The sequence below is a fragment of the Coregonus clupeaformis genome, chromosome 4 (genome assembly GCF_020615455.1).
Source record: "Coregonus clupeaformis isolate EN_2021a chromosome 4, ASM2061545v1, whole genome shotgun sequence".
NCBI lineage: Eukaryota > Metazoa > Chordata > Actinopteri > Salmoniformes > Salmonidae > Coregonus > Coregonus clupeaformis.
In genome coordinates, this window is record NC_059195.1 from 13,997,886 (window position 1) to 14,068,118 (window position 70,233).

At 43.1% G+C, this 70,233-nt stretch overlaps 2 protein-coding genes across 3 annotated transcripts; both read right to left on the bottom strand.

The window, feature by feature from the left end:
• Positions 1-2,472: 2,472 nt before the first annotated feature.
• LOC121552841 (interferon alpha/beta receptor 1a) lies at positions 2,473-6,771 on the bottom strand. Of its 2 annotated transcripts, none has more exons than XM_041865919.2 (6): positions 6,485-6,771; positions 5,685-5,811; positions 5,349-5,530; positions 4,783-4,943; positions 3,834-3,978; positions 2,473-3,716 (listed from the first exon to the last, which is right to left on the bottom strand). In XM_041865919.2, exons 1-6 carry the CDS (start codon positions 6,531-6,533, stop codon positions 3,277-3,279), a joined length of 1,104 nt encoding a protein of 367 aa, XP_041721853.1. In that variant the 5' UTR covers positions 6,534-6,771; the 3' UTR covers positions 2,473-3,276. The 2 variants fall into 2 exon arrangements, with proteins under 2 accessions (XP_041721853.1, XP_041721846.1); XM_041865912.2 differs by having other exon boundaries at positions 3,828-3,978; positions 6,485-6,769.
• A 10,947-nt stretch (positions 6,772-17,718) lies between these two features.
• Positions 17,719-49,078, bottom strand: LOC121556178 (interferon alpha/beta receptor 1a-like). The gene is made up of 7 exons (XM_041870082.1): positions 48,889-49,078; positions 30,058-30,184; positions 29,516-29,700; positions 29,071-29,231; positions 20,398-20,551; positions 20,063-20,208; positions 17,719-19,111 (listed from the first exon to the last, which is right to left on the bottom strand). The coding sequence occupies exons 1-7, from the start codon at positions 48,938-48,940 to the stop codon at positions 18,767-18,769; spliced, it is 1,170 nt and encodes a 389-aa protein (XP_041726016.1). The 5' UTR covers positions 48,941-49,078; the 3' UTR covers positions 17,719-18,766.
• Between the last annotated feature and the right edge of the window lie 21,155 nt (positions 49,079-70,233).

Sequence of the window (70,233 nt, forward strand, 5' to 3'; positions counted from 1 at the left end):
GTCATTTAGCAGACGCTCTTATCCAGAGCGACTTACAAATTGGTGCATTCACCCTATAGCCAGTGGGATAACCACTTTCCAAATTGTTTTATTTATTTATTATTGAGGGGGGGGTAGAAGGATTACTTTATCCTATCCCAGGTATTCCTTAAAGAGGTGGGGTTTCAAATGTCTCCGGAAGGTGGTGAGTGACTCCGCTGTCCTGGCGTCGTGAGGGAGCTTGTTCCACCATTGGGGTGCCAGAGCAGCGAACAGTTTTGACTGGGCTGAGCGGGAACTATGCTTCCGCAGAGGAAGGGGAGCCAGCAGGCCAGAGGTGGATGAACGCAATGCCCTCGTTTGGGTGTAGGGACTGATCAGAGCCTGAAGGTACGGAGGTGCCGTTCCCCTCACTGCTCCATAGGCAAGCACCATGGTCTTGTAACGGATGCGAGCTTCAACTGGAAGCCAGTGGAGTGTGCGGAGGAGGGGGGTGACGTGAGAGAACTTGGGAAGGTTTTTAAAGGCAATGCTACCAAATACTAATTGAGTGTGTAAACTTCTGACCCACTGGGAATGTGATGAAATAAATAAATAATTATCTCTATTATTCTGACATTTCACATTCTTAAAATAAAAGTGGTGATCCTAACTGACCTAAGACAGGGAATTTGTACTAGGATTAAATGTCAGGAATTGTGAAAAACTGAGTTTAAATGTATTTGGCTAAGGTTTATGTAAACTTCCGACTTCAACTGTAGTATTTCATTAGGGAGATGAGAATAATTGGTACGATTTAGACCTTCCCTGTCTCTGGTCCACGCTCCAGTCCAGTTGGTGGCGGTAATGCTCCTTAAAGTTGGTTGCCAACAGCCATATAAAATCCACAGAAGAAGAAAAAGAAGAAGAAGAAGAAGAAGCTGTATCGAAATGGCGTGAAAAGAGTGTATCCCAGAATGTGTGACTCTACCAGAGATATTAGAGAAAGGAGGCGATTAGAATCCCATTGGGCTATGAATGGAGGAAAGTATAACGCCTCACCCAGCAGACTGATGATGACAGACCAATCATGTTCACGTTGTCATGCTGCATCACGCAATTGCTAAACTAATCGTCAAGCAATCCCTTCTTAATCGTCAAGCAATCCCTTCTTAAACTAATCGTCAAGCAATCCCTTCTTAAAAAAACAAGCTCAAATCATGACGTTAGTGATCTTCAGGTCGGAAAGTTGGAGCTCTAGAAAATGCCAGAGTTTCCGACTCGGATGACCGCTCACTCCTTGAAGGAGAGCTCTCCTTGCTCAGAATTCACCTCACGGCCCATTGACGATGCATGGGTAACATACACAGTGGGCGTTATGCCGCATTCATGTGCTAGTCGGAACTATTGTAGGAAACTCTGACATTTCCGACTTGCTAACTGGTTGAACACGGCACGTGTATAACTACAACCAGTTAGCAAGTTTCCTAGTTCTCGATTTGTAATTCTGAGTTGGATGACCGTTCAAAACGTATTTTCCCAGTCGGAGCTCGTTTTTCAGAGTTCCCAGTTGTCTTGAACTCACTGAAGTCTGAGTTTCCAGTTGGATTGACAGCATGGCCAATGTTGAATGTTTATCCTTTTACATTTGGAAAAGAGACCATTAATCCCAGATTTGGACCACACACCCACTCCACTGAATAACAGGCTAGTGATTGCTTTGCAATGATTGCAGTTAGCCACTGATTCCTTCCAAACCACTCACTGTTTAATTTGCGATTTCCAACTTGTGTAACGTTTATGTCCAATGGCCGATGAGGACCGATACGTTTTATCTATAATTTATCTTCCTTATTTCTCTTCATATGACAAGGATGACAGTATTTTATTTGAGAGGTTTATTAATATCTAGACCAGCATTCCAAAAGGAGCCTAAGCGATTTCTATTTATAGTACATTAGCATATCACTTACATTACATAATAATAACTTGAAGCATTTATCAAGATACCCAAGGACACGTGACAGTAAAAAGTAGAATTGTTTAGGTGGTGCACCAGTGGTATGCTAGTGTGGATGTTGGAACTGAGCCCATCTCCCTCTACCGGGATCTCTTCATTCATTCTTTTTTTTGTATTATATATATATTTTTTAGGTATTTTGTGACTTTAATGAACAGATAGAGGATGACAGTGGGGAAATATAAAGAGGTTGTGTCAAAGGGCAGTAGGTGCAATTTCAAAATTGTGTAGAGTTTTCCTCTTGTCATGTCAGTCATTGCATACCTTCGAGCAATGTATAACTTGTCCAGATCAACGAGCTGGATGTTCCAAATGCTGGAAGGGGGGCCTGAGTGAAAAAGCTTGGGAAACCCTGACCAGGCCACACTTGATTCATTCTAACATCTAGGACAGTCAGGAGTAGGGTTGCTAAGGGAGGGTATATTACTGGAAACTTTCTAAATTCACCAGTAAACTACCAGAATATGGGTATCTTTCAAGGATTTTATGTATTCTATCACAAGACATCTAGTGGCCCTTTAGGGTACTTCAGATTATCACAGGTGTCTGTAATAGTCTCCAGCTCCAGTGTGGCCTTATGACATGTAAAACATATGAAATAACTGAATACGAGTTTAAAATGAAAAATAAAATGAAAAAGCTGTAACACATTATCCTAAATATAAACCAATAGTTGGAAGAGTTGCAGAGTTAATTGAAAAGAATGGCATTGTTGATTAGAGGCTTTTTTTCATTAATTAGGCTATTTTCTCTTGAACCATATGGTTTATCTACTAGACACTCATGGACAAATATAAATGAATACTATGAAAGTTATAAGTTTAAATGACCAAAGTTACGATAGATTGCCATAGAATCAGTTAATTACCAGAATTACTGAAGATTCTGGTAACGTTGGTAAATTATCAGTAGCTTTGCATCCTTAGTAAGGAGTTCTTCCTGACCACAACTATCCCAGAGTTGGTCCTGGTCAGAAGACATTGTCAGGAAAACCTCTTGGCCCTTTTCATGAACATTGAACCTCTAACTGGCCTGTGAATTCTCTGAGCAATACATATTTCATATCTCCTATTCAATGGGAATAGCATAAAAATTATAACAGATACAGTACATTCCATAACCTGCATCCATAACCTGCATTATTGGCCGTTATTACCAGGCAACTCAATAAACTAAACTAGAGAAATGCATCAGTCTTATAGATAGCCTTAAAAATTCATTTGACATAAGAGAATTTCCCCAAGAGGTCTCCTCTTGAAAGTGAATCCAAGTTGTTCCCCAAAACTCCACTACTTGCTCTACAGCAGTTTGCTAAAGGGATCAATATTTTTTCTCAGTGTGTCTTCAGGTTGACTTGTTGTTGTTGACCCCACACTCCTCTTTCCACTGTCTTCTCCTAAGTAGATCCCAGAGTCATGACTGGAGCTGCCTTGTCCTCTCTGGATGGAGGAGGAGCCACTGTCCTGCTCTGCCTCAACATCTCTCTGACCCTTGACCTGTTGTTGTTGACCCTGGCTTGTCTGCTCTACCTGTACAGCCACCACAGCCGTGGCCACACAGCTCTCCTCCCGAGGCAGGAGAAGGAACATTTGATCCTGTGTGTTATGCAGTATACTGCTAGGAAATGTGTACTTTGAGACAATACTTTTTCTCTTTTTGTAGCGTCTGCAGATGGGCACTGTCATCAGTGTGACACAGCACAGCAGAGCCAGCAACACCTGCCACACCGGAGGGTGTCCTTAGAGGGACAAACAGAGCAGGCGTCAATACAGATGTTAAGCGCAAATGTGAAAGATCCCTTTTTCAGGGACACTGTGGATTGAAATGTAATGGTGTGTAAATGGCTCACTTTTACCCAGGGTCCTCACACACTGTTGCGGTGTGTAGGGGCTGGTCTTATTGGACAGTTTGATGAATGCGCTGACCTGCATGCAGTACTCTGTCCAGGGCTTCAGAAAGAACAGTGTTCTCTCTTCGGTGTCAAAAACGTTCTCTTGTTTCTGTATGATGGAGACAACAAAGGGCACCAGTGAGACAGATGAATAGTGTGGGTACTTGAGTTGAGGGTTTTGAAAAAACAAAAGGTGTGACATTGGTTGATAAAGCAGTGAGCTCTACTTTCTTCAGATATCTCAACCAAAAAAAACATCAAAACATTTCTCTACGCCAAAGATCAAAATCAAGTTGGACCCTAGACTTAAGCATACATCAAATATGAAGGAGCTTATTATATGGTAATCATGAGTAAATACTGTATGTATGTAACAGAGGGGTTAAGAGAGAAAACCACCAGCTCCTTCACTTTATACATCCTGTTTCCTGCCCTTCTTCTTCTCGCTCTTTTCTAGGTCACATGGCCCAACCACACAACATGGGACAATAACACAAGTGAGTCACTTGAGGATAGGCATTGAAGAGTGAACAAAGAAGAAATGGAAACCTCAATGACTTTTCTTCATCTTTGCAGGCTTCAAATACACCAAAAACGTGTTTGATCTGGCAACCCCCTCCCACCCCCGGTCTCTTATCACAGTATATCCAGCTGCTAGACTTCAAAGAGAGTACAGCACCCGTTTGTTTTATAATTGTTTTGGAGGATTTTATGTTATGAGAAAGGTCAGTGGAGTGGCGTTATTTGCTTGTGCACATGACATTTGTCTGGCCCTCTGCTGATGCTTCCTAAAGAGTTGTTCACTGCGGTTTGCCCGTTATTCCCATCTTAACCAAACTCCTACCACCACTCTATTTGTGAATCATCACTACTATTTATCCATAAAAGCCTAGCTGTTGAAGTGAGTCCTGACCTTGCTGGGTGGATGTTTCTCCCAATACTGCAGACTGAAGGACATGGAGTCCAACATGGACCTCATTGTGTGGTCCTGCTCCTTCATTGGCTTCCTGAAGCTCACTGTTACCATGGCGTCCCCTGGATCTAACGCCACATGGGACGGGGGGCCTAGGGCCGCTGTAACACAGGAACACACATTGCTGTCATGGCTACATCCCAGCCTTCACTACAACAACCTATGGCACTTGAGCGCATGCTGTTTTTAGTCTGTAGGCTAGCAATGTTCCACTTACAGACATGATTAAAATCATCAACAAACTCTATTTTAGACCACAGTTATTTGAATCAGGTGTGTTTTATGAATCGCGTGTAGCTCAGTTGGTAGAGCATGGCACTTGCAACGCCAGGGTTGTGGGTTCGATTCCCACATTGGACAAGTCTGAAAAAAGTCTGAAAATGTATGCACCTACTACTATAAGTTTGCCTGGATAAGAGTGTCTACTAAAATGTGTTGGAGCTGGGCTGAAACAAAAGCTTGCACACAGCCACACAGTGTCCAGATACGGATGTTGTTGGCCTCACCATCTTCATCAGGAACGAACTTCAGACAGGACCAGTTTGACATCTGACCCCTGCCCTCGGCCCTCACTCTCAGTATGTATGACCCAACGTAGAGGTCCAGCTCCCTAGAGAAGTCACACCTCTCCTCAGTTATCCTGATACATTTCCCTGAGTAGGATCCCTCGTCAAACCGTTGATTAGAACTATGAGGAGAGACAGAGAGGACAAAAGGCTAGCTTGTTGGTGGGGTCCGTTCAAGTACCAGACAGCATGCTTGAAGGAGAGTGAATGTCTTTTTTACTGAAATAAAAATGTACCCTTTATTGTCCTGGAGTAAGAAAGGCTCTTGGTACTCACAATGTGTATTGTGCGGTGAACGTGACGTTGTGATTGGCCAGGGAGTGATTCCAGTCCCATCTCATTATGTATTGAGTGTTCACTGCATCCATCTTCACGTTATGAGGACTAGGCAGCACAGTGAACTCTGAGGGAAACACAACACCAGAATCATGTCAGAATTCAGATGTTCTTTAGTATCACAGCAATGTTGATGTTATAGCGAAGTTTTAGCAGAGGTGGAGGACAACAAAGCCATTACACCAACATCTAGGCCTGCTGAGACTTTTTAGTCTGCTGGGGAAGTATCACTCTAAGACATGTGAAAGCTGTTGTGGAAGGAGAGCGACATGAATAGAATTCGTATTCATGTGGTTGATTTACACTCAAACAGGATATATTAAATCACTTTCAGCACACACCTTTGCCTAGACCAGACAGTTTACTGACATGTAGCACAGGATGTTGAGAAAGAAAAGGAAATTACAGCAGGCTGAAGATGTCTTGTTCTGTACATCATTTTTAAACCCGTGTGGCTGTTAGCTTTCTAAATGAAAAGTAGACTGCAAACAATATTGTTTAAATGAAAAAAGGCAATAGATTTTGATAGCCTACTCATCCTAAATCTGCAAAGATCCGTACAGTACAGAGAATACACAATGACTATACACGATCAATATTGCAAACTTTTAGATTAACCTGTAACACTTGTAGAGGTGTGATTTATTTTAATCAAACGTCTATTCACCGCTCAATCATTGTAAAAGAAGCCTCATAAAGCAGTCTATCGTTTCGTTTTCATTTTGAATTAAAATACTTACCGGAGTATGCAAGGAGGAAAACTGGCCAAGGAAATAGGCGTAATAGCATATCTTAATCCCTGATCTTGATTGCCTCCCTCCGCTCTATTTCCACATCGACCCTTCAGTCTCCGCGACAAAAAGACGTCTAAAAAATGCGCGGAATTGTGTTGCTGTTCTCATTCTCATCATACCCTACGCACACGGAAGCGTGTGTTCACGATCGAACTCCTTCCTCAGTATAATTCTAGAAGAAACTAACCACACACACACAGGAAATCAAAAGGTAGTCACTGTCTGGAAGCAGCAGCACGCACTCGCAAAGCCACAAGTGGCCGTTACTCATATATATTTAAAAAAGTTAATCACAAATGTAACAGAGGTCAAGTTCACAGCATGCAACATCAATTAATCAGTATGCAATTAAACACTTAGGCAAGGCGTATGAGGTGACAGATAATTACTTTAATATGAATGAAACTCCATTTGGATGCAATAATACAGCATGTTCAGTATTGTACAGTATGACCAAAGATATAAATGAAGACAACCATTGTTTGTTTTGTGCACACTATTCACCAGGACTACTTGGATCCTCGTGATTGTATTGTCCTTCCTTTTTAGACCAAATAGGCCTAATAAAATACTGTAATGACCCAGCTGGGTCATAAAGTAAAAGAGAGACGGGCACCAGGTGTACAGGCAGAACACAGGTTTATTCCTGAATGGGCTATTGTTCAGGCCACAGCCCACGCCGCTAAACCTCGAACATACACAAATATAACATGTCAAATCAAGGGTCCCGAACAGAAGAGAGAGAGATGAGACCGTAACCCCTATTTAAGCATTCCAAAACCCCGCGGGATTACCCATCATACCCCCCCAACCTTTCCATCTGTCCTGGCATATTTAACCCCTGCTAGCACCCATGAGGACGATAACACACCCATGAACACAGAACACAATACAGGGTCGTTACAATACTTCAAATGGTAGGCTAACCGCTGTCTGGGTCTCTCTTGCTCTCTTTCTCTCTCTGTGGTGACTTAAAGAAGAGTAAAGTTAAGGCCTCAACATCATCCTGAATTTATCTGAACTAATATCTATCTGAATTTCTGTCGCTGTCCATTTCGAAATTGCTGAAAAAAATAGGCCTACCTCATCGCAGCTCGTTTGCTTGCACTTGCATATTCTTAAGAGCTAAGTGTTAATTATATATGAACAAACATTGTGAATTTACTGAACATAAATGTAATAATGTATGGTTCAAAAGTCAAACTCATGTTATTGAAGGAGAATGAGGTTCTTATCCAGTTACACAAATCCACAAGGAGTAAGTAGAAAACATATTTATTTAAGCAAGTCAGCCATACGCTCCACTCTCGGGACAGCTTTATGTAGACCCTAACCGTTCGTGGGCACCGTTTGTCACCGTCAGTGGCGACCCCTCATTCAGGGCAGCTGTTTTGAGCCCCACATTTTTAGCTAAAATAAAATATTTTATAAAAAAAACATTTGGGGGGGGCTTGCCTGTTTTGCATGTTATTTTGGCATTAATACGTGTCACATATCAGTTTTCAAACAATGTAAACATTGTTTTGTATCAATGAGTTAATAAAGCGGCATTCAAACATGGTCTCCTTTTTGCTTCCTTGAGTAAGGCAGCTCCAAAATGCAGGTGTTTCAGCCTAGATCAGTGCTTCTGTGGTGGTAGTGGGGCAGCCAGCGGAAAATACAGAGCATAGGGGTTGGTAATGTTCTCTAGTTGCGCCGTGATTGGCTCAGTGTTCTGTCACTCATGGGGACACTAAATCACCGCCAAGTCTAAGGGTAGAACTCGAAAATTCAAGCCCCTTGGGTGTTGCCATAGAGTTACATTAGAAGTGCCCATCCAAGTCCCCTGTAGCTCAGTTGGTAGAGCATGGTGCTTGCAACGCCAGGGTTGTGGGTTCGTTTCCCACGGGGGGCCAGTATGAAAAATGTATGCACTCACTAACTGTAAGTCGCTCTGGATAAGAGCGTCTGCTAAATGACTAAAATGTAAATGTAAGAAGGCTCAAGGTCATTGGCCACAGATAAAATGACGTCAAATCACGTTATATCTACAGTAGCTTTGATTGGACTGATCATGTCAACATCATCCTTTCAAAATCTTAGCTAGCAGTCATCATCATGAATCAAGTCGACAATCTACTGGCAAATCCTTTTTAATCCTTGTCATATGAAGAGCAATAACGAAGAGAAATTATAGAGAAAACGTATCGGTGCTCATCAGCCATTGGACATAAACATTACACAACAAGTTGGAAATCGCAAATTCAATAATGAGTGGTTTGGAAGGAATCAGTGGCTAACTGCAAGCATTGCAAACCAATCACTAACCTGCTATTCAGTGAAGTGGCTGTGTGGTCCCGAGTCTGGGATTAAGGGACTCTTTTCCAAGCTTAAAATGATAAACATTCAACATTGGCCATGCTGCCAATGAAGCATGATTTGTTCCCATTTGTGAACTGGGAAATCTGACTTCAGTGAGTTTAAGACAACTTGGAACTTGGGGAAAAAACAAGCTCAGACTGGGAAAACACGTTTTGAACGGTCATCCAACTCTGAATTGTAAAATCGGGAACTCGGGCCTCTTTCTAGAACTCCGACCTGAAGATCACGGACTCATCATAATTTGACCTTGTTTTTTCAGAGTTCCCAGTAGTCTTGAAAGCACCATAAATCCAGAGAATGCCAGACTTTGATGACAAAGTTTGATGACAAAATTTGCCCATGAAGGACCGCCACACCACCTTCCTATTCAAGGTGAGTCCAAAAATGTATTGTATGCTGTTACATAAATTATGTAATATGCCAGGGAGATATGTATACTGTAGCTAAGAAAGTAATACACGTATGTTGTGTAGGAAGCTGTTAGTAGCCCATGTGCCTCACCCTAATAATTTGGTCTATTTTCCCCTCTTCATTTCGGCTTCTGTTCTGACTTGGTGGTACACATGTAGCCTATAACCTGTTTTAGAGAAATGTAATCATTGAATATTGTAAGAGCTTTCATTGTCTGCTTATATGCCCCCTTTATTTATGCTACGGTTCTGACTTGGTGTACAGGGAGAACACAGTAAGAACAGCCCATTTTCTGAATTCTGTCGCTGTACATTTCTAAAGTGTATATTGACTACGTCCGTCCTAGTGCGCTCATTAATGTCTTAATCGAAATTACAGATTGCCTCTTATCCGCTTGTCGTCCCCTTATGCCATAGTTTGTACATCTCAATTGTCAGTAGAAACCACATTTGTTTAAGCAAGTCAGTCATATCAGCTATGTTTTTTTAAAAGGCAGTAAATGAGGCTGAATGAACTGTTTCACTGCGAGACAAGGCTCCGCTGATAGCCAGGTGTAGCAGTGGTAAGGTGTTGAGACTGCTGTTGGGACAGCTTTATGTAGGCCCTAGCAGTTTGTGGGCACCGTTTGTCACCGTTATAGTGCAATTAATGTATTGTTTAGTGTTGTGTTGTGTAGTGGCTTTGCTGGCATGCATCCCACATCTATTATTATTTTTGCCCCACCAAGATTTACAGTGGGGAGAACAAGTATTTGATACACTGCCGATTTTGCAGGTTTTACTACTTACAAAGCATGTAGAGGTCTGTAATTTTTATCATATGTACACTTCAATTGTGAGAGACGGAATCTAAAACAAAAATCCAGAAAATCACATTGTATAATTTTTAAGTAATTAATTTGAATTTTATTGCATGACATAAGTATTTGATACATCAGAAAAGCAGAACTTAATATTTGGTACAGAAACCTTTGTTTGCAATTACAGAGATCATACGTTTCCTGTAGGTCTTGACCAGGTTTGCACACACTGCAGCAGGGATTTTGGCCCACTCCTCCATACAGACCTTCTCCAGATCCTTCAGGTTTCGGGGCTGTCGCTGGGCAATACGGACTTTCAGCTCCCTCCAAAGATTTTCTATTGGGTTCAGGTCTGGAGACTGGCTAGGCCACTCCAGGACCTTGAGATGCTTCTACGGAGCCACTCCTTAGTTGCCCTGACTGTGTGTTTCGGGTCGTTGTCATGCTGGAAGACCCAGCCACGACCCATCTTCAATGCTCTTACTGAGGGAAGGAGGTTGTTGGCCAAGATCTCGCGATACATGGCCCCATCCATCCTCCCCTCAATACAGTGCAGTCGTCCTGTCCCCTTTGCAGAAAAGCATCCCCAAAGAATGATGTTTCCACCTCCATGCTTCACGGTTGGGATGGTGTTCTTGGGGTTGTACTCATCCTTCTTCTTCCTCCAAACACGGCGAGTGGAGTTTAGACCAAAAAGCTCTATTTTTGTCTCATCAGACCACATGACCTTCTCCCATTCCTCCTCTGGATCATCCAGATGGTCATTGGCAAACTTCAGACGGGCCTGGACATGCGCTGGCTTGAGCAGGGGGACCTTGCGTGCGCTGCAGGATTTTAATCCATGACGGCGTAGTGTGTTACTAATGGTTTTCTTTGAGACTGTGGTCCCAGCTCTCTTCAGGTCATTCACCAGGTCCTGCCGTGTAGTTCTGGGCTGATCCCTCACCTTCCTCATGATCATTGATGCCCCACGAGGTGAGATCTTGCATGGAGCCCCAGACCGAGGGTGATTGACCGTCATCTTGAACTTCTTCCATTTTCTAATAATCGCACCAACAGTTGTTGCCTTCTCACCAAGCTGCTTGCCTATTGTCCTGTAGCCCATCCCAGCCTTGTGCAGGTCGACAATTGTGTCCCTGATGTCCTTACACAGCTCTCTGGTCTTGGCCATTGTGGAGAGGTTGGAGTCTGTTTGAGTGTGTGGACAGGTGTCTTTTATACAGGTAACGAGTTCAAACAGGTGCAGTTAATACAGGTAATGAGTGGAGAACAGGAGGGCTTCTTAAAGAAAAACTAACAGGTCTGTGAGAGCCGGAATTCTTACTGGTTGGTAGGTGATCAAATACTCATGTCATGCAATAAAATGCAAATTAATTACTTAAAAATCATACAATGTGATTTTCTGGATTTTTGTAAGTAGGAAAACCTGCAAAATCGGCAGTGTATCAAATACTTGTTCTCCCCACTGTACATGCTAAAATCGCCACTGTAGACAATATACAGACGCACTGACAGCATTGTGCAAACCAAACAACCCTCACAATATGAACTGGAATTACATGGGTCTATTAATGAACTTTTTGATGAACAAAAATATTTGAATTGGAAGAGACCGTCACTGGCAAACATGGTTAAGAGGAGGGGATACTATAATATAATGTTGTTGGGTCTGTAACTTACCACCCTCCTCATGGAGAAAAGCACCAGAGCTAATTATAACACACAAAGTAAGACAAATATTTAAATGCATAATTCTAACATTGCCTAAAATTATTAATAAGATACTAATGAGATATGCCTATATAAGCAATATAACAATGCAGATGTTCAAACTATGGCATATATGACAATAGGTGGTTAAGAAGCAAGCCATAATTCCGATTAAGACATGAGCGAGCTGAGACGGATGTAGCCTATATGCCGCCTATTTGTTCAGCACTTTTGAAATGGACAGCGACATAGTTCAGAACATGGGCCGTTCTTACAGTATTCTCCCGGTACACCAAGTCTGAACAGTAGGATAAATTAACAGGGGCACATAAGCAGACAATGAAAGCTCTTACAATGGGGCAGGTGAGCAGGCAATGAAAGCTGTTACAATATTCGATGATGACATTTCTCTAAAACTGGCTATAGGCTAGATGTGCACATCCAAGTTCGAACAGTATGCTACATTAACTGGGACACGTAAGCAGACAATGAAAGCTCTTACAATGGGGCAGGTAAGCAGGCAATGAAAGCTGTTACAATATTCGAAGATGAGATCTCTCTAAAACAGGCTATAGGCTACATGTGCACCACCAAGTCTGAAAAGTAGGCTAAGTTCTAAGGGGGGAAAGGGACCACATTCTTAGGGTGAGCCACATGGGCTACTAACTGCTTACTACGCAACATACACTTAGTATTACTTTCTTAGCTACAGTATACATCTCCCCGGCATATTACATCACTTAAGTAGCAGCATACTAGACATATTTATGGACTCACCATTGTTGTGCTGTGCTCACTTGAACAGGAAGTTGGCACAGCGGTCCTTCTTGTGGGCAAACTTCTCAATTACTTTGTCATCAAAGTCTGGCATTCTCTGGATGAAGTCATGCTGGATTGACAGCATGACCAATGTATTAAACCCTCTCTGGCCCATGGAGTTGCGTATGAAGGTATTTTATCCTTTTAAGGGCGGAAAAGTTTCTCTCTGACTCGGCAGTTGTCATCAGAGTGGTGATGATGATTTTGAGAAGATAGACCGTCTCAGACAAGGCCTCCTGCAGGTTGTTCTCGTAGAGTGATTTCAATAAAGAAAGTGCTGTCTTTCCAGTGTGCAGCTCAGGATGCCGGTAGGCAGTGAACAGCTTCCTTTTCAACTTCTCCTGGTTGCACACTTCAGTAGCATTTGGACACCACGTGCATTACCACCGCTGCCCTGTCGTAGGTTTGTGCAACCAGCTTCTCCTTTAGATTCAGTGGCACTAGGACTTTGATGGTGTTGGAGAGGTAAACACGTTTTGTCCTTCACCTCTACAAAAACCTCTCACACACACTGTTGTCTGGTAACATGTAGCGCAGCACTATTAACATCTGTGATTTACAGGAGACGTCAGTGGTCTCGTCTGCCTGTACAGACGGAAAAGGAGTCTCAGACACCACCTTAAGTTCGTTTTGGATCCTGCTTGATGTACCCTTAAAAATTGGTTGGTCGTCATAATGCCTTTGTAGCCTGTAATCTCCTTCACACATGGTCTCAAAAATACACCTGAAAACGCCTGGGTTCATGGAGTCGGCCGACTCGTCATGGCCCAGCAGTGCTGTCTCACAATTGCCACACAATTTAATGCATGATATAATTCTGGCAAGCAAGTACCTATTCTCCTCTGTTTGTTGGCTGTGAAGGTCGATGGCTCGTCTATATGCGGTGTCTAGCTGAGCCACAACGTTTGATTTCCCCAGTAATCCGAGTTTAACAGCGTTGTCTATATGTGATGCACAATTCTCATGTTTTGAGACACATTTTAAATCCTTAAACCCAGACATGGACCACACACCCTCTCCACTGAATAGCAGGCAGGGGAAGCAAAATAGTGATTGCTTTGAGATGCTTGCAGTTAGCCACTGCTTCCTTCCAAACCTCTCATTGTTGAATTTGCAATTTCCGAGTTGTTGTGTAATGTTTCTGTCCAATGGCCGATGAGAATCGAGACATTTAATCTCTAATTTCTCTTCATATGACAAGGATTTGCCAGTAGATTGTCGATTCATGATGATGACTGCTAGCTTGCTAGCTAAGATTATGAAAGTATGATGTTGACATGATCAGTCCAATCAAAGCTACTGTAGATATAACGTCATTTTATCTGTGGCCATTGACCTTGAGCCTTCTTGGATGGGCACTTCTATTTAACTCTATGGCAGCACCCAAGGGGCTTGAATTTTTGAGCGCTCCCCGTAGATTCTGCAGTGACGTAGTGTCCCCATGAGTGACAGAACACTGAGCCAATCACGGTGCAACTAGAGAACATTACCAACCCTTACGCTCTGTATTTCCACTGGCTGCCCCACCACCACAGAAAGCACTGATCTAGGCTGAAACACCTGCATTTTGGAACTGCCTTACTCAAGGAAGCAAAAAAGAGACCATATTTGTATGCGGCTTTATTAACTCAATATATATATTTTTTTACATTGTTTGCAAACTGATATGTGACACGTATTATTGCCAAATTAACATGCAAAACAGGCACAAAAAAAACAGGTAGTGCTCAGGTGGCCCTGAATGACGCGTTGCCACTGACTACTTTTCACTTACAGTAGGTAACTTAATTATAATGCTCCAGCAGACACCAGAGTAAAACATACAGGCATGTAATACAAAGAGCTGTATGTAGCTGGTTATAATAAAGCATAGGCAATTCTCATTTGTATTGCCTGTGGTTTTGAGGTTTGAGCTGTAGTTTTGAGGCTTGAGCAGATGCACGTTATGGCTATTTGTTGGATAGATTTATGTCACTTTTATCCATTTAAGTGACGATGCTGATCATTTCCGAGAACAAATGCATCAAAATAAACATAGACCTTCAAATAAATTGTACACAAGGAGATTCAGTTCTTCTTTAAGACTCAAGTCCAACCAGCAACAGTTGGACCAAAGCACCTTTTATGACAAAGAGGAAGTCAAATAATGAGAAGGTCTCAGAGAGAAAACACGATTCTTGATTTCAGATTCTATAAGAATCCTAAAAAGGACAAACTAATGCATTTAACATTTACATAAAAACCAACATGCACGACGGTATTCGTTTTGGAGATGTCTTGACTGGAAAATCTGGAGGTTGATTATCTGTACCATATTATTGTGATTGAAAATGTTCAAATTATAACCTGTTTAAACTGACTAGCTACCCTGTTCCCCCATGGATTCCTTAATTTATTTTTATTGGCGATTACTTCTTTAGTTACAGTATAGGGGAACACACACACTATCTTGCAACGGCAGCAGTCAGTCTTCATACATGCCAATGGACCAACTGTCACAGAATATGCTGGAAAAAGAAGGCATGCCATTGGCAGTGACCAGAACTGTCTGAGATGAGATGAGATGGGCGTGTTCCAAACTACACTACACCATGTCAGTCATTACACTTCCATCATGGCCATAGAAAAGAAAGGTGGGCTGGGGTCTTTTTGATATTCTTAAAGTCAAAATCTGATAGTTGCTCCCCCTTCCTCTCCCACCTTTAATATTGTTTCTACGCCCTTAAACACCCAGCAACATGGGATTCCCAGAACAACCCAGGCACAAATTCACATCCGTCTCTGTGACGGTGAACAGGTAGAATAAAGACAGATCAGAATCACATTAATAACATGCCATCCTGTCACAAGGTGACTGGTGGCAATGGATGGCACCTTGACTAGGGGTGTAACGGTTCACAAAACCCGGTTTTGGGGTCACGTTACGTACGGTTCAGTACAGAGGGAAAATGAAATGTCAACAGTTTACTGTAGTTTATTTTATTTAAGAAAATACAAAGTGTTCGTATTCCTGATTCCATATATGGTCATGAGTAATATAATGCCTGATGAGAGCACAATCAGGAATACCAACACCTTGTATTTTCTTAAAATGAAAACACATGATTACTCATCAACAACACTAAAATAAAGTGCAATATGCATGTGAAATCAATATGTAAACATGGCTCAGACATCGTATAAGCCTATGCTATAATGTTTTCTTACAAAGAGAAAAATATGAGTACTTGTGTGACTCTCATAAAGGGGGCGTGTCTGTAGCATGGTACTTTTCATTTCCCAGTTCAGGGTAATGTAATACATACATACATACATACATACAAGTTGTCAATAAACAGGGTGCAAGTTGTCAATAAATTGGCCAATAAACCCTGTGTTGTGCTTACTACAGATGGATGGACCTGCAGGGCTACAGAGAGCTACTTAACAGTGACAGGAGATTGGAAGTGATGCAGACAATTACATTGATGGAAGTTACAATCTATCTGCAATATTAAGCTGATCTAACCCCAAAAAAAATAAAAAAGGTATTGACAACTTTGGTTTTAGCTTGAGGGAAAAAAGTATTTGATCCCCTGCTGATTTTGTACGTTTGCCCACTGACAAAGACATGATCAGTCTATAATTTTAATGGTAGGTTTATTTGAACAGTGAGAGACAGAATAACAACAAAAAACTCCAGAAAAACGCTTGTCAAAAATGTTATAAATTGATTTGCATTTTAATAAGGGAAATAAGTATTTGACCCCTCTGCAAAACATGACTTAGTACTTGGTGGCAAAACCCTTGTTGGCAATCACAGAGGTCAGACGTTTCTTGTAGTTGGCCACCAGGTTTGCACACATCTCAGGAGGGATTTTGTCCCACTCCTCTTTGCATATCTTCTCCAAGTCATTAAGGTTTCGAGGCTGACGTTTGGCAACTCGAACTTCCAATTCTCTCCACAGATTTTCTATGGGATCAAGGTCTGGAGACTGGCTAGTTCACTCCAGGACCTTAATGTGCTTCTTCTTGAGCCACTCCTTTGTTGCCTTGGCCGTGTGTTTTGGGTCATTGTCATGCTGGAATACCCATCCACGACCCATTTTCAATGCCCTGGCTGAGGGAAGGTTCTCACCCAAGATTTGACGGTACATGGCCCTGTCCATCGTTCCTTTGATGCGGTGAAGTTGTCCTGTCCCCTTAGCAGAAAAACACCCCCAAAGCATAATGTTTCCACCTCCATGTTTGACGGTGGGGATGGTGTTCTTGGGGTCATAGACAGCATTCCTCCTCCTCCAAACACGGCGAGTTGAGTTGATGCCAAAGAGCTCAATTTTGGTCTCATCTGACCACAACACTTTCACCCAGTTCTCTTCTGAATCAATCAGATGTTCATTAGCAAACTTCATACGGGCCTGTATATGTGCTTTCTTGAGCAGGGGGACCTTGTGGGCGCTGCAGGATTTCAGTCCTTCACAGCGTAGTGTGTTACCAATTGTTTTCTTGGTGACTATGGTCCCAGCTGCCTTGAGATCATTGACAAGATCCTCCCGTGTAGTTCTGGGCTGATTCCTCACCGTTCTCATGATCATTGCAACTCCACGAGGTGAGATCTTGCATGGAGCCCCAGGCTGAGGAAGATTGACAGTCTTTTGTGTTTCTTTAATTTGCGAATAATCGCACCTTCTCACCAAGCTGCTTGGCGATGGTCCTGTAGCCCATTCCAGCCTTGTCTACAATCTTGTCCCTGACATCCTTGGAGAGCTCTTTGGTCTTGGTCATGGTGGAGAGTTTGGAATCTGATTGATTGATTGCTTCTGTGGACAGGTGTCTTTTATACAGGTAACAAACTGAGATTAGGAGCACTCCCTTTAAGAGTGTGCTCCTAATCTCAGCTCGTTACCTGTATAAAAGACACCTGGGAGCCAGAAATCTTTCTGATTGCGAGGGCGTCAAATACTTATTTCCCTCATTAAAATGCGAATCAATTTATAACATTTTTGACATGCGTTTTTCTGGATATTTTTTTGGTTATTCTGTCTCTCACTGTTCAAATAAACCTACCATTAAAATTATAGACTGATCATTTCTTTGTCAGTGGGTAAACGTACAAAATCAGCAGGGGATCAAATACTTTTTTCCCCTCACTGTAGAGTGGGTACTACCCATTTGCTGAAATGGCTGCGAGTGGGTGAAGTTCGTAATGTGGCTCGAGCACTTTCATGAAGTGCTGAAAACCCCTGATTCTTCTCAACCACCGAGAATGGGCGCATTTCCGTGGCTATAAACATACCTATCGCTCTTGTAATTGATTTTGGCCCGGTCAGAGTCCGCTGCGAAGTGCGGCTTGAATATAGAGGGGAGACGAAGTTGTGTTGTTTTTTTGCGTTGCCGTCTTGCTCTGGTGGTAGGAATATTGGGGTGATGTCGGCGTAACTGTGTCAACATTTTTGAGGTGTTGGCAGCTGCATAGGCGATTCTCTTTTAGCAGTGGCGACATACTCTCTCTATCCATCCCCGCTATAATCTTACTGGGAAGCCAAAATGTTCCCAAACTGGAGATTTAAACGATGATGGAGAATCCTCCTGGTTTATTGACCCCACCACTCGCCATCGTACTGAACTAGTTCCTGGCTGCGCCTCACAAAAGGACAGGCAATTAAGATTCACATTTTAATTACAACGTGAACATACTGTAGGCTATAGTTGTTTTAACAGAATAGCCTAAAATTATTTTTTTAGTTGTTGCTCAGATTTACCCAAGAGGCATACAATGCAGCGTATGCATAGCCTATAGGCCTAGTGAGATATATATATATCCATTTGTTTTGTTTTTGTATTCATTCGGCTTCACAGTGCGGACAGAAGAGGTCCCCATACCGAACGAGTCGGTATGAATATGTTTACCATTACACCCTTACTTTTGAGATGTGTCCTTTAATCTGCGAGATGTCATCAACTTCAAAGTGTCTTTTGAGGAGGGGCAGAAAGACTCAGAGACTTTGGAGAACATTCTATGCGAACCTTCTCCTTTCCCCTACTACAATTCTCCAACCATCACCTACGGTATTTCCACCCAGCTCTCTTCTCGCTCTCTCCATCTCTCCTCAGACGCACACGTCCAAAACCCCCTCGTCCAGAACTCCTTAGTCTCCGGGCTCTCCCCCCATCTCCAGCTTGTCCTGCTCCAGCGTCTGCCAGGAGTCCACTTCCTTGTCTCTCCTGATTGGCACACCCCGACCACTACGACCCTGCTGGGCGGAGCCTCCCTCTGTGGAGTAGACCCCAGAGTCCCCACTACCTTCACTGCCCTGGCGGCTATGCCTGCTGCTGTCCTGCTCCAGCCCTGAGGGGGGAGCTGTGAAGGGAGGAGGGATGTGGATCTCCAGCAGCACCACCTCAGGGCACACGCTCAGATTATTATAGCACAGCTCCGACTCAGGAGTGAGTAGGATGGGCATTTCAGAGCTGGTTGAGGAGTCACAGAGAAACTGGGGGGAAGAGGGCGCAGCATACGATTACTCAATTTATTCAAACACCCCCTGAGACACACACCCACCCACAGATAGGGTGATGTTACACCACCTAGATATTACTGTTGTGTACATGCTAGCCACTGTGAGGCCTGCTGCTACTCGCTGTTTATTATCTATGCATAGTCACTTTACCCCTACCACCAGTGCCTTGTAAAAGTATTCAACCCCCTTGACGTTTTTCCAATTTTGTTGCATTACAACCTGTCATTTAAATGGATTTTTATTTGGATTTCATGTAATGGACATACACAAAGTAGTCCAAATTGGTGAAGTGAAAAAAAATTATATAAAAAAAATAACAGAAAAGATGTGCGTGCATATGTATTCACCCCCTTTGCTATGAAACTCCTAAATAAGATCTGGTGCAACCAATTACCTTCAGAAGTCACATAATTAGTTAAATAAAGTAGTTATGCACGCTCAAGTTCTCTTTTTTTGTCTTATTTCTTGTTTGTTTCACAATAAAAAGTATTTTTCATCTTCAAAGTGGTAGGCGTGTTGTGTAAATCAAATGATACAAACCCCCAAATAATCAATTTTAATTTCAGGTTGTAAGGCAACAAAACAGGAAAAATGCCAAGGGGGGTGAATACTTTCGCAAGCCACTGTACATGTACAAATTACCTAAATTACCTTGACTAACCTGTACCCCCACACATTGACTTGGTACCGGTACCCCCTGCATATAGCCTCGTTATTGTTATTTTATTGTGTTACTTTTTTTATTTTATTTTATTTAGTAAATATTTTTTAAACTATTTTCTTAAAACTGCATTGTTGGTTAAGGGCTTGTAAATAAGAATTTCACGGTAAGGTCTACACCTGTTGTATTCGGCGTATGTGACAAGTAACATTTGATTTGATTTGAAATGGTTGTGTGTGTGCGCTAGCCCATGTATAGCCTACCTCCTGGATGTGTGCAGGCAGCTGGATGGAGGGGTACAAGGTGTTTTTGAGGACTCTGTAGAACCTAAAGAAGGCGTAGGGCAGCAGCACCAGCAGGATACACGCTACCAGGGAGACCAGGAAAATCTGCCAGCACAGGGTGTCACCTGTGGATGAAGACACAATCACACTTAACAGTGTCCTTCACACTACATTACAGTGCCTATATTAATGTGTAAATACTCCTTTAAAGCAAAAACACACACACTCATACAGTATACTTACTCACACTGATACAGGTAGGTTACACACACACTCACGTCATGCTATTTCAAAACCGTTCTCAAAGTCTTTACCTTCTGTCTGCATGCACTGGGGTGCTGTGTAGCTGCTGGTCTTGTTGTAGTAGTCGTAGCGAGACTGAACCATGACACAGTACCACGTCCAGGCCTCCAGCTCAGGCAGCGTCACCAGGTTGTTGCTCGAGTCCACCACTTTTGGCTTCAGACCCTGGTCATACAAAAAAAACATGTTAAGAGGTTTTTGCATAGTGAAATAAGATAGGGCTGTGTTTCCCAAACCTCTCCTGGAGTACCTCCAGCCATTCCACTTACTTGATGTAATGCAGTACTAGCACAGTTGATTCCACTGGTGAACTAATCACCAAGCCCTTCCTTACTTGAATCAGCTGTGCTAGTCCTGGAATACATCAAGTAAGTGGAATGGCTGAGGTACTCCAGGAGAGGTTTACGAAACACTGAGGTAGGGCAAACAACCTGTGGGTTAAAAAGGAATCATATATCTCTGGTGTTCCACAGGTACAGATAGCAGAAGAGCAGATACTATTGATGTTGAAGTCCTGGGGGAGTTACAGAGAATATGTAATAAGAGCTTTGCATTCAATCCGATGCTCATTTGAATGCCCTGTCCGACACTTCAAAACCTTTCAGAATAAAAACCCTGAAGAAGGCCAAAATCCGAAACGTGTTGGCTTTACTTTTTACAATAAATACGCTTTTTTTATTTAACCCTTTACACTCGTGGGAATTGTCCTATATGGATAGGGCTAAATTGAAATCTTACAGAAGAACCACTGATAGATGGGACAGCGTCGGGTCAGGTGAGGTTTTGTCTCTCTCTGGCGGGAGGTAAGCTTGGCTTATATGGTGTCGACTAAAGCTTAAACCATGTATTTAGATTGTAGGTAGGTAGGTATTGTAGTTATGTATTGTAGGTAGTTTATCTAGGTTATTGTAGGTAATTATTGTAGGTAAGTATTGTATTCGGCTGAGCCCGGTGAAGCACGAGGCTAGCTAACTCACTACCTGGACCAATAAAGCTAGCTAGCTAGCGGGTAGCTACTGGTAACTATTAGCAACTGTGGCTGAATCGAGTCAGTGGCTAGCTTTGCACTTAACTGGCTAACAGTAGCTACAAAGGGTAAGTTATAACCTACATATACTTTTGTTTTATTTTTACATAATGGTAACCAGAGTCGTTCAAGGGAATTCGGGACATGGGTGACTAGTTAACGTTAGCTTGGCTCTCTGTGTGTTCGCGCCGTGGGAGGAGGGGTTAGCTCGTTGGCAGAGAGCAATGGCTAGCTAGTATGCTAACTATTCTAGCTAACTAACTGGCTGAATAAGTTGACGACGTACTCACTCAAACTGTCAAAACTAACCCAAAACTTTATACAACGTTAGACACGGACACGAATTATCTGCTTGGCGTGTTAACACACTGGTGGTTTGTTGTAACCAAGTATTGGTGCTAAACCGTGTTATTGGAGGCTGGCATGCTAGTTGGCTTTGGCGTCATAGGATTCGGTGCCCTGGACGGTTTTCACGGAAGAATACTGTACCAAGTTAGCTGAATAAACTAAGTTAGAGTCTATTCCTAGTAAACATTGAACAGCTGTAGTTTACAACAATTATAATTTCTAAAGTGGAAGTTGGAAGAGTTATATTTGAGTGTTTCAGTGAAACGTAAGTGAGGGAGGCCCCGCTCTCTCGCTTTCCCAGATGTTTAGTTCATTTCATTCCGATCTCCTTTGCATTATTGTAGCCTTTTTCTGTAGCCTGTCAACTATGTGTCTGTCTATCCCTGTTCTCTCCTCTCTGCACAGGCCATACAAACGCTTCACACCACGTGGCTGTTGCCACTCTAATCTGGTGGTCCCTGCGTGCACGACCCACGTGGAGTTCCAGGTCTCTGGCAGCCTCTGGAACTGGCGTTCTGCGGCCAACAAGGCAGAGTTCATCTCAGCCTATGCTACCCTCCAGTCCCTCGACTTCTTGGCGCTGACGGAAACATGGATTACCACAGAAAACACTGCTACTCCTACTGTTTTTTCCTCGTCTAACCATGTGTTCTCGCATACCCCGAGAGCATCTGGTCAGCACGGCGTTGGTACAGGAATCCTCATCTCTCCCAAGTGGACATTCTCTCTTTTTCCCCTGACCCATCTGTCTATCTCCTCATTTGAATTCCATGCTGTCACAGTCACTAGCCCATTCAAGCTTAACATCCTTGTCATTTATCGCCCTCCAGGTTCCCTTGGAGAGTTCATCAATGAGCTTGACAAGTTCCTTTCCTGAGGATGGCTCACCCCTCACAGTTCTGGGTGACTTTAACCTCCCTACGTCTGCCTTTGACTAATTTCTCTCTGCCTCCTTCTTTCCACTCATTTCCTCTTTTGACACCCTCTCACCGTCCCCCCCTACTCACAAGGCAGGCAATACGCTAGACCTCATCTTTACTAGATGCTGTTCTTCTACTAATCTCACTGCAACTCCCCTCCAAGTCTCCGACCACTACTTTGTATCCTTTTCTCTCTCGCTCTCCTCCAACACTACTCACTCTGCCCCTACTCAGATGGTAATGTGCCTTCGCAACCTTCACTCTCTCTCTCCCGCTACTATCTCCTCTTCCATCCTATCATCTCTTCCCTCTGCTAAATCCTTCTCCCTCCGATCTCCTGATTCTGCCTCCTCTCCTCCCTTTCTGCATCTTTTGACTCTCTATGTCCCCTATCCTCCCGGCCGGCTCGGTCCTCCCCTCCTGCTCCGTGGCATGACGACTCATTGCGAGCTCACAGAAGAGGGCTCCGGGCAGCCGAGGGGAAATGGAGGAAAACTAGACTCCCTGCGGACCTGTCATCTTCTCACTCCCTCCTCTCTACATTCTCTTCCTCTGTTTCCGCTGCTAAAGCCACTTTCTACCACTCTAAATTTCAAGCCTCTGCCTCTAACCCTAGGAAGCTCTTTGCCGCCTTCTCCTCCCTGCTGAATCCTCCTCCTCCTCCTGCTCTGTGGATGACTTCGTAAACCATTTTGAAAAGAAGGTTGACGATATCCGATCCTCATTTATTAAATCAAATGACACAGCTGGTCCTGCTCACACTGCCCTACCCTATGCTTTGACTTCTTTCTCCCCTCTCTCTCCAGATGAAATCTTGCTACTTGTGACGGCCGGCCGCCCAACAACCTGCCCGCTTGACCCTATCCCCTCCTCTCTTCTCCAGACCATTTCCGGAGACCTTCTCCCTTACCTCACCTCGCTCATCAACTCATCCTCAACCGCTGGCCATGTCCCTTCCGTCTTCAAGAGAGCGAGAGTTGCACCCCTCCTCAAAAAACCTACACTCGATCCCTCCGATGTCAACAACTACAGACCAGTATCCCTTCTTTCTTTTCTCTCCAAAACTCTTGAGCGTGCCGTCTCTAGCCAACTCTCCTGCTCTCTCTCTCAGAATGACCTTCTTGATCCAAACCAGTCAGGTTTCAAGACTGGTCATTCAACTGAGACTGCTCCTCTGTGTCACGGAGGCTCTCCGCACTGCTAAAGCTAACTCTCTCTCCTCTGCTCTTATCCTTCTAGACCTGCCTTTGATACTGTGAACCATCAGATCCTCCTCTCCACCCTCTCCGAGTTGGGCATCTCCGGCGCTGCTCACTCTTGGATTGCGTCCTACCTGACAGGTCGCTCCTACCAGGTGGCGTGGTGAGAATCTGTCTCCGCACCACGTGCTCTCACCACTGGTGTCCCCCAGGGCTCAGTTCTAGGCCCTCTCCTATTCTCTCTATACACCAAGTCACTTGGCTCTGTGATATCCTCACATGGTCTCTCCTATCATTACTACGCAGACGACACACAATTAATTTTCTCCTTTCCCCCTTCTGATAACCAGGTGGCGAATCGCATCTCTGCATGTCTGGCAGACATATCAGTGTGGATGTCGGATCACCACCTCAAGCTGAACCTCGGCAAGACGGAGCTGCTCTTCCTCCCGGGGAAGGACTGCCTGCTCCATGATCTCGCCATCACGGTTGACAACTCCATTGTGTCCTCCTCTCAGAGTGCAAAGAACCTTGTCGTGACCCTGGACAACACCCTGTCGTTCTCCGCTAACATCAAAGCGGTGACCCGATCCTGCAGGTACGACCCTACCTTACACAGAAAGCGGCACAGGTCCTAATCCAGGCACTTGTCATCTCCCGTCTGGATTACTGCAACTTGCTGTTGGCTGGGCTCCCTGCCTGTGCCATTAAACCCCTACAACTTATCCAGAACGCCGCAGCCCGTCTGGTGTTCGACCTTCCCAAGTTCTATCATGTCACCTTGCTCCTCCGCACACTCCACTGGCTTCCAGTTGAGGCTCGCATCTGCTACAAGACCATGGTGCTTGCCTACGGAGCTGTGAGGGGAACGGCACCTCCTTACCTTCAGGCTCTGATCAGACCCTTCACCCAAACGAGGGCACTACGTTCATCCACCTCTGGCCTGCTAGCTCCCCTACCTCTACGGAAGCACAGTTCCCGCTCAGCCCAGTCAAAGCTATTTGCTGCTCTGGCACCCCAATGGTGGAACAAGCTCCCCCACGACGCCAGGACAGCGGAGTCACTGACCACCTTCCGGAGACACTTGAAACCCTACCTCTTTAAGGAATACCTGGAATAGTATTAAGTAATCCTTCTTCCCACACCAATAAAAAAAAAAAAAAAGTGGTTGTTCCACTGGCTATCATAAGTTGAATGCACCAATTTGTAAGTCGCTCTAGATAAGAGCGTCTGCTAAATTATGTAAATGTAAAAAATATGAAAAGTATACAGTGAGGGAATACTAACTGTAAGTCGCTCTGGATAAGAGCGTCTGCTAAATGACTAAAATGTAAAATGTAAAAATGGAATAAAGTATTTGATCCCCTGCTGATTTTGTACGTTTGCCCACTGACAAAGACATGATCAGTCTATAATTTTAATGGTAGGTTAATTTAAACAGTAAGAGACAGAATAACAACAAATAAATCCAGAAAAACACATGTCAAAAATGTTATAAATTGATTAGATTTTTAATGAGGGAAATAAGTATTTGACCCCTCTGCAAAACATGACTTAGTACTTGGTGGCAAAACCCTTTTTGGCAATCACAGAGGTCAGACGTTTCTTGTAGTTTGCCACCAGGTTTGCACACATCTCAGGAGGAATTTTGTCCCACTCCTCTTTGCAGATCTTCTCCAAGTCATTAAGGTTTCGAGGCTGACGTTTGGCAACTCGAACCTTCAGCTCCCTCCACAGATTTTCTATGGGATTAAGGTCTGGAGACTGGCTAGGCCACTCCAGGACCTTAATGTGCTTCTTCTTGAGCCACTCCTTTGTTGCCTTGGCCGTGTGTTTTGGGTCATTGTCATGCTGGAATACCCATCCACGACCCATGTTCAATGCCCTGGCTGAGGGAAGGAGGTTCTCACCCAAGATTTGACGGTACATGGCCCCGTCTATCGTCCCTTTGATGCGGTGAAGTTGTCCTGTCCCCTTAGCAGAAAAACACCCCCAAAGCATAATGTTTCCACCTCCATGTTTGACGGTGGGGATGGTGTTCTTGGGGTCATAGGCAGCATTCCTCCTCCTCCAAACATGGCGAGTTGAGTTGATGCCAAAGAGCTTGATTTTGGTCTCATCTGACCACAACACTTCCACCCAGTTCTCCTCTGAATCATTCAGATGTTCATTGGCAAACTTCAGACGGCCCTGTATATGTGCTTTCTTGAGCTGGGGGACCTTGCGGGCGCTGCAGGATTTCAGTCTTTCACGGCGTAGTGTGTTACCAATTGCTTTCTTGGTGACTATGGTCCCAGATGCCTTGAGATCATTGACAAGATCCTCCCGTGTAGTTCTGGGCTGATTCCTCACCGTTCTCATGATCATTGCAACTCCACGAGGTGAGATCTTGCATGGAGCCCCAGGCCGAGGGAGATTGACAGTTATTTTGTGTTTCTTCCATTTGCGAATAATCGCACCAACTGTTGTCACCTTCTCACCAAGCTGCTTGGCGATGGTATTGTAGCCCATTCCTGCCTTGTGTAGGTCTACAATCTTGTCCCTGACATCCTTGGAGAGCTCTTTGGTCTTGGCCATGGTGGAGAGTTTGGAATCTGATTGATTGCTTCTGTGGACAGGTGTCTTTTATACAGGTAACAAGCTGAGATTAGGAGCACTCCCTTTAAGAGTGTGCTCCTAATCTCAGCTCGTTGCCTGTATAAAAGACACCTGGGAGCCAGAAATCTTTCTGATTGAGAGGGGGTAAAATACTTATTTCCCTCATTAAAATGCTAATCAATTTTTGACATGCGTTTTTCTGGATTTTGTTGTTGTTATTCTGTCTCTCACTGTTCAAATAAACCTACCATTAAAATTATAGACTGATAATTTCTTTGTCAGTGGGCAAACGTACAAATACTTTTTTCCCTCACTGTATGCATAACCATGGTAGCCATTTAAAGGGAACAGTTATTATTAGACCAAAAGGTGAGTACACAACAGTTCACCTGACAAGACTGAATCCTAACATTACACTTTATATTTATTTATAATTTTTTACCCCCTTTTTCTCCCCAATTTCGTGATATCCAATTGAGATCTTGTCTTATCGCTGCAACTCCCCAACGGGCTCGGGAGAGGCGAAGGTCGAGTCATGTGTCCTCCGAAACATGACCCGCCAAACGGCGCTTCTTAACACCCGCCCACTTAACCCGGAAGCCAGCCGCACCAATGTGTCGGAGGAAACACCATTCAACTGATGATTGAAGTCAGCCTGCAGGCGCCCGGCCCGCCACAAGGAGTCGCTAGAGCGCAATGAGCCAAGTAAAGCCCCCCCGGCCAAACCCTCCCCTAACCCGGACGACGCTGGGCCAATTGTGCGCCACCCAATGGGACTCCCGGTCACGGCCAGTTGTGACACAGCCCGGGAACGAACCTGGGTCGGTAGTGACGCCTCAAGCACTGCAATGCAGTACCTTAGACCACTGTGCCACTCGGGAGCCCATTACACTTGATTTTATGTGCATTTGACATTTATTGTAATTTTTGCCGCATTTGTTGATAACTACATCTAAAAATACTCTGGATACATTCAGTAACATTATAAGAATATTCCTGGAACATGTGAGGTAGGTGCAACATAAGAAAAACTAATTATAAGGGTTTGAGTGAGAGGTCTAACTGGTGTCTCCAAGTGCCACACACACACACACCTCTCCAAAGTGCACAGTCCCTAAGCAATTTCAATGCACTTTTATGATTCAAAGAAGAGGCTTCAACTATAAGGTCCTTTTTTGAGCTTGTCTAGCTGGAATTAGAGCAAGCACACTTGTAGTTGTTTCATTTGGAACAACCCTGCATCCCCACCGTCACACAATTACAGTGCATTCAGAAAGTATTCATACCCCTTGACTTAAACCCCTTACATAGGACGCCGCTACAGTAACGGGTCGATAGTGACAATTGATAACCTTTCAGACAATTTTTTTTTTTTTTAATGCCGCATCAGAAGCCTCTGTACCTTTCAGACAGTAGAAGTCTGCTCCAGCATAGAATGTTCGGTATTGTTTCCCTTACAACAATAAACGTTGCAGATTGATGTGCTGTTGTGTTGTTATTCTGCTGTTTTTTTATTGGTAAGTCATTGGTAAGTCATTGTATTTTATGAACTTCAAAGTACTTTTCTTATGCCTCGATCACACTGACAGCGTCATTGCATTTTGGTACACCAGAAGTACATTCATTTCCAATGGAACGCTGCGTTTGCCTTGAAGCATTGCGTTGCAGAGGCAGTTGCAGTGCGTTCTGTGTGGTGCATACTTTGGATTTATCTAACGTATGCGTCAAACTGTACGCGTAGACGGCCTGACAGAAACGGTAGCAGAAGGTGATTGTTACATTTTTGTTGCACACATATCCAGATAATGCTGCGTACTATTTTGCGCAATGACGCTATCGGTGTGATCAAGGCGTTGGGAGCGAGTGGTCTGCGCGCATGCAGCAGGCAGGCAGCGCAAGATCATTTGATTGACAGTTTTGGTTGCCTAGTGATGGATGTTAGTCCTGCTTCAGAAGCGGCATTCCTTAACAGACAAGTTAAATGCCTGTTCAGTGGCGCTTCAAAACTATCACCAGAAAAGGTTTCGTTGCGGCATTTAAAAAGCTGTAGTGTACCCTTTCAGTCAAACAAACATGCCGTAGCCGAGGAGCGTTCAAGGCGCCACATTCCATACGTCTGAAAGGGGTATTATTCATTATTGTGTTACATAGAAAACCACAGTAAGAACACAGGTGCGTTCTTTTTAAGGTTGCGGTTTAGAGTGTTACATGTTGTTATGGCTTCTGGTGTGTGGGGTTTTATAGCAGTCACAGGGTTACTGAGGGGAGGCCCAGGTGTCTTAAGGGACCATAGAAAAAGGGAAGTGTGAACTGGAGAAACTAAAAGGTCTGTACATTTTAAACTTCTCTCTGAGGATGTCTAGTTGTTCCAAAGAATAATTAATCTGTCCTGATTATAGATTCAGCTAGAAACCAAAAAAAAGTAACATATACATTTTTGTCATTTAGTAGATGCTCTTATCCAGAGTGACTTACAGTTAGTGCATCCATCTTAAGGTAGCTAGGTGAGCCACCACATATCACAGTCACAGTACATTTTCCACCAATAAAGTAGCTATCAGAAAAGTCAGTGCTAGTAAGAAAAGAAAGTACCTGAGGGTCATCGGAGTGGCTCCAGTACAGGATGTGGTAGTACAGGGAGAGGACGTGTTCCTTCATGGAGCCCTGGGTGCTGGTCAGGGGGTCAGAGATGGTCACGTCTAGCAGGTTCCCCACAGGAGCCAGCTCCACCCTGGACGGTGGGCCCAAAACAGCTAGACAGGGGGAAGAACAGATATGACCATAAATAATCATCAATGGTCAGAATACAGCCGAGCCAACTCCAGAGAATGATTATTGGTGATCGATAGATGTCTACCTGTGCTAGTTGTGTGTTAGGGTGTCTATCTACGTATGTTGGTGTGTGGTTGTGCTCAGATACGTGACTGCCTTTTTGCAACTGTGTTTATTCTTTTGTTATCTTATCATTTACATCTCTTTCGTTTGCGTTTTTAAATCGGTGCCCAAGTCTGTGTCTTCCCCCTTGCCTCTCTCTCACCATCTTTATCAGGGCAGAAGTCTTTGAGGACCCAGTCTGAGTTGAGTCCGTCTGCACTGGCTCGGACCCTGAGCACATACATGCCAAAGTAGTGCAGATCAGAGCCTGTGAAGTTACAGTGGGTATCTGTGGTCCTCTCGCACACACGGCTCCAGTTCTTCTTCTTCCTCTGCATCTTGTACTTCCTATTGGGGCGAGAGAGGGTCACTGATATACATTGACATTTTAGTCATTTAGCAGACATTCTTATCCATTAGGGTTGAGTGCCTTGCTCTAGGGCATCGACAGATTTTTCACCTAGTCGACTCAGGTATTTGAACCAGCAACCTTTTGGTTACTGGCCCAATGTTCTTAACTCCTAGGCTACCTGCTACTGATGAGAGGCAGTCTTGGCCAAATACCAGATCATGATACTCATATTGTAGTGCAAGAAATATTAGACCAGCCACGGTTTGGGTGTATCATGTGAGATGCATTATAATGTGACATGTGGAGGGTGTGTCTAAGAGTGTGATATTGTGGGAGTGTGTGTGGTTACTTACGCCATGTACTCTGCAGTGAAGGTAACAGTGTTGCCTGTGGTCGTCTGGTCCCAGTCCCATATCAGTAGGTACTGTGTGTTCAGGGTGCGCAGAATCACGTTCTGAGGTACAGGCAGCTCTGCAAGCACTAAAATACACAAAAGAAGACACAGGGTTATGCTTAAGAATGATTTCATTATTCATGATTGTCCTCATTTGGTGGCGTTTTGAGTACATGCATGGTATGCTATAGGATGTGAATTGGGGTCATTTACATGTAAAAGGATCCATGAGCACCAACATGTGAAGTTCATAGGAGAATATCAAATTGGGTGCCAAACGAAAGGTAAGAGTATATATTTTTAGGAAATGACAGGATAGATACATTTTTCAACCATTTTCCATCTTACACATTTGGCATAAGTAAACCTTTGATTTCTGGTCAAACAGATGGAAAAGCGGTTTTAGAAAACATCTACCAGACAAATTCTGAAACAGGTATTAGAAATACATAAAAAGAGTAAAGACCCCTGCCAACTAATAAACACATTTAGTATGTTGAGAAATTATTTGGTCTTCTGTAAGTTTAAGAAACATTGCCTTGTAAATCTGTCACCAGAAACCCACATCACATACAGTGGGGAGAACAAGTACAGTTGGGAAAAAAAGTATTTAGTCAGCCACCAATTGTGCAAATCTTTGGAGGGAGTTGAAAGTCCGTGTTGCCCAGCGACAGCCCCAAAACATCACTGCTCTAGAGGAGATCTGCATGGAGGAATGGGCCAAAATACCAGCAACAGTGTGTGAAAACCTTGTGAAGACTTACAGAAAACGTTTGACCTGTGTCATTGCCAACAAAGGGTATATAACAAAGTATTGAGAAACTTTTGTTATTGACCAAATACTTATTTTCCACCATAATTTGCAAATAAATTCATTAAAAATCCTACAATGTGATTTTCTGGATTTTTTTTCCTCAATTTGTCTGTCATAGTTGACGTGTACCTATGATGAAAATTACAGGCCTCTCTCATCTTTTTAAGTGGGAGAACTTGCACAATTGGTGGCTGACTAAATACTTTTTTCCCCCACTGTATTTGATACACTGCCGATTTTGCAGGTTTTCCTACTTACAAAGCATGTAGAGGTCTGTAATTTTTATAATAGGTACACTTCAACTGTGAGAGACGGAATCCAGAAAATCACATTGTATGATTTTTAAGTAATTAATTTGCATTTTATTGCATGACATAAGTAATTGATCACCTACCAACCAGTAAGAATTCCGGCTCTCACATACCTGTTAGTTTTTCTTTAAGAAGCCCTCCTGTTCTCCACTCATTACCTTTATTAACTGCACCTGTTTGAACTCGTTACCTGTATAAAAGACACCTGTCCACACACTCAATCAAACAGACTCCAACCTCTCCACAATGGCCAAGACCAGAGAGCTGTGTAAAGACATCAGGGATAAAATTGTAGACATGCACAAGGCTGGGATGGGCTACAGGACAATAGGCAAGCAGCTTGGTGAGAAGGCAACAACTGTTTGCGCAATTATTAGAAAATGGAAGAAGTTCAAGATGACGGTCAATCACCCTCGGTCTGGGGCTCCATGCAAGATCTCACCTCGTGGGGCATCAATGATCATGAGGAAGGTGAGGGATCAGCCCAGAACTACATGGCAGGACCTGGTGAATGACCTGAAGAGAGCTGGGATCACAGTCTCAAAGAAAACCATTAGTAACACACTACACCGTCATGGATTAAAATCCTGCAGCGCACGCAAGGTCCCCCTGCTCAAGCCAGCGCATGTCCAGGCCGATCTGAAGTTTGCCAATGACCATCTGGATGATCCAGAGGAGGAATGGGAGAAGGTCATGTGGTCTGATGAGACAAAAATTTAGCTTTTTGGTCTAAACTCCACTCGCCGTGTTTGGAGGAAGAAGAAGGATGAGTACAACCCCAAGAACACCACCCCAACCGTGAAGCATGGAGGTGGAAACATCATTCTTTGGGGATGCTTTTCTGCAAAGGGGACAGGACGACTGCACTGTATTGAGGGGAGGATGGATGGGGCCATGTATCGCGAGATCTTGGCCAACAACCTCCTTCCCTCAGTAAGAGCATTGAAGATGGGTCGTGGCTGGGTCTTCCAGCATGACAACGACCCGAAACACACAGCCAGGGCAACTAAGGAGTGGCTCCGTAAGAAGCATCTCAAGGTCCTGGAGTGGCCTAGCCAGTCTCCAGACCTGAACCCAATAGAAAATCTTTGGAGGGAGCTGAAAGTCTGTATTGCCCAGCGACAGCCCCGAAACCTGAAGGATCTGGAGAAGGTCTGTATGGAGGAGTGGGCCAAAATCCCTGCTGCAGTGTGTGCAAACCTGGTCAAGACCTACAGGAAACGTATGATGAGCTCTGTAATTGCAAACAAAGATTTCTGTACCAAATATTAAGTTCTGCTTTTCTGATGTATCAAATACTTACGTCATGCAATAAAATGCAAATTAATTACTTAAAATTCATACAATGTGATTTTCAGGATTTTTGTTTTAGATTCCGTCTCTCACAGTTGAAGTGTACCTATGATAAAAATGACAGACCTCTACATGCTTTGTAAGTAGGAAAACCTGCAAAATCGGCAGTGTATCAAATACTTGTTCTCCCCACTGTATACACAGATATTCTCTAATTTCTCTCCCTCATGAGGAGGGAGAATAATGAAAGTTCCCAGAAGTAACAAGTAAAAGGTAGACCTACCAATTAGTGTTTTTACTTATACCAATTTTTGTTTGTGAATTATTAAGTGAATAAAACTCGTAATTCTGTTACCAAATCGCTAACAGAATTACAGAACAATTACAGTACTTCCGTTATGATTTTAATTGGCTACAATAGGAAATCATAGTAGTCACAAACCACAGTTGGGTTACCTGCTACGGTCCTCCTTTCCACTGGCATACAGTTATGTTCAGTTCATAACTGTTTTCTTTATCTTTCTGTCGTCTGGTGGTTAAAGCAAGAGTGTGAAAACAGTCTGGACAACGCCTCCCTCTCTCCCTCTTCTCTCTCTCTCCAGTTAATGTTACCTCTCCCGGCTCTTACTGACACCTACCCATGAGCCACCTCTTTCCATTTACTGTAACCAGCACCGACCAACATCGGACATCGTAGTTGAAATTTGGTCAGTCCGCCATGGCTTTGATTTCAACGTCTACAGACGTTGGTTTTTGGTCCGGTCCAGACTGGCCATGATTTGGACCAAACATGATTAGTGACTGGACCAAATCTAAATCAATCATAGACATCTACAGTGGCTTGCTAAAGTATTCACCCCCCCTTGGCATTTTTCCTATTTTGTTGCCTTACAACCTGGAATTAAAATGGATTTTGGGGGGGTTGTATCATTTGATTTACACAACATGCCTACCACTTTGAAGATGCAAAATATATTTTTTTGTGAAACAAACAAGAAATATGACTAAAAAACAGCATAACTATTCACCAAATGTTAGCTTATTTTTTTGTCGCTTAACTAGAATACAGAGACAAAATCAGAAGGCCAATTGCTTAAAGGAGGATTGCAGAGATTTTTGATGATGGTGGGTGAAGAGAAATGTACACAATGTTTGCTTGTGCTGCTAGCTAGTAGTGAAGTACAGTTTGTGAACGATTAATTCTTTCTGAACAACTATTTTTACTGACTCGAGAGTCAGGATTCTTTTTTCTCAGTGACTCGTTCATTTGTCATTCGTTTGACCTGCTGTCTTCCAGCAATTAATTCTCAGTCAGTAAAAATTGCCAAACTTCCCATCACTACTAGCTAGCTATGAACCACATTCAACCTAAACCTCAAAACTGTGATCAAAGCCACCATTTGTGAATGTGTTGACTAAATTAAATTGTGAAATTCACCCACCAAAGGATAGAAGTCACCTGTAACACACATTATAACATTGTAAATGAAACACATCATGAATTTGCTATGTAATTAGGGCTGAACGATTAATTGCATTCGCGATAATATCGCGATTTGACTGAACGCGATTTTCTAATCGCAACGTGCGCGATTTGAGGTGGTCACGTGACGCGACTTTTCATGCTGTCCAGCGCAATGGCCTCTTGCTCGACGGAACAGTCAGAAACTGACACAGCTGATACTTTAATATCGAAGAGGAACAGCACGTCGGTGGTGTGGAACTATTTTGGTTTTAAAAAAGAAGATGCTGAGCAGCGTCAGGTGTTGTGCAGAGCATGCCGTGCTCCGATTGCTACTTCACGGGGTAACACTACAAACCTGTTTCAGCACTTAAAAAAATACCACAAATCAATGCATGACAGTTGTATGACCAAAATGCCGAGCATCAGTGCGCGAGACAAGCCAAATACCTCAAGACAGGGATCACTGACAGAAATGTTCGAAAGTGTCACTCCGTATGAACGTAATTCAAAACGGCACGGAGAAATCACTCGGACAATAACCGAGTTCATAGCCAAAGATATGATGCCTCTCAGCACGGTGACCAAGCCTGGGTTCATGGCATTAATACATACGCTTGATAAACGTTACAGTATACCCTCCCGCACATACTTCAGTCAGACTGCCATACCGGAGCTGTACAAAAAGTGCAAAGAGAAAGTCGCCGCGGAACTTAAAACGGTGGAGTTTTTTGCTAGCACTACTGATATGTGGTCAAGCCGCACAGCTGAGCCGTACCAGAGTCTTACAGTCCATTTTATTGATCAGAACTGTTGGATAAGTATGGCTGGCAGTGCCATACTCGTAGTGAACTTTAGTCTGTGTGGTGTGTTATTGTTGTGTACTTGAGATAAGTGAGGCTCATCTATTTTATATTATAATATTCAAATCGTTTATAAAAAATAGTTTGTCTAAATTAAAAGTGCATTTCTCATTTTTTATTTATAACTTTATTTACTTTGATTTTACAAAATATTTTCAAAGCAAATTCCTTGTTTCAGTTGTGTGAAATGTTACTGACTTGGGAGCAGTAAGATACATACAATTTAAAATTATTTTTTTCTTAAGACTGTACCTTTTGCACACAGTGTTTACAAAGTTCATGCCTTTGTTTAAATTATTTAAATGCACAGTGGCAAAGCCACAGATGTTTCTGTAATGAGCAGTTCAATAAAAATGTCATTTATTTCAAGTCATACATGTTTGAATTTAATTCTAACAAATAGACCCAGCCTATGGGAAAGAACATTTCACACTAAATGTATATACTATTGTGTTGGTCATATTTAAATCATTCATTATGTTTTGTAGGGGAAAAAGGATAAATAAATTAAATCGCATATTAAATCGCAATCGCAATATTGGGGGCAAAAAATCGCAATTAGATTATTTTCCAAAATCGTTCAGCCTTATATGTAATATGCTGCCAATTGGATTATGGTATCTTAACATTATGATTCTCATATATTATAGCTTATGGCTCTTTCATTATACCTGTGTCATGACATTGTATTTTACAGGAAGTGAGCTATAATCATCAAAGGGCTACATATAAAATGCACATGAATAGGTACTTTGGGTAAAGGCAATTGTGGCTTTGACTTGCAAACATTGTTGTGCAAATCGTTCTTCACCCATCACCAACACCAACGTCTGCAATCCTCCATGACATTGACCTTCTGGTTGTCTCTGTATTATAAAATAATGTTCAGCAAATAAACAAGGTAGAATTACAATGCTCCCCACACCCCATTATTTCCCTTTTTGACATGTTTTATTAGCCTACGAATTGTCAGCTCCTTATTTTGATTAACATTACCGTACCTAGAATACAAGGGTTGGAGTTGCACTCAACAATTTAATGTCAGAAAAATAATGTAGGACATCTGGCTTATGGTTAGCCTCATATACATTATCTACTGGTATCATTTTAAATTGAGAACATATAGCTAGCTCAACAATATGCACAATAAGTGTGAGTTTAGCTATTCTCTGCTTCAGATGTACAATGACAAGGGGCACATTGCACATGCCCATTAGGCCAGTAATGCCATCAGGCAAAAAAGGTCATGTTCACTTGAGAAAGCAACACAGACAAATTAAACACAGATCCCCTTTACCCCTTTTTATTGCAGAATTGTATCTGTGATTAATGAACATTGACACAAATTAATCTTGAAACATTTCACTTCAATTAATCAACATTGAATGAATCAACATATAATTTCAAATTGTAAATATAAGCTAACTCGTTTGTAAATGTTAGACATCTTAGTAAGTAGGATATTATTACTGAAGCAGAGGTGGCCAACCTTCCGCTACTCCCTGATCTACTGCGTGCCTAGCAATAATACACATTATTATTACTCATAAATTGAATCAGGTGTGTTAGTGCTGGGCTGGAACAGAAGACTGCACACCCAGCATACCTCCAGGAGCAGGATTGGCCTGCTCCAGTTGTAATAAGTTTATAGCCTACATTATGTGTGACTGTCAACTGTATTGTTCTATAAAGTGCCTTCAGAAAGTATTAATTCCCCTTGATTTATTCCCCATTTTGTTGTTACACAGCCTGAATTCAAAATGGATTAAATAGATTCTCACCCATCTACACAAAATAACCTATAATGAGAAAGTGAAAACATGTTTTTAGAAATGTTAGCTGTTGAAGATTAAATACAGAACACTCTAGGGCTGACCCCAATTAGTCGACCCTTTGGTCATTAGGCTGTTGGCGCCCATCTCAGTGAACTAATCCAAAAAGCCAATTTATGCTTGATTTGAAAATGTGGTCGGAGGCTCCGTATGGAGGGTGTGACGCAATTACGAAGCCTCCAGGGAGGCATGCAGAGGCCAAATCGAGCTCGGTACCACATCGCCAAACGCCTCCCAAATGTTGCAACAATGCAGGGCTCTGTATAGCTCCGCATTGACATGATTGGTTGACGGTTGGTGGGGGCGGTACGTCCTGTGTAAACACAACCTCACTTCCTTGACAACAGTTCTGCACTGCTCCGCAAAGCACAAGCAGTATGAATGCCCTGACTTCTGCTGAGGCCATTCTTGCCCTGACTTCTGCTGAGGCAAATGCTGCATGGCCAATGCAGATGTCGGATTGACCATTGCGCCCAGATGCACAATGCACTTCTCTCTCCAGAATGCGCCATCTCCCGCAAATTTGTGCACATTCACTGTTTCATAACTTCATTGTGTGAATAGTTTGCGTTTGATTGTTAGTGTATCAATTCCCCATTACATATATCACCAGTAGTACATTTACCGTTAATTCCTATAATTTCTAATCTACAACGTTAGTTACTTTGGTTACGGACATTTCTGTTAATGCATTCAATATTATTCCAGTCTTCCTGTTCTCATTGTCGGAGTGGACACATTGTTTGCAGAGTGCACAACCTATGCTACACTTGTGAGAAACAAGTATATATATTTTTTTAACCATTTAAGAGTTCTGTCAATTTAGTCATTGTCTTGTTTGGCGCGCTCCTGTCAATGTTGAGTAAGGACGCGTAGAAGGACTGTAGGCCTATAGACTACCTGGCCTACGTGCAAATGTAGGCATATAAATGTGCCCATCTGATAGTATTTCTGATTTTTATTTATTTTATTTTTTATTTCACCTTTATTTAACCAGGTAAGCCAGTTGAGAACAAGTTCTAATTTACAACTGCGACCTGGCCAAGATAAAGCAAAGCGATAAAAACAACACAGAATTACATATGGGGTAAACAAAACATAAAGTCAAAAATACAACAGAAAATATATATACAGTGTGTGCAAATGTAGCAAGTTATGGAGGTAAGGCAATAAATAGGCTATAGTGCAAAATAATTACAATTAGTATTAACACTGGAATAATAGATGTGCAAGAGATGATGTGCAAATAGAGATACTGGGGTGCAAATTAGCAAAATAAATAACAATATGGGGATGAGGTAGTTGGGTGGGCTAATTACAGATGGGCTGTGTACAGGTGCAGTGATCAGTAAGGTGCTCTGACAACTGATGCTTAAAGATTGGCTTAACGCACCACCACTAATGACCTGTGGAGCTTCACAAAGTCATGTTGTTTTCTTCACCTCAAACAGCAAGCAAACAAAGTCTGTTTTTACATCCATTGAGAACTACAATAGTTCCTCAATGTATTTGAAAAATCTTTCCAGCGCACTCCCTTTTGATAACCACTCAGCATGAAAAGGGGGAAATGTCATGCTCTGATCCAGTGGAAAGATCATAAAATAGGCTTCTTATCAGTGCTTGACTTGGACTGAAATAGGTTCCAGTACTCATTTTCGGTGCTGGTACTCTTTATATTTCAATATATAAATAATAATAATAATAATAATAATAATAATAATAATAATAATAAGCCATTTAGTAGACGCTTTTATCCAAATCGGCTTACAGTCATGTGCGCATACATTTTTACATATGGGTGGTCCCGGGGATCGAACCCACTACCCTGGCGTTACAAGCGCCATGCTCTACCAATTGAGCTACAGACGACCACATTTTAGGTGCAGGAGCTCCACAATACTTTTGAGCTAATATTCTATAAGAGGAACAGGAGCTCAAGCAGTAAAATATTTGAGGTGCCGGTACACAGCTCCGGTGAGCTCCTGCCCATGTCAAGCACTGCTTCTTAACGCTTGCGCAAATAGTCTACAGCTGTGTCTGTTCTGAGCTCACTGGCACGGGAAATTTTGATAGTGTTTTTAAAAATGTATTTACTTACTTTAATAGGTCCACGCCTACGAAGCGGCCAATATTTTGGAGCGAAGCGTTTTTTAACCTTTATGTAAATAGGCAAGTCCGTTAAGAACAAATTCTTATTTACAATGATGGCCTACACTGGCCAAACCTGGACGACGCTGTGCCAATTGTGTGCCGCCCTATGGGACTCCCAATCACGGCCGGTTGTGATACAGCCTGGAATTGAACCAGGGGGTCTGTAGTGACGCCTCAAGCACTGCGATGCAGTGCCTTAGACCGCTGCGATGCAGTGCCTTAGACCGCTGCAAGTGGAGGCGCCGGTTCTCGTCAAATCGTACCGTTAGAAAGATGGGGAATCTAATAGCAACAACTAGGATGGATTGCTAATATCACTATGATGTTAACTTTGGTTTCTGGACAACGAAAGAAAGTTGATATTAAAACCAATAGAACAGTAGAGAAATTGTTTCACGGCATGAGGAACTATTTATAAAATAATTGCCTCCACGTTTCGATGGTTGGATTTTCGATAGGCTACTTTGAGGCAAGGTAAGACATGTTTGAAGTAAAGTAAAATGTTCAGGTTTCATACAATTATACTGCCTCAAGCTCACATTGCAAAGTGGTGAATTACACGCTGATAGCCTGCCTACCGTTGACTATAGCCTATGCACTCGAATAGCAAATGGGAGGCATGCTTGAGTTGAGATTGAGAAATAAAAGCTTTTTTTTTAAAAATATTTTATCTTAGTCATCAAAACAGTTAACACGCAATTGCATTTAGAATTGTTATTTGTTCCATAATCCGCAAGGACTGGGCTTATAAAAGCATGTTTCACTCCAGTACCTGATTTTCGAGGAGGTCTGACAAGTGATAGGCTATTCCACTCCTCAAACTAGGCTCTGTATGTATGCTGTATGATGTGTGCATGTGATAAGATACATCACGACTAAGGAAAATACCGATGGCAATTTAATGCCACTACATTATGCAAATTAACCTATAGACCGATCAGCATGACCGGTCAAATGTATTTTCGGCAGCTAACCAATTAACGGTTAACATCCCTATATAGCACAGCATAGTTTAGTACAGTAGAGTTCAGTACAGTACCCTAAAGAGTACTGTACTGAACTCTACTGTGATGTGCTGTGCTGTTCTGCGATGCCCAAACTTGTGAAACATAGACATCTGCGAATGGTTCAGATTTGGTCTGGTCCAACCAAATTTGGTCTTGTTTGGGGGGGGAGATCACTAGAATAATAGCCAGTGTGTAGAATAATACCCGTATACAGTGCATTCGGAAAGTATTCAGACCCCTTGACTTTTTCACTTTGTTATGTTACAGCCTTATTCTAAAATACAAAAAATATTCCTCATCAATCCCCCACACACACACACACACACACACACACACACACACACACACACACACACACACACAACCCCATCATGACAAAGCAAAAACGAGTTCAGAAATGTTAGAACATTTTTAAAAAATAAAACAGAAATACCCTGTTTACATAAGTATTCAGGCCCTTTGCTATGAGACTCTAAATTGAGCTCAGGTGCAGCCTGTTTCCATTGATCATCCTTGAGATGTTTCTACAACTTGGAGTCCACCTGTGGTCAATTAAATTGATTGGACATGATTTGGGAAAGGCACACACCTGTCTATATAAGGTCCCACAGTTGACAGTGCATGTCAGAGCAAAAACCAAGCCATGGTCGAAGGAATTGTCTGTAGAGCTCTAAGACAGGATTGTGTCGAGACACAGATCTGGGGAAGGGCACCAAAGAATGTCTGCAGCATTGAAGGTCCCCAAGAATACAGTGGCCTCCATCATTCTTAAATGGAAGAAGTTTGGAACCACTAAGACTCTACCTAGAGCTGGCTGCCCGGCCAAACTGAGCAATCGGGGGAGAAGGGCCTTGGTCAGGGAGGTGACCAAGAACCTGATGGTCACTGACAGAGCTGTAGAGTTCCTCTGTGGAGATTGGAGAACCTTCCAGAAGGACAACCATCTCTGCAGCACTCCACCAATCAGGCCTTTATGGTAGAGTGGCCAGACAGAAGCCACTCCTCAGTAAAAGGCACATGACAGCCCGCTTGGAGTTTGGGTGCCTTTTGGCAAAGGACTCTCAGACCATGAGAAACAAGATTATCTGGTCTGATGAAACCAAGATTGAACTCTTTGGCCTGAATGCCAAGCGTCACGTCTGGAGGAAACCTGGTACCATGGTGAAGCATGGTGGTGGCAGCATCGTGCTGTGGGGATGTTTTTCAGCGGCAGGGACTGGGAGACCTGTCAAGATCGAGGGAAAGATGACCGGAGCAAAGAACAGAGAGATCCTTGATGAAAACCTGCTCCAGAGCGCTCAGGACCTCAGACTGGGGAGAAGGTTCACCTTCCAACAGGACAAACACCCTAAGCACACAGCCAATACAACGCAGGTGTGGCTTCGGGACAAGTTTCTGAATGTCCTTGAGTGGCCCAGCCAGAGCCCGGACTTGAACCCAATCGAACATCTCTGTAGAGACCTGAAAATAGCTGTGCAGCAACGCTCCCCATTCAACCTGACAGCGCTTGAGAGGATCTGCAGAGAAGGACGGGAGAAACTCCCCAAATACAGGTGTGCCAAGCTTGTAGCATCATACCCAGGAAGACTCGAGGCTGTAATCGCAGCCAAATGTGCTTCAACAAAGTACTGAGTAAAGGGTCTGAATACTTATGTAAATGTGATATTTTTCTTTTTTTAATATTTCTTTTTTAATGAATTTGCAAACAATTCTAAAAAAAACTGTTTTTGCTTTGTCATTATGGGGTATTGTGTGTAGATTTAGGGAAAAATTATTTTATTAATTTTAGAATAAGGCTGTAACGTAACAAAATGTGGAAAAGGTCAAGGGGTCTGAATACTTTCCAAATGCACTGTATGCAAATGATGATATTGCATATTTCTACCTTGTATCTATTCAGGATACAGCACAATGAAGAGAATGACATTCATATCCATAATTAATGCATTTCTGTTTAGTACAGATCAGGGACCCATTAAGTAATTCTGTTATGTTATCGGGTATAAATCCACTTCACTTACTGTAGTTCAATTACGAAAATGTATTTTTTCAAACTCAAGGTGTCATGTCATATAGCTGACACTCCATTCCTTCTGCAGGCATCTTTGAATCGTAATTCGGAGCAGATATTTCAGAGTTTTTACAAAACATGGTCGCATAAAAAACAGATTACTATAACTCTGTTACCAAACTTTGCATCTGCACAGTTCTTCCAATAAATGTGTTTTTGTGAAATGTGTGTAAATTGTTCAAAGTAGTCCAGAGTTGTATGGTTAGTTAAACTTTGAAATCCATGGTTTTTGTTTTGAATTCATTTTAAAGTGAAAAATCTGAGTCTCAGCGTAACTTCATTATGTGGAATTGCCCTTGCTCAGACATGAGTTGGATAATCAACAGGTTAGGCAGCAATCCATTGAAGTTAAAGTAGCCTATATATTTCCATAAATTAGGCTACATATTTCATTGCTACTTCACAGCCAACCACAAATTCACATCTCCTATGAACAATATGAAACATTCTACAGAAAAATTGTTAAATTACAATATAAATATCTCTGAAGACCAAAGAAGCAAACACAACAGTGGTGAGAAAGAAAGAATAGGCTAGCCACGATGACACTGACCTCACTAGCTAGCCAGCGCTTTTATACCAATTGTACACAGCCATTTTGAATAGGTAAAACCCTGTAGAACTAATCCTAGATGAAAGGGGTTTCAGCCTGCCGCGTGACTCAGAACTCGCAATACCACAACAGGAACTATCAGATTGGGAAACAAAATGTCTAATTTAGAGTAGGGAATGGTTCCCTTTACAGCTTGTGTGTGTGTGTGTGTGTGTGTGTGTGTGTGTGTGTGTGTGTGTGTGTGTGTGTGTGTGTGTGTGTCCCTGCTAAGCTTCAGTGCACCAATGTCAAGGGAACTGTAGCCTACTGTTTAGATGGGTTAAATGGAATCTGAAATCTGGACATTGTCAAAAAACAGAAGGTTATTCTGGTTAGTCAAACTCCAAAGTTCTCTGATAATACTACTCTCGTGCGAATCGACATCCCTGTGTTTTGAGAGAAATGTCTGAGTTTGACAAGTGTTGCTCGCAGTTTGAGCAGGAAAACAGTAACTGATTCGATAAATTGAACAAAGTGCTGCGCATAGCCTATATATGAAGGGTCTACATGTATCGACTTTCACAGTGAATGTTTTTGTTTATACGTTTTGTGCGAATGAATTGAACATCACCAAATTAATCATAAAAAAATATTGCGCCTATTTAAGGCAACCCTTGCTGTTAATAGATTGCAAAACAGCATACAACTGAGCTAAATGTTTGGAACAAGTTCACTTTCTCATCCATAGCCTAAAAACACATATCAAGTGCAAGTTACGATCTATTCTACTACGGATCGCTAAAATATCCGAATGATTATGATCACACTTCCTCAATTTAAATATTATGGCAACACTATACCAAATATGGTTAGGCATGGTTTCAAAACTTGGGACCCAAGCTCGACTTTGTGTATCCTGTTATCGCCTGGACTTGTTGAAATATCTTCACGCCTAGAAAAAGAAAAACTCTAGGCTTCCGTCACAATTGTCAATTTATAGAAAGAAAAAAATAATTACAGGGGGCAGTTTGGAAAAAAAACGTATCCTGTCCGAATAAATACATAACCAACGTTCTCTAGTAATACTAGTCCCGTGCGAATTGGGCCATAGCCTTAATAATAACTCCTGCAGAATTATGCATTTCTTGCAATAAAATGATACACCAAATGAAGGAAAAATTTGGACTTGGGAGGAGTGGAGAAATTGTATTTATCGCTTTCTGCAACTTGAGAGAATGCAATGCTCAGATAGCATCTGTAGAGGTGCTGTATTAATCATAAAAGTGTCATAAAGCTGAAAGTATTTCAACCACATCAAATAAAGTGCCCTAGGAAAGTATTCAGACCCCTTGACTTTTTCCACATTGTTAGGTTAGGACTTTTTTTTTATTTAAATCAATTTTAGAATAAGGCTGTAATGTAACAAAATGTAGAAAAAGTCAAGGGGTTTGAATACTTTCCGAAGGCAGTGTATACTTACTTTGAAATGACAGTAATATGGGAATGCTTCCATACAGCCTTTACACACAGTATGTAGGCCTAGTGTAAAGCACAGCACAGAATTTGACCAACCTTTACTTGCCGATACTTCCTCAATTCCCGACTTGGAAAACAACATGTTTTCTAAACGTTCATGTCTAGTTGCTGGGGATTCGTTTGAATTTAGAAAATACTCCATTATTAAATACATTTTTGGGCTCCATGAATTAATCCAACAATGTGTCTATTTCACATCTTCTCTCATTGATTGAGACAGGTGGGAGTCCAGCTAAAAGTGCTGTATGGCATGACACTCACCTGTCTCGATCAATGATAAGATTTGAACTAGACAAGATGCCGGCTTACACATTGTTGGATTACTTCATGGAGGAGGGTAATTAAAAAAACACTAATAGCAGGAACAGCACCATCTAGTGGTAAGAACCTGGTAATATCAGGATGTAGGATGGGACATAAACCTAACAACATCAATTACTAATTTCTCTTAACGAAAAAAAAAAAATACAAAAATTCCCTGAGAATACATTACATAGGATGAAGGACTCTGCTGTCCTAGCTTCAGGGGAAAACTGGTTCCACCATTGGGGTGCCAGGACAGAGAAGAGCTTGGACTGGGCTGAGCGGAAGCTGCCCTCCCGAAGGGGTGGGATGGCCATGAGGTGACAGAACAGAGTGCTCGGGTTGGGGTGTAGGGTTTGAGCATAGCCTGAAGGTAGGGAGGGGCAGTTCCTCTTGCTGTTCTGTAGGTAAGCACCATGGTCTTGTAGTGGATGCGAGCATCGACTGGAAGCCAGTGGAGTGTGCGGAGGAGCGGGGAGACATGACAGAACCTGGGAAGGTTGAAAACCAGGCGGGCTGCTGCATTCTGGACAAGTTGCAGGGGTTTGATGGCACAAGCGGGGAGCCCAACCAACAGCGAGTTGCAGTAGTCCAGACGAGAGAGGACAAGTGCCTGGATTAGGACCTGCGCCGCTTCCTGTGTGAGGTAGGGTCATACTCTACGGGTGTTGTAGAGCAGGTCACTGCTTTGATGTTCGCAGAGAACGACAGGGTGTTGTCCAGAGTCACGCCAAGTTTTTTTGCACTCTGGGAGGGCAACACTGTCGAGTTGTCAACCATGATGGAGAGGTCTTTGATCGGGCAGGCCTTCCTCAGGAGGAAGAGCAGTTCCGTCTTGTCGAGGTTGAGCTTGAGGTGGTGGGCCGACATCCAAGTTGAAATATCTGCCAGGCACGCAGAGATGTGTCGCCACCTGGGTGTCAGAAGGGGGGGGAAGAAAAGTAGTTGAGTGTTCTCCGCATAGCAATGATAGGAGAGACCATGTGAGGATATGACGGATTGGCGTATCGAGAGAAGAGGAGAGGGCCTGGAACCGAGTACTGGGGGACATCAGTAATGAGAGTACGTGGTGCAGACACAGATCCTCTTCACATCACCTGGTAGGAGCGGCATGCCAGGTAGGATGCAATCCAAGAGTGTGCATAGCCTGAGACGCCAAGCCCTGAGAGGGTGGAAAGGAGGATCTGATGGTTCACAGTGTCAAAGGCAGTGGATAGATCTAGGAGGATGAGAACAGAGGAGAGAGAGTCAACTTTGGCAGTGCGGAGAGCCTCTGTCACACAGAGAAGAGCAGTCTCGGTTGAGTGACCCGTCTTGAAGACTGAATCGTTAAAGTCAATAAGATCGTTCTCAGAGAGTTGACCAGAGACAGCACGCTCAACCGAGAAAGAAAACAAAAAAGGGATACAGGTCTATAGTTTTTGACATCAGATGAGTCTAGTGTTGGTTTCTTGAGGAGGGGAGCAACTCGGGCCATTTTGAAGTCAGAGGGGACGCAGCCAGTGGTCAGGGATGGGTTGATGAGGGAAGTGAGGAATGGGAGAAGGTCTCCAGAGATGGTCTGGAGAAGGGAGGAGGGAATGGGGTCGAGCGGGTAGGTTGTTGGGCGGCCAGACCTCACTAGTCGCAGAATGTCATCTGGAGCGAGAGGGGAGAAAGAGGTCAAGGCGTATGGTACTTCTATGTGAGTGAGACCAGTGGACTCAATAGGCTGAGTGAATGAGTAGCGATCTCGTCAACCTTTTTTTCAAAGTGGTTGACAAAATCGTCCGCAGAGATGGAGGAGGTGGATGATTAAGGAGAAGGTGGAAAATAGTTTTTGGGTTAGAGGCAGAAGCTTGAAATTTAGAGTGGTAGAAAGTGGCTTCAGCAGCGGATACAAGGGAAGGTAGAGAGGAGGGAGGTGTCAAGCTCATCCAAGGGCACCTGGTGGGTGATAGATGGCAATAATGTTAAGCTTGAGTTGGCTATAAGGTGAATGCACCAATTTGTAAGTCGCTCTGGATAAGAGCGTCTGCTAAATGACGTAAATGTAAATGAGTGGACAAGTGACCGTATGGAATTTAAATGAGGAGATGGACAGGTGAGAGAGGTAGAAAATCTCCACTTAGGAGAAATGAGTAGACCTGTGCCACCACTGCGACGACCAGATGCTCTCGGACTATTAGAGAAAACATAGTCAGATGAGGAAAGATCAGCTGGAGTAGCAGTGTTCTCTGGGGTGATCCAGGTCTCAGTCAGGGCCAAAAAGTCAAGGGACTGAAGGGCAGCATAGGCTGAGATGAACTCTGCGTTCTTGACCGCAGATTGGCAGTTCCAAACGCTGCCAGAGACCCAGAATTCCACATGGGTTGTGCGCGCAGGGTACACTAAATTAGACAGGTTGCAGCCAAGGGGTGGGGAGCGTCTGTAAAGCATACAGGGAGAGGTGCGAACAGGTATAGAAAACACACACACAGTTGACAAAGCTACAAAAGAGCAAAATGATAATCTGTAAATAACTAGGTAAGATCCTCAAGTCAGAGAGTGGTGTGAAGCCCTCCTCTCTTTCCTTCCTCAAATAACTCTGCAGAACAACTAGGCAGAACCGTCTTTGTTTCGGCGACGGTCTTAGATTTGCGACAAAACCGCCACTGTCACGACCGCTGCTTACAACTGCCGCTGAGAAACCAGGGGAGACTGAAGAACAAACACTAATTGCCTAGCAGAGGTGGAGAGCACACCTACCTGTACTAATGGCTAATTGCCTAGGAGAGGTGAAACCACTCCCCACTCCAACACAAATTGCCCTGCCCCTTGATCCTGGTTGATGTGTCAACAAAAATCAGCCCAACATGTGGATTTTAGTCTAATCTAGTAACGTTATGTGATTTTTTTGCATTAAGACTGGGGTAGGAATGTAAAATGTTTGTAGTGGTCAACTAGCCCTGGATTAATGTTTGTGATAATCAACTGTAAAACTTGGAGCCTTGAAAGATGTATGATGCACTCGTCAGTTATAATGGGCGCGTTCCACTTCCCAGGCAACTGATGCCTGCCAGATGTTACAACACCTGGTTAAGTATTTTACCTATCAGCTAACCACATCATATAGGAGATCTGTCAGTCGATGACACAGTCGATGACGTGGCACGCAACCATTGGTTAATGCATGCAACGTCTGAGCAGGGGAACGTGACCTCCATCACTAAATTGGTTTGCAACTCCAAAGCCTCGCAAGCGGCCTGATCCCACGAACTTACATGAATGTTCGCCGAACTAATATCACGTAAGCTTGCGGGATCAGGCAGCTTATGAGGCTAGCTACTCCGATCAATAAACAATGAGGGCATTCCTCTGCCCAGGTGTTGTTGACTCATGCCAGATCTTACAACGCCTGGATAGATATTTTATGTATCAGCTAACCACATCTGTGTGGTCCTCTGTAGCTCAGCTGGTAGATCACGGCGCTTGTAACGCCAAGGTAGTGGGTTCGATCCCCGGGACCACCCATACACAAAAAATGTATGCACGCATGACTGTAAGTCGCTTTGGATAAAAGCGTCTGCTAAATGGCATATTTTTTTATTTTTATATGTTATAGCAGTCTGTCAGTCGACGACACAGTTGATGACAAGGCACGCAACCATTGGTTGATGCATGCAACGTCTGAGCAGGGGAACACAACCATTATGAGCCTAGCTAGTGCTGTATCACATTAGTGGATACTTCCACTGCTCTCAGGGCAGGTCAATCGGTTTTGACTAGCAGAAGTTACTTTTCGTAGCAGGTTAAGAGAATGAACGTGGAATGTTAAGAGAATTAGGTTAAGGTTAGTTAAAGGGTTAGCTAAAATTGTCCATGACTGCCCTATGAACGGTCTTGGTTTCCACTATATAATAGTACATGCTGTCGTAGTAAATATAAAATGTTATAGCTTGGTCTGACTAAAATGTTGTGCATGACCCATTCTGTGTTAGGAGCTTGTTTTCAATCAATGCTCTTCCTATGCGAGAACAATGGACAGAGGACCATATCTTGTCAAGGACAACACCCACGCCTCCAGGCCACAATCTATGTGGCTCCCCACGAGTTTCCTTTTGACATACACACACTCATTCTCATGCCTCACGAGTTCTTTTGACACAAACATTTCTCTGTGGAAACTCCACTTCTTTCTACTGGTCGGGTGCCAAGGGCAGAGGACTCTGCCGTGCACCAATGGGGCTTCTGCTCTGGACAGAGCAGACCCGCCTCCTACGCCTCGGGAACCAATCAAGTAACTAGAAGAAGGACCCCTTTCTTTGTGTTACATTGTATAAAGTAATGCTGTAAACTCTGTTTTTTATCCTTCTCAACTGTCTCCATAAGAGGCAATTGATTGGGTCCATGCATTGGGCCCATGCATGTAGCTTGAGCAGTACCAGCTATCTCTGTGTTTAATAAACTGCCTTTTGCTTAAGCATATTCCTCTCTGTCTAGCGTCGTTGGTTTTGTACTTCCTCTCCTTATGGTTTCACCAACAATGCCATCACCAAAATGGAATATGTTTTGCTAGCTAGCTAACGTTAAGTTAACGTTACCTATTACAAAGCAAGACACGACAATATAGAGCAAGCGTTAGCTAGCTACTTACCATTGGTTATTGGGAGAGACCAAAGGAGAACGAGAGCAAAGCCCACGGTCATGATGAATATTTATTATTTAGCAAGGAATCCAACCGTACGTTTGCTCAAGCTGCCTTCACAAATCGTTCATTTCCATTTCACCAGTTGCTGCTGCCAGTTGTTGTGATTGCGAGCTAGAGGCTCTAGTCTAGAGCTACATTACCGTTCTTCTTCTTCTTCTTCTTCTTCTTCATCTTCTTATGTGGGGTTTATCGGCGGTTGGCATCCAACGTTATGGTGCATTACCGCCACCTACCGTACTGGAGTGTGGGCCAGAGACAGGGATAAACTAAATCCTACCTGCCAACCCCGTTTCTCTTAAAAAAGATAACAAAATATTTGAGACTATATCTAATGACGCTCTACTCAATATACTCTTTAAACTAATTTCCTGTATCCCCTTCTCCCTCATACTAAATCTAATCCTCTATCTTTCCCTCTGATACTGCCCACACTGTAGCAATACATGCTCCACAGTCTTTATTTCCTGACAATAATCACACTTTCCTGATGGATGCTCTCCTATCACGTTTAATGTCTTATTCAACTGGCTATGTCCCACCCTTAATTTTGTAAAAATAGCCTCCTCTCTTCTGTCCCTTCCTGCCGTCCACCCCTCCCCGACTTTCCTCTGTACTTGAAATAAATGCCTTCCCTTATTATTTATATTCCACTGACCCTGCCATCTCTGCACCATCACTGTATATATCATTATTTTTGCCTCTGCCTTGCTCATTGACACTTCAACATCAACATCCCGACTATTAAGTGCTTGTTTAGCCTGTTCATCTACCGCCTCGTTCCCCTCCACCCCCACATGGGCTGGAACCCAAGTAAATCTTATCTGAATACCCATCTGTTTAATCCTGCCATGGGTTTGTAGCACCTCGTAAAGCAGGTCTTGTCTGCTACGTGAGCTAAAGGACTGGAGACTCATTAACACTGCACATGAATCAGAGCAAATAACTACTCTGTCTGGCTTAACTTCCTCCACCCACTGCAAGGCCAACAGTATGGCCATCTGCTCCGCCGTTTATACAGCCAGATAATCTGTAATACGTTTCCTGGCTTCCACCCCACATTCCTGCACTACAAATGCTGACCCAGTACGTCCTGTCCTTGGATCTTTTGAACCATCTGTGTAAATGGCCACAAAATCCTGATACACAGCTTCCAGACGTCTCTTCAAGAAATCAGCTGGATCAACACCCTCCCTATCTTTCTGTAGTCTCTCCAATACTTCTAGATCAACTACTGGAAACGGGAGTAGCCATGGTGGATTTACAGGAATAACTACCGTTGGACTAAACTCCCTTCCATACAGTCCCATCTCCTTCGCCTGGGTATTACCCACCCACCCAAAGCTCGTGTTCGGTCTTCGCTCATGTTCCCAGCATGCCTGTAAAATCCCTTTCGCAGGATGAGACACCCCATGTCCTTGTAGGTTGACCCAGTACACAACACAACACAACACTAAACAATACATTAATAGCAGTATAACAGTGACAAACGGTGCCCACCAACTTTTAGGGCCTACATAAATCTGTCCCAACAGCAGAGCTTTCTTTTCACCACAGAGTGAAACCTTACCACTGCTACATCTGGCTATCAGCGGAGCCTTGTCTGGCAGAGAAACAGTTAATTTAGCCTCATTTACTGCCTTTTTTAAAAACATAGCTGATATGGCCGACTTGCTTAAACAAATGTGGTTTCTACTTACAATTGAGATGTGCAAACTATGGCATAAGGGGACGACGAGTGGATAAGAGGCAATCTGTAGTTTCGATTAAGACATAATTTAGATTAAGACAATTTCGATTAGGACAGACATAGTCAATATAACAATTTGCTCAGCACTTTTGAAATGTACAGCGACAGAATTCAGAACATGGGCCGTTCTTACAGTATTCTCCCTGTACACCAAGTCAGAACCGTAGGATAATTAAAGGGGGCATGTAAGCAGACAATGAAAGCTCTTACAATATTCGATGATGACATTTCTCTAAAACAGGCTATAGGCTACATGTGCACCACCAAGAGCTAACTACACAACATACACTTAGTATTACTTTCTTAGCTACAGTATACATTATCTCCCTGGCATATTACATCATTTATGCAGCAGCATACAATACATTTTTGGACTCACCTTGTTGTGCTGTGCTCACTTGAACAGGAAGGTGGCACGGCGGTCCTTCGTGGGCAAATTTTGTCATCAAACTTTGTCAAAGGCCCTGTGTAGCTCAGTTGGTAGAGCATGGCGCTTGCAACGCCAGGGTTGTGGGTTCGATTCCCACGGGGTGCCAGTATGAGGGAAAAAAACTATGCTAACTGTAAGTCGCTCTGGATAAGAGCGTCTGCTAAATGACCTAAATGTAAAAAGTCTGGCATTCTCTGGATTTATGGTGCTTTCAAGACAACTGGGAACTTAGAAAAAAAACAAGGTTGAATCATGATGTCAGCGATCTTCAGGTCAGAGCTCTAGAAAGAGGCCCGAGTTCCCGACTTGGAATTCCGAGTTGGTTGACCCGTTCAAAATATATTTTCCAATACGGAGCTAGTTTTTTTTCAAGTTCCCAGTTGTCTTGAACTCACTGAAGTCTGAGATTTCCGAGTTCTGAGTTTCCAATTGTTTTGAACGCGGCAGAAGTCATGCTGGATTGACAGCATGGCCAATGTTGAATGTTTATCCTTTTAAGCTAGGAAAAGCGACCCTTAAACCCAGACTTGGACCACACACCCACTCCACTGAATAGCAGGCTACTTATTGCTTTGCAACACTTGCAGTTAGCCACTGATTCCTTCGAAACTACTCATTGTTGAATTTGTGATTTCCAACTTGTTGTGTAATGTTTATGTCCAATGGCCAATGAGCACCGATACGTGTTATCTATATTTTCTCTATAATTATATTTCTCTATAATTTATTTTCATATGACAAGGTTTGAAAAGGACTTGCAAGTAGATTGTCAACTTCATTCATGATGATGACTGCTAGCTTGCTAGCTAAGATTTTGAAAGTATGATGTTGACATGATCAGTCCAATCAAAGCTACGGTAGATATAACGTGATTTGATGTCATTTTATCTGTGGCCAATGACCTTGAGTCTTCTTGGATGGGCACTTCTAATGTAACTCTATGGCAGCACCCAAGGGCCTTGAATTTTCTAGCTTTCCCTGTAGATTTTGAGGTGACGTATATTTATATTTTTTACCACTGCTCAACAACAACAAAAAAGAAAGGCAAACTCTTTTATTAAAACGAAATCTCATTTATTTACGAGTTAAATGTAATGAATATTAACCAGGCTATTAGGACACAGTACAATCACACTTTCTGAACAGAAATGGAGAAAATTATTTACAAGTTGTAGGCTGATATGTGCTTCTGATCTACCAAGGTTTGCAGTATACAGTAAAGGCCTATTACCTAGTTCAAAAAATATATAACAGAGACAAGATTATTTGCAAGCTATATTGTCATGATTATCGATCAAGATGAGCAAAGGCACTTTTTGTAGAGTTTAAAATGTATTACAAGAGAAAACAAGGCTACAAGGCTAATATTACACAGTTTAATCAAATTTTCAGAACAACAATGGAGAACATTATTTAGAAGTTATAGGCCTCTATGTGTTGCTTTTCAATCAAGGTTAGCAGTATACTGTAAAGGCCTATTAACCAAGTTTTCAAAACCAATAACAGAGACAAGATTGAAAGATAATACACAATACAGACACGTGTTGATAATCTATCAAGGTCAGCAAAGGCATTTTCTGTTTAGTCACAAATATATTACATAGTAATTTTCTCTCTGATAACTGATATAAAACATACTCTCGCATGCCATTGTGACAAAGCGTATTCACATTGCCCTCCAATAAGACTGCTTTAGAGAGTAAGCACACAGAAACACCACAACTACTACTGTCTGACTGTTTTCTAAAATGGGGGCACCCCTGAGAAAATTCATAGTTTAGTTTAGTGTCACATCCACCACAACCCCATGCATTGCCAGAAACTGTAATGCCAGGTATTTCTGAAGTGGAAGTAGTGTATCCTTTAATTCTCTTTCATACTGGCTTAAGGAATCCATAATTGTAAGATTGAATTTAATGAAATTACTGCTACTAACTATATGTTGCATATCTATGTCTATAACGCCAATGTGACTTTAAGATCACAGGCACAATCACCCATTGTGCACCGTTCCAGGCACATTTGGCATAAGCTCTTTGCTGTCACAAAACAGACTGTAATTCCTGACTCGCAAAAGACACAGGGTACATTAACACAAATTGCTCCTTCAGATGTGACTTCAAAAAATAATTGTACCTGTCACAGCCTCACAGGTGTGACTAATTACCTTGTTAATGCAGGAAGCAATCTAATTGGTTAAATTGTATGTTCCCTACTTGTATTTAAACGCCCCTCTTTTTGTATTCTAGGTGGCAGCACACAGGAGGTGATGCAGTTCAAATGAATGGTGGAGCCATGTTTGTAGAGAGCATGTGGCTACTGGGGATTGTGATATGAACTGTTTAAAGAAAATGGATGCCTGCCTCCTAGGCTGCATCGCCTCCAGTGTCCCCTTTTTGGTTCTTGTCTTTTTGGTTTGTTTGTAGTTTGATCAACTTGCATTGGTTTCAAATGTGTTCCTGAGCCTGATAATGGTCACTAACTAAAAAGAGGAAAAGTACATTCTAAACCTAATGGAACCATGCCTTATATTTATTACATGTTGGAAAATTGCTTTTTTTGTTTTTGAACCTATCACTTTTCCACCATGTGACATACCTATCAATTATTAATGGAACCACTTGTTGTCATTGCTTAATATTTTATAATCCTCTTTAGTAAGTGGAGATGGAAGTTTTGGTTGTCTTTGGAATTAGAAGTTTAGCCACAGATGAGTCATTCTTTGTGCATTTATCAGAGCACAGATTACTTTTGTCTTTCTGAAGAAAATGTAGTACTTTTTCACTTTTCGTATGAGACCAGATAGAACACAGCTTGCTTCAGGAATTCTTGGACCTTCTCTAAGGTCATACTTGATTTTGATACTTGAGTGCAGTCGATATATCAGAGCTTGCCATGTGTGTACGATTTCCCAAATGGGTAAATATCTGAAAATGCTATAATACTAGATCATTCTAAGAGGTGTATGTTATATACGTATATGCAGGATAGATTCAAGCTCTTGGGTAAACAGCTCTCTGCTGGCCTGTCTACCTTCACAAGTAATGTCTTTGGAGCATGGGTGACATTAAAGCTTGACAGCTGAAAGTTGTTAGCAGTATTACATGTTTTACAAATCTTATTTTCTTGGGATGCTTGCAGTGAAAGGAATTCTTTGATGCCTCTGAAATATGACTTGGTTCAACAATTATTATTATTTTACCCTGGCTATACATGACTTTCTTGCACTGACTGCAATTTTGAGAGCATAAACTGTAAATGTGGAGGAGATCATTTGCTAAGACATGTACAGGTAGCATTTCCTTCACAAATAATTATATAATATCATAAAAGTCTCTGAAGCAATGGTTGTGTTGTCTGTCCTGTTTTCACTGCATCCAACTGTGAAATTACTTAGCTGAATTGCTGATTTGGACAGTTTGCTTTAAAGCTGCAGTATGCAGAAATTGCTCCGCCATTTCCTGGTTGCTACAATTCTAATAGTTCACCTAATTTCAGTTTGTGACAAAACAAGCGAGTATCGTGTAGAGAATCGTTGTACCATTTAAACCGCTGTGAAATATATTTTCCATAACCCAAAAATATTGTGTTGTTAGCTGGTGTACAAAACCGAAAGTAAAAGTTGCAAAAACTAAAAGCATAGAAACAGATCTACCGCTTAGACTTGCTTTCAATGAGAATGACAGATCTGTCACATTTAGGTGAATTTGGTTGGGTCTTCCAAGAAGTTACATATTGCAGCTTTGAGTAATCTTTTGTAATATTCTTTGAAAGCGGATGTTTTCTTCAGAAATGTCAAAACAAGAAAGGCTTTACCCTCAAGATGATTGGAGAAATAATTACATGTTGGAATAACATCAACATTTGAATCTGACTCACAGGACTGTACTAGTGTTTTGTCTTTACAACTGATATTCAACACAACAACAGTACATTAATGTATTGTTTTGGAATTAACATAACGTGCAGGACTAAATGCATATGTCTATAACACAGTGCCCCTCCAAAACTAACCATATTTGGTAAGTAGAGACCCTACTGAGTATTTCCATCCCACTTTACCTGAGATGGGTAGAAAGGTTTTCTCTCTAAAAGCCCATATGTATCCCATGTACAGTCTATTACAGTATATTGCATTGGGGGCTATGGAGGGGGCGGAATGAAAAGCCAGCAGCAGGCCGTGCAACACAGTCCCCCTCCAAAACGAACCATATTTGGTTAGTATTTTCCATACCACTTTAGCTGAGACAGGTAGAAATGTTTTCTCTCTACAGACCAATATTGGATGGATGGAAATGGCCAAGTGGTGGAAAATCTGATTTAAATGAAAGATATGGTGTGTCTGAATGATGGCCGAGGGACCAGGGGAAGAGTCTGCCTTGGACCTTACTCTGGTATCTAGTGTGATGGCAGTAATCTGTGAGTGGGAGGAGTCGATAATAGGGAGTGATCATTACCCCATAGTATGCACAGTAGGCCGGAGGGAGGCGGTGTCAGTGGATGGAGTAGGCAGGTGGGTGTTTGGAAGGGCAAAGTGGGATCAGTTTCAGGAGGTGACTGGGAAGGTGATGGCTTGGGTGGATATGAGAGGGGATAGTATGAATAACTGAGTGAGAACAGCTTTAGTGGGGGCAGCTTCTGAGGCTATACCTAAGAGTTCAGGGAGGAGGAGGAGGAGGAGGACAGCAGTCCCATGGTGGATGGAGAAGTGTGGGGCAATGGTGAAGAGTAGGAACAGGGCATTTAGACTACTGAAAAGTACGCATAACTTCCAACATCTGATTCAGTATAAGCAGGCCCTGGTGAGGAGAACTATCTGTCAGGCAAAGAGGTCATGTTGGCGTCGGTTCTGTGATACCATTGGAAGTGCGACACCGGTGGGAGAAGTGTGGGGGATGATTAAGTGGATGACTGGGGTCAGAAGGGAGTGGGATTATCCAGTGTTGACGAGTGGGGAGGATATGGCAGTAACAGATGAGAAGGCAGAGATGATGGCCAAGGCATTTGTGGTCCTCTGTAGCTCAATTGGTAGAGCATGGCTCTTATAACGCCAGGGTAGTGGGTTCGATCCCCGGGACCACCCATACGTAAAAATGTATGCACGCATGACTGTAAGTTGCTTTGGTTAAAAGCGTCTGCTAAATGGCATATTACTATTATTGTTCAAGTGCATAGCTTGGCAAATTTGTCAGAGGAGGGGTAGAGGGGGAGAGAGAGAATGAGAGAGGAGCACCCTGGAGTTCTGGATAGGAGAGAGGATGTAAATGATGCGTTGAATGCACCATTTGTCATGGCAGAGATGAAAAGGGCAATAGGTAAGGCTGGGTTAACTTCACCTAGGAAAGATGAGGTGTGCTATGTTATGTTGGCCCATCTTAGTGATGAGGCACTGGACAAGGTATTGGTGTTGTACAACAGAGTGTGGGAGGAGGGGAAACTACCAGGCGGCTGGAAGGAGGCAGTAGTGGTACCACTCCGGAAGCCAGGGAAGGACCCAACAAGGCCAACAAGCTATCGGTCAATAGCTTTAACATCAACTGTATGTAAGATTAAAGAACGTATGATTACGGAGAGGCTAACTTACTTCCTGGAGACCAGGGGGCTAGTATCGCCAGTTCAGAATGGGTTCAAGAAGGGGAGGGGAACTATGGACCCAGTGCACTGCGTAGAAGCAGAGGTCAGGAAGGCTCAGGTGAACAAGGAGACTGTTGTAGCTGTCTTTTTTTATGTGGAGAAGACATATGATATGATGTGGAAGGAGGGGTTTTTAATCAAGCTTGATATTATGGGGGTAGGAGGAAGAACGTACAACTGGATAAAGGATTTCCTGTTTGGAAGGTCTATCCAGGTGAGGGTGGGGAAGTCTCTATCAGGCAGCTACCTGGTGGATAACGGTATACCGCATGGGAGCGTGATTAGTCCTCTGTTGTTCTCAATCATGATCAATGTTGTTTACTCTCAGGTACGGACGGATATTGGGAGGTCGTTATTTGCAGATGATGGGGCCTTATGGAAGAGGGGAAGAAATGTGACATACATAGTCAGGAAGGTACAGGAAGTAATTGATGAGGTAGAGCAGTGGGCATTAATGTGGAGATTCAGGTTAACATACCGTTAATATATACAGCATTCATTGTCTTATATATACACAAGACTATCACAATATGATACACAATAGACACCAAAAGGCAGACCATATGCTATCCCGGGCGTTTCCTTCTCAGCCACATACTATAATCTTATGACTCACTTTGAGACATGCTACTATTTAGCAATTTTTTCAGTGAGAACTTGAAACTACCCATTGAAGGTATACGTTTCATATTCTTTGGAAGACTGTGTGATGCTCTGTCTGACGGGGAAGGAGTGGGGTGCTGGGCGTTCCTCATTGAGGACCATGTATGTTCCATTGATCCGATCTGAAATAGACTATGGCAGTATAGCGTATGGTTCGGCAGCCCAGACCTCATTGGAAAGGCTAGATGTCATACAGGGGCAAGGACTCAGAATATGTAGTGGGGCGTTTCGGACCTCCCCAGTGGCTGCACTACAGGTGGAGATGGGGGATATGCCATTGCAGATTAGGAGACAGTAGCTGGCAATTAACAATTGGGTCAACCTACAGGGACATGGGGTGTCTCATCCTGCAAGGGATTTTACAGGCATGCTGCGAACATGAGCGAGGACAGAACACGATCTTTGGGTGGGTGGGTGTGTGGGTGGGTAATACCCTGGCGAGGGAGATGGGACTGTATGGAAGGGAGTTTAGTCCAACAGTAGCTATTCCCGTCAATCCACCATGACTACTTCCGCCTCCAGTAGTTGATCTAGAAGTGTTGGAGAAACTACGGAAAGATAGGGAGGATGTTGAGCCATCTGATTTGTTTTAATAGATGTCTGGATATGGTAGGAAGGCCCAAAAAATTGCCAAAGACTCCAGCCACTCTAGTAATGGACTGTTCTCTCTGCTATCGCACGGCAAACGGTACCGGAGCGCCAAGTCTAGGTCCAAAAAGCTTCTTAACAGCTTCTACCCCCAAGCCATAAGACTCCTGAACAAATAAAATAAAATCTTATTTGCCACATGCGCCGAATACAACAGGTGTAGACATTACAGTGAAATGCTTACTTACAAGCCCTTAACCAACAATGAAAAGTAAAAAAAAAAAAAAAAAGTGTTAAGTAAAAAAAATTCTAGCAAATAACTACAGAGCAACAGTAAAATAAAATAACAGTAGGGAGGCTATATACAGGGGGTACCGGTGCAGAGTCAATGTGCGGGGGCACCGGCTAGTCGAGGTAATTTACGTAATATGTACAGTGAGGGAAAAAAGTATTTGATCCCCTGCTGATTTTGTAAGTTTGCCCACTGACAAAGAAATGATCAGTCTATCATTTTAATGGTAGGTTTATTTGAACAGTGACAGACAAAATAACAACAAAAAAATCCAGAAAAACGCATGTAAAAAATGTTATAAATTGATTTGCATTTTAATGAGGGAAATAAGTATTTGACCCCCTCTCAATCAGAAAGATTTCTGGCTCCCAGGTGTCTTTTATACAGGTAACGAGCTGAGATTAGGAGCACACTCTTAAAGGGAGTGCTCCTAATCTCAGCTTGTTACCTGTATAAAAGACACCTGTCCACAGAAGCAATCAATCAATCAGATTCCAAACTCTCCACTATGGCCAAGACCAAAGAGCTCTCCAAAGATGTCAGGGACAAGATTGTAGACCTACACAAGGCTGGATTGGGCTACAAGACCATCGCCAAGCAGCTTGGTGAGAAGGTGACAACAGTTGGTGCGATTATTCGCAAATGGAAGAAACACAAAATAACTGTCAATCTCCCTCTGCCTGGGGCTCCATGCAAGATCTCACCTCGTGGAGTTGCAATGATCATGAGAACGGTGAGGAATCAGCCCAGAACTACACGGGAGGATCTTGTCAATGATCTCAAGGCAGCTGGGACCATAGTCACCAAGAAAACAATTGGTAACACACTACGCTGTGAAGGACTGAAATCCTGCAGCGCCCGCAAGGTCCCCCTGCTCAAGAAAGCACATATACAGGCACGTCTGAAGTTTGCCAATGAACATCTGAATGATTCAGAGGAGAACTGGGTGAAAGTGTTGTGGTCAGATGAGACCAAAATCGAGCTCTTTAGCATCAACTCAACTCGCCGTGTTTGGAGGAGGAGGAATGCTGCCTATGACCCCAAGAACACCATCCCCACCGTCAAACATGGAGGTGGAAACATTATGCTTTGGGGGTGTTTTTCTGCTAAGGGGACAGGACAACTTCACCGCATCAAAGGGACGATGGACGGGGCCATGTACCATCAAATCTTGGGTGAGAACCTCCTTCCCTCAGCCAGGGCATTGAAAATGGGTCGTGGATGGGTATTCCAGCATGACAATGACCCAAAACACACAGCCAAGGCAACAAAGGAAGAAAATTAAAAGAGCATATTTATATAATGAATATGAATTCGGAGGACAGAAATTATTAAATATTAAAGCATTAGACCTATCACTAAAATCTTCAGTCATCCAAAAGTTATACTTAAATCCGAACTGGTTCTCAAGCAAATTAGTAAGATTGTCTCACCCACTGTTCAAGAAAGGCCTTTTTCCCTTTATTCAGATTACAACCTCTCACTTTCAGTTATTTGAAAAGGAAATAATCTCCCAAATGTCACTATTTCTAAAACAAGCCATAGAAAGTTGGTTGCAATTTCAATTTAATCCTCCAGAAACGACAGAACAAATAATGCAACAAATATTGTGGTTAAATTCAAATATACTAATTGACAAAAAACCTTTATTTTTTGACAGAATGTTTAAAAAAAGGTATAATCTTCGTAAATTATATCATCGGTAGGACTGGTGGAGTTATGTCGCACATGCAGCTAACAAAAACATATGGAAATGTCTGCTCTACCCAGAATTACAACCAAATAATTGCAGCCTTACCGCAAAAGTGGAAGAGGAAAGTTGAAGGGGGAGAAAGTAAGGAACTTGTCTGTCGGCCTTGCATTAAAGAACATAATTGGTTAAGGAAAACTGTGATAAATAAAAAAGTATATCAGTTTCACTTAAGGACCAAAGGATTGACAGCCGTCCCATATAGATTGCAAAATAGTTGGGAAGAGATCTTTGACGTACCGATCCCATGGCATAGTGTTTATGAACTGACACACAAAAACGACACCGGATTCAAAAATTAGAATCTTTCAATTTAAATTATTATATAAAATTCTTGCTACCAATAGAATGTTATTTATATGGGGGATACAATCTTCCCAGCTCTGCAGATTTTGCTGTGAAGAGATAGAATCATTAGATCATTTGTTTTGGTTCTGTCCATTTGTAGCTTGTTTTTGGACACAGGTCCAGGAATGGCTAAAGGATTGCAATATTTACCTGGAACTAACCTTGCAGATAGCATTACTGGGTGATCTGAAAAGTCATAGTCAATCAATCAATAATATAATAATACTTTTAGCAAAAATGTTTATTTTTAATTCACAATCTGTAGAAGCAATGAGAATAGAAAGGTTCAGAACTTTTGTAAAACATCACAGTACGGTTGAAATATATATGGCAAATAGAAATCCTATATGGATGGTGTTAAGAGATAGATGGGAGGTACTGAATAGAGTTGAAGGATGGGACTAATAACAAATAACAACAAATAATAACAAAGATAGCTAATAATGTAAGCATACTGTGTCCATAATAAGTATATAGGTTGTATGTTGGGAGCTTTTGGGAAAGAGCACAGTTAGAAAGATATGGCATTTAGAAGCAAACCGGATGGACATCATGAAAATGATCGGAGAGGTTGAGAGTAGAAGAAGTTCAGGAGCAAAAAAATAAATATATATATATATATATATATATAGATATAGAATTATTGTAAAATTAACTCTGTCCATAAGGTGTAGATAGTAAGTATAGACCGGAAGTAGAGGCCTGGGCGTTGTTGTTCACTAATTTACTCCAAGTAGGGAAAGGATGGTGGGGTTGAAAAGTAATAAAGGGGAATATAAAAAATACAAATAAAAAAAACATGGGGGATTGGAAGTGATGCAGACAATTACATTGATAGAAGATACAATCTATCTGCAATATTAAGCTGATCCATCCCCCCTAAAAAAAAAAAAAATAATAAAATAAATACATTTAGAAAAAAACACGAAAAAATAAAAAAATAAAAAAACAAAGGAAGAAGCACATTAAGGTCCTGGAGTGGCCTAGCCAGTCTCCAGACGTTAATCCCATAGTAAATCTGTGGAGGGAGCTGAAGGTTCGAGTTGCCAAACGTCAGCCTCGAAACCTTAATGACTTGGAGATGATCTGCAAAGAGGAGTGGGACAAAATCCCTCCTGAGATGTGTGCAAACCTGGTGGCCAACTACAAGAAACGTTTGACCTCTGTGATTGCCAACAAGGGTTTTGCCACCAAATACTATGTCATGTTTTGCAGAGGGGTCAAATACTTATTTCCCTCATTAAAAATGCAAATCAATTTATAACATTTTTGACATGGGTTTTTCTGGATTTTTTTGTTGTTATTCTGTCTCACTGTTCAAATAAACCTACCATTAAAATTATAGACTGATCATGTCTTTGTCAGTGGGCAAACGTACAAAATCAGCAGGGGATCAAATACTTTTTTCCCTCACTGTACATGTGGGTAGAGTTAAAGTGACTATGCATAAATAATAAACAGAGTAGCAGCAGAGTAAAAAAGGGGGACGGGGTGGGGTTGGGGGGGCAGTGCAAATTGTCCGGGTAGCCATGATTAGCTGTTCAGGAGTCTTATGGCTTGGGGGTAGAAGCTGTTGAGAAGCCTTTTGGACCTAGACTTGGTGCTCCGGTACCGCTTGCCGTGGGGTAGCAGAGAGAACAGTCTATGACAATCATCTCCTTTGTCTTGATCATGTTGAGGGAGAGGTTGTTATCCTGGCACCACACGGCCAGGTCTCTGACCTCCTCCCTATAGGCTGTCTCATCGTTGTCGGTGATCAGGACTACCACTGTTGTGTCGTCGGCAAACTTAATGATGGTGTTGGAGTCGTGCCTGGCCATGCAGTCATGGGTGAACAGGGAGTACAGGAGGGGACTGAGCACGCACCCCTGAGGGGCCCCCGTGTTGAGGATCAGCGTGGCAAATGTGTTTTTACCTACCCTTACCACCTGGGGGCGGCCCGTCAGGAAGTCCAGGATCCAGTTGCAGAGGGAGGTGTTTAGTCCCAGGATCCTTAGCTTAGTGATGAGCTTTGAGGGCACTCTGGTGTTGAACGCTGAGCTGTAGTCAATGAATAGCATTCTCACGTAGGTGTTCCTCTTGTCCAGGTGGGAAAGGGCAGTGTGGAGTGCAATAGAGATTGCATCATCTGTGGATCTGTTGGGGCGGTATGAAAATTAGAGTGGGTCTAGGGTTTCTGGGATAATGGTGTTGATGTGAGCCATGACCAGCCTTTCAAAGCACTTCATGGCTACAGACGTGATTGCTACGGGTCGGTAGTCATTTAGGCAGGTTATCTTAGTGTCCTTGGGCACAGGGACTACAGCTAACCAAATGGCTACCCAGACTATTTGCATTGACCCCCCCATTGACCTTTTGCCTTATGGCAAGGTGCTCCATCATGCTGGAAAAGGCATTGGTCATCACCAAACTGTTCTTGGATGGTTGGGAGAAGTTGCTCTCAGAGGATGTGTTGGTACCATTCTTTATTCATAGCTGTGTTCTTAGGCAAAATTGTGAGTGAGCCCACTCCCTTGGCTGAGAAGCAACCCCACACATGAATGGTCTCAGGATGCTTTACTGTTGGCATGACACAGGACTGATGGTAGCGCTCACCTTGTCTTCTCCGGACAAGCTTTTTTCCGGATGCCCCAAACAATCGGAAAGGGGATTCATCAGAGAAAATGACTTTACCCCAGTCCTCAGCAGTCCAATCCCTGTACCTTTTGCAGAATATCAGTCTGTCCCTGATGTTTTTCCTGGAGAGAAGTGGCTTCTTTGCTGCCCTTCTTGACACCAGGCCATCCTCCAAAAGTCTTTGCCTTTGCCACTTTGACAGAGTGATCTCCAGCCTTGTCCTCATCAACACTCTCACCTGTGTTAACGAGAGAATCACTGACATGATGGCAGCTGGTCCTTTTGTGGCAGGGCTGAAATGCAGTGGAAATGTTTTTTGGGGATTAAGTTCATTTTCATGGCAAAGAGGGACTTTGCAATTAATTGCAATTCATCTGATCACTCTTCATGACATTCTGGAGTATATGCAAATTGCCATCATCAAAACTGAGGCAGCAGACTTTGTGAAAATTTGTACACGGCGTGGACGACGGGGCAGCAGGAGGCAGGTACAGGGCGAATCTGCAGAATAGGAGACGAGGCCACCAGGTTACGGGGGCTATTGGTCATGAGGGAGCAGGAGTTAATTGGTCAGAGGGAGGAGCTACAGGAGGCATTAAGGGAGAAGGAGTGTGTAGAGGCACGGCGAGAGGAACTGGTTAGGCAGCAGAGGGAGCGGAGGTTTATAAGGAAACCCAGTCCCGCTCCTCGCACCAAGAAAGTGGTGTGTGTCACCAGTCCGGTCCGGCCCGTTCCTGATCCCCGCACTAAGCCAGTGGTGCGTGTTCCCAGTACGGCCCGACCCATTCCTGCTTCCCGCACAAGGCCAGTGGTGTGTGTTCCCAGTACGGTCCGGCCCGTTCCTGCTCCCCGCACTAAGTTAGTGGTGCGTGTTCCCAGTACGGCCCGACCCGTTCCTGCTCCTCGCACTAAGCCAGTGGTGCGTGTTCCCAGTCCGGCCCGGCCCGTTCCTGCTCCCCGCACCAAGCCAGTGGTGCGCGTCGTCAGCCCGGTCCGGCCCGTTCCTGCTCCCCGCACCAAGCCAATGGTGCGCGTCGTCAGCCCGGTCCGGCCCGTTCCTGCTCCCCGCACCAAGCCAGTGGTGCGCGTCGTCAGCCCGGTCCGGCCCGTTCCTGCTCCCCGCACCAAGCCAGTGGTGCGCGTCGCCAGCCCGGTCCGGCCCGTTCCTGCTCCCCGCACCAAGCCAGTGGTGCGCGTCATCAGCCCGGTCCGGCCCGTTCCTGCTCCCCGCACCAAGCCAGTGGTGCGCGTCGTCAGTCCGGCACGGTCCGTGCCTGTTCAACCGGTGCCTGGTCCGGCACCGGTCAGCTGCTCCACACCGGAGCCAGAGCAATCCGCTCCACCGATGTCCAGTCCAGCTCCGGCCAGCGGGGCCAGACCAGACCAGGGGCGTTACGGGGGGGTAGAGAGAGAGTGGTGGTCACGCCCGGAGCCGGTTCCGCCTCCGAGGCGGAATGCCCACCCGGCCCCTACCCTCTTGTGTTTGGGGCCGCGCCTTTGGGGGGGGGTACTGTCACGCCCTGGCTCTGGGGACTCTTAAATGTTGAGCCAGGGTGTGTAGTGTCTATGTTGTATTTTCTATGTTCATGATCTAGATCGTGTAGATCTATGTTGGCCAGGGTGGTTCCCAATCAGAGGCAGCTGATTCTCGTTGTCTCCGATTGGGGACCATACTTAGGCAGCCTGTTTGACACTGTTTATGGTGGGATCTTGTTCCGTATGGTTTATTTTGGTGTTAACCTAGGACTTCACGTATCGTTTGGTTTGTTGTTTTTTGTTCGTGTGTGTTAAGTACGTTAATTAAATAAAATGTACGCTTACCACGCTGCGCCTTGGTCCGCTTCATCTTATAACGACCGTGACAGTATATCAGGATTTTGTGGCCATTTACACAGATGGTTCAAAGGTCCAAGGACAGGACGTACTGGGTCAGCCTTTGTAGTGCAGGAATGTGGGGTGGCAGTCAGGAAACCTATTACGGATTTTCTGGCTGTATATACAGCGGAGCTGATGGCCAGACAGAGTAGTTATTTGCTCTGATTCATTTGCTCTGATTCATGTTTTGATGAGTCTACAGTCTTAACCTCACGTAGCAGACAAGACCTGCTTTATGATGTACTACAAACCCATGGCAGGATTAGACAGATGGGTATACAGATAAGATTTACTTGGGTCCCAACCCATGTGGGTGTGGAGAGGAACGAGGCAGTTGATGTACTGGCTAAACAAGGACTTAGTAGTCGGGATGTTGTAGTTTCAATGAGGAAGGTAGAGGCAAAAAACCTGATATGGACAGTGATGGTGTAGAGATGGCAGGAGCAGTGGAATAGAGATACTAAGGGCAGGCATTTTTTTCAAGTACAGAGGAAAGTCAGGGAGGGGAGGACGGCAGGAAGGGAGGCTATTTGTACAACATTAAGGGTGGGACACATCCGGTTAAATAAGACTTTAAATGTGATAGGAAAGCATCCAACAGGAAAGTGTGATTATTGCCAGAAAACAGAAATTGTGGAGCATGTACTGCTACAGTGTGGGCAGTATCAGAGGGAAAGAGAGGCTGAGCTCAAATATGAGGGAGAAGGGGATACAGGAAATTAGTTTAAAGAGTATTTTGAGTAGAATGTCATTAGATATAGTCTCAAATATGTTATCTTTTTTAAGAGCAACGGGACTGGAAGGTAGGATTTAGTTTCTCCCTGTCTCTGGCCCACACTCTAGTACAGTAGATGGCGGTAATGCACCATAATGTTGGATGCCAACCACCGATAAACCCCACCGAAGAAGACAATGGGCGCGGCTATATGGACTCGCCTGGTGCCCAACGTGGATGACGTATTTCGCGAGAGTTGAGACCCTAGTTTTAATGTCTATAGGGGGGATGAACGGATTCAGTTCAGTCAGTCGTCCTAATGAGCCTTCCTCCCCAGCTAGCTAGTTTATGCTTGTGGCTCGAAACTTCAGCGAGAATTTGAAACTTTTCTACCTGAAGATCACTGATGTCATGATTTGACCTAGTATTTTTCCGAGTTCCCGGTTGTTTTGAACGCAGCAAGTGTAGCCTACATACACTACATGACCAAAAGTATGTGGACAGCTGCTCGTCAAACATCTCATTCCAAAATCATGGGATTAATATGGAGTTGGTCCCTCTTTGCTGCTATAACAGCCTCCACTCTTCTGGGAAGTTCTTCCACTAGATGTTGGAACATTGCTGCAGGGACTTGCTTCCATTCAGCCACAAGAGCATTAGTGAGGTTGGGCACTGATGTTGGCCGATTAGGCCTGGCTCACAGTCCACGTTCCAATTCATCCCAAAGGTGTTCGATGGGGTTGAGGTCAGGGCTTTGTGCAGGCCAGTCAAGTTCTTCCACACCAATCTCGACAAACCATTTCTGTATGGACCTTGCTTTGTGCTCAGGGGCATTGTCATTCTGAAACAGGAAAGGGCCTTCCCCTAACTGTTGCCACCCAGTTGGAAGCACATAATCGTCTAGAATGTCACTGTATGCTGTAGCGTTAAGATTTCCCTTCACTGGAACTAAGGGGCCTAGCCCAAACATGAAAAACAGCCCCAGACCATTATTCCTCCTCCACCAAACTTTACAGTTGGCACTATGCATTCTGGCAGGTAGCGTTCTCCTGGCATCCTCCAAAACAAGATTTGTCCATCGGACTGCCAGATGGTGAAGCATGACTCATCACTCCAGAGAAGGCGTTTCCACTGCTCCAGAGTCCAATGGTGGTGAGCTTTACACCACTCCAGCCAACGCTTGGCATTGCAGTGATCTTAGGCTTGTGTGCGGCTGCTCGGCAATGGAAACCCATTTCATGAAGATCCCAACGAACAGTTATTGTGCTGATGTTGCTTCCAGAGGCAGTTTGGAACTCGGTAGTGAGTGTTGCAACCTGAGGACAGACGCTTTTTATGCGCTACGCGGTTCAGCACTCAGCTGTCCCGTTCTGTGGGCTGAGCCGGCACAATTGTTTTTAAATTGTTTTTTTGTATTATTTTTTTTACGGTTAGCCAGGTGCACACTCCAACAGTCAGACATAATTTACAAACTAAGCGTTTGTGGTTAGTGAGTCCGTCAGATCAGAGGAAGTATGGATGCCCAGGGATGTTCTCTTGATAAGTGTGTGAATTTGACCAAATTTGGTGATGAAGAAACGAGAGACCACATGTTGTTGTTTTATGAAAATCTGGTTATTCTGGTGACATGATGATTGATGCTTGGTTGCTGTTTGACAAATAAAAATAGTTTCACTCTTGGTGGCAGATAGCCTAGCGGTTAAACGTGTTGGGACAGTAAGCGAAAGGTCGCCGGTTCGAATCCCCGAGCTGACTGGGTGAAATATCTGAAGATGTGACCTTGAGCGAGGCACTGAACTCTAATTGCTCATGTTAGTCGCTCTGGATAAAAGTGTATACTAAATGACAAAAAGTTTTGTCCATAATAATCTCATCATTGGCTAGAGCGCATGTGCCAAGACCAGAGTGGGCACATTTCCCTATATAAAGCAATTTATTTTGTGACAAAATCCATTATTTTTTTTCCGTACATGGGAAGTTATTTTTATATGCACTATGTCATCACGCACACACTTTTATCCGCAACAAGTTAATTTGATGGAAACACGTCTCTGTTGGGAAAATGTGCATATTGTTTTGATGAGGATTTTAGAATATTTGCATGAAAATCTGTTGTCAGTTGGATGGAAACCTAGCTAATGGCAGACATGGCATTTGTCTTTGTTACTGCCAATGAAGTGGATGCTATCGAAATTCCATGTCCACACGAAGCTGAACATGATCAACATGGTCCAATGAATGAATATCCTGCTGATAAGGTAATTAGATACCAGCCCAAGCTCTTTCTAACATTCACAAGACTTGTTTTGTATTTTTGTGATGTTTTTTTATATAACCAGGTATTGAGTGCATAGGCTACTAGAATGAGAACATACAGTATAGGTGTTTTTGCAGCATATGGGATACTGTATGCTCTGCTTGCCATTACTTCATGTCCTTGTACCTTCCTCATTATTATTTGTGCAACATGGAATTGTAATTGATGTGATTAAATGGAGTCCACAAAGATCCTTACTGTATGGTAATTGATTGCATTTTACATGTAAATTTGAGTCATTTAGCAGACACTCTTATCCAGTATTGCTTCCATACATTGCCATACTTTTTTCATACTGGTCCCCCTTGGGAATCGAACCCACAACCCTGGCGTTGCAAGCGCCATGCTCTAACAACTTGTCAGTAAGCATGTAAAGAACAGAATTTGATTCAATCACATGAAGGACAAAACACTCACTGTACAGAAAAGAATAAGCCTAAATATGTACATCAGTTCAGATAAATTACTGGGTAAACAATATGAAAAGGATTAGGCTACATGTACATCAGCTCAGATAAATTACTGGGTAAACAATATGACTACATGTACAGTGCCTTCAGAAATTCACACCACTAGATTTTTTCCACATTTTGTTGTGTTACAGCCTGAAATGAAAATTGATTCCAGAAAATGATGTCATGGCTTTAGAAGCTTCTGATTGGCTAATTGACATCATTTGAGTCAATTGGAGGTGTACCTGTGGATGTATTTCAAGGCCTACCTTCAAACTCAGTGCCTCTTTGCTTGACATCATGGGAAAATCAAAAGAAATCAGCCAAGACCTCAGAAAAAAATGGTAGACCTCCACAAGTCTGGTTCATCCTTGGGAGCAATTTCCAAACGCCTGAAGGTACCACGTTCATCTGTACAAACAATAGTATGCAAGTATAAACACCATGGGACCACGCAGCCGTCATACCGCTCAGGAAGGAGACGCGTTCTGTCTCCTAGAGATGCAAATCAATCCCAGAACAACAGCAAAGGATCTTGTGAAGATGCTGGAGGAAACGGGTACAAAATGATCTATATCCACAGTAAAACGAGTCCTTTATCGACATAACCTGAAAGGCCGCTCAGCAAGGAAGAAGCCACTGCTCCAAAACCGCCATAAAAAAAACACACTACGGTTTGCAACTGCACATGGGGACAAAGATCGTACTTTTTGGAGAAATGTCCTCTGGTCTGAAGAAACAAAAATAGAACTGTTTGGCCATAATGACCATCGTTATGTTTGGAGGAAAAGGGGGGGCCTTGCAAGCCGAAGAACACCATCCCAACCGTGAAGCACAGGGGTGGCAGCATCATGCTGTGGGGGTGCTTTGCTGCAGGAGGGACTGGTGAACTTCACAAAATAGATGGCATCATGAGAAAGGAAAATTATGTTGATATATTGAAGCAACATCTCAAGACATCAGTCAGGAAGTTAAAGCTTGGTCACAAATGGGTCTTCCAAATGGACAATGACCCCAAGCATACTTCCAAAGTTGTGGCAAAATGGCTTAAGGACAACAAAGTCAAGGTATTGGAGTGTCCATCACAAAGCCCTGACCTCAATCCTATAGAACATTTGTGGGCAGAACTGAAAAAGCGTGTGCGAGCAAGAAGGCCTACAAACCTGACTCAGTTACACCAGCTCTGTCAGGAGGAATGGGACAAAATTCACCCAACTTATTGTGGGAAGCCTGTGGAAGGCTACCCGAAACGTTTGACCCAAGTTAAACAATTTAAAGGCAATGCTACCAAATACTAATTGAGTGTATATAAACTTCTGACCCACTGGGAATGTGATGAAAGAAGTAAAAGCTGAAATAAATAATTCTCTCTACTATTATTCTGACATTTCACATTCTTAAAATAAAGTGGTGATCCTAACTGACTTAAGACAGGTAATTGTTACTAGGATTAAATGTCAGGAATTGTGAAAAACTGAGTTTAAATGTATTTGGCAACGGCATATGTAAACTTCCGACTTCAAGGTCCCTCAGTCGAGCAGTGAATTTCAAACACAGATTCAACCACAAGGAAGGGCACCTATTGGTAGATGGGTAAAAATACAAAAAATTCATTACACTTTGGATGGTGTATCAATACACCCAGTCACTACAAAGATAAAGGGGTCCTTCCTAACTCAGTTGTTGGAGAGGAAGGGAACCACTCAGGGATTTCCCCATGAGGCCAATGGTGACTTTAAACAGTGACAGAGTTTAATGGCTGTGATAGGAGAAAACTGTGGATGGATCAACGACCTTGTAGTTACTCCACAATATTAACCTAATTGACAGAGTGAAAAGAAGGAAGCCTGTACATAATAAAAAT

Bases quoted from the DNA above. Each gene is read 5' to 3' on its own strand.
- LOC121552841 (XM_041865912.2), bottom strand. From the start codon at position 6,533: ATGCTATTACGCCTATTTCCTTGGCCAGTTTTCCTCCTTGCATACTCC. The intron at 5,812-6,484 runs GTAAGTATTTTA...TGTTTCCCTCAG, and splicing joins TTTCCTCCTTGCATACTCCG to AGTTCACTGTGCTGCCTAGT. The intron at 5,531-5,684 runs GTGAGTACCAAG...CTCTCCTCATAG, and splicing joins TTCACCGCACAATACACATT to TTCTAATCAACGGTTTGACG.
- LOC121556178 (XM_041870082.1), bottom strand. From the start codon at position 48,940: ATGACCGTGGGCTTTGCTCTCGTTCTCCTTTGGTCTCTCCCAATAACC. The intron at 29,701-30,057 runs GTAAGTAACCAC...TCGCCCCAATAG, and splicing joins TTCACTGCAGAGTACATGGC to GAAGTACAAGATGCAGAGGA. The intron at 20,209-20,397 runs GTAAAGACTTTG...CTTCATCCACAG, and splicing joins CCAGTGCATGCAGACAGAAG to GTGACACCCTGTGCTGGCAG.